The sequence below is a fragment of the Coregonus lavaretus genome (genome assembly GCF_964263955.1).
Source record: "Coregonus lavaretus genome assembly, chromosome: 23".
Classification (NCBI taxonomy): Eukaryota; Metazoa; Chordata; class Actinopteri; order Salmoniformes; family Salmonidae; genus Coregonus; species Coregonus lavaretus.
The window spans coordinates 1,421,057-1,493,145 of record NC_140010.1 but is presented as its reverse complement, the minus strand read 5'-3'; the positions used below and the strand labels follow the sequence as shown (position 1 = coordinate 1,493,145).

The 72,089-nt window shown below is 44.6% G+C and overlaps 1 protein-coding gene across 1 annotated transcript; it reads right to left on the bottom strand.

Moving 5' to 3' along the window:
- Positions 1 to 19,626: 19,626 nt before the first annotated feature.
- On the bottom strand, positions 19,627 to 53,801 carry LOC311150557 (paired mesoderm homeobox protein 1-like; the record flags this gene model as incomplete). Its single annotated transcript, XM_084188035.1, has 4 exons — positions 19,627 to 19,759; positions 30,911 to 31,092; positions 35,677 to 35,852; positions 53,555 to 53,801. 4 exons carry the CDS (start codon positions 53,799 to 53,801, stop codon positions 19,627 to 19,629), a joined length of 738 nt encoding a protein of 245 aa, XP_084044161.1.
- Between the last annotated feature and the right edge of the window lie 18,288 nt (positions 53,802 to 72,089).

Below are 72,089 nucleotides of genomic sequence, written 5' to 3'. Positions count from 1 at the left end.
GCCTGCTGTTCTCATCTGCCCTCCTCCTTGGTCCATCTGAAAGGTAGCAAGGTAGAGGTGCAACATGTCATTAGTTCGTTTTAAACTTACTGTATACTGACATGACCAGAGCAACTCTTCTGTAAAGACAAATTCAAGTCTACGCATAACAGCACAACACAACTCCAAACACGACAGACCAGAAGCTACAGTGCATTCGGAAAGTATTCCGAACCCTTGACCTTTTCCACATTTTGTTACGTTACAGCAATCTACCCCATACTGACGAAGCGAAAACAGGTTATTAGACATTTTTTTTTATGTATAAAAAAACCAAAAAATAAAATACCTTATTTACATTAGTATTCAGACCCTTTGCTATGAGACTCGAAGTTGAGCTCAGGTGCATCCTGTTTCCATTGATCATCCTTGAGATGTTTCTACAACTTGATTAAAGTCCACCTGTGGTAAATTCAATTGATTGGACATGATTTGGAAAGGCACACGCCTGTCTATATAAGGTCCCACAGTTGACAGTGCATGTCAGAGCAAAAACCAAGCCATGAGGTCGAAGCAATTGTCCTTAGAGCTCCGAGACAGGATTGTGTCGAGGCACAGACCTGGGGAAGGATACCAAAAAATAACCCTGTAAAAGTTCCTCTGTGGAGATGGGAGAACCTTCCAGAAGGACAACCATCTCTGCAGCACTCCACCAATCAGGCCTTTATGGTAGAGTGGCCAGACGGAAGCCACTCCTCAGTAAAAGGCACATGACAGCCCGCTTGGAGTTTGCCAAAAGGCACCTAAAGGACTCTCAGACCATGAGAAACAAGATTCTCTGGTCTGATGAAACCAAGATTGAACTCTTTGGCCTGAATTCCAAGCGTCACGTCTGGGGGAAACCTGGCACCATCCCAACGGTGAAGCATGGTGGTGGCAGCATCATGCTGTGGGGATGTTTTTCAGCGGCAGGGACTGGGAAACTAGTCAGGATCGAGGCAAAGATGAACGGAGCAAAGTACTGAGAGATCCTTGATGAAAGCCTGCTCCAGAGAGCTCAGGACCTCAGACTGGGGTGAAGGTTCACCTTCCAACAGGACAACAACCCTAAGCACACAGCCAAGACAACGCAGGAGTGGCTTCGGGACAAGTCTCTGAATGTCCTTGAGTGGCCCAGCCAGAGCCCGGACTTGATCCAAATTGAACATCTCTGGAGAGACCTGAAAATAGCTGTGCAGCGACGCTCCCCATCTAACCTGACAGAGCTTGAGAGGATCTGCAGAGAAGAATGGGAGAAACTCCCCAAATACAGGTGTGCCAAGCTTGTAGTGTCATACCCAAGAAGTCTCAAGGCTGTAATCGCTGCCAAAGGTGCTTCAACAAAGTACTGAGTAAAGGGTCTGAATACTTATGTAAATGTGATATTTCCGTTTTAGTTTTTTAATAAATTAGCAAAAAATTCTACAAACCTGTTTGGCTTTGTCATAATGGGGTGTTGTGTGTAGATTGATGAGGAACAAAATCAATTTAATCAATTTTAGAATAAGGCTGTAACGTATCAAAATGTGGAAAAAGTCAAGGGGTCTGAATACTTTCTGAAGGCCCCTAGGCTATTTTAATGTTTAGACATGAATAAGTTATAAGACGTCTATGATTCATTCAGTTCTACCAGCTAATGTGATCTTTTTAGAGGACATAAGAGGACACATCACTTAAAGGTCCAATGCAGCAGTTATCTCAATATCAAATCATTTCTGGGTAACAATGAAGTACCTTCCTGTGATGAAGTACCTTCCTGTGATGAAGTACCTTCCTGTGATGGCTTACAATTAAAATGGTCAAAAAGAAACTAAAATGTCTTCTTAGCAAAGAGCAATTTCTCAAGGAAGAATTGTGATAGGACTGTCTGGGAGTGGTCTGAGTAGGGAGGGGAAACTGAAAACTAGCTGTTATTGGCAGAGAGGTTTGGAACTCTCCTACGTATTGGCCTATTAACACCAGGCAACTCCATCCCACCAAAACATGCTGACATTTCAAACAGCTCTTACACTAAAAGGGCATTATCATAATTTTCACAATTTCACAGTATTATTCCAACCTCATAGTGAGGGAATATATTTAAAGCACAGGGAAATCACGTTTTTGACTGCACTGACCCTTTAAGAGCCTATGTATCTTCAATGTTTTGTTCACCTGCAATCTAACCACAAAACTGGGCATATTTTCTCTTTCTGGCTGCCCTCCCCCTATGTTCAAGTTTGTTTATTTGTCATATACAGTTGAAGTCTGAAGTTTACATACACATTAGCCAAATACATTTAAACTTCACAATTCCTGACATTTAATCCTAGTAAAAATGCCCTGTCAGTTAGGATCACCACTTTATTTTAAGAATGTGAAATGTCAGAATAATAGTAGAGAGAATTATTTATTTCAGCTTGTATGTACTTTCATCACATTCCCAGTGGGTCAGAAGTTTATATACACTCAATTAGTATTTGGTAGCATTGCCTTTAAATTGTTTAACTTGGGTCAAACATTTCCGGCAGCCTTCCACAAGCTTCCCACAATAAGTTGGGTGAATTTTGGCCCATTCCTCCTGACAGAACTGGTGTAACTGAGTCAGGTTTGTAGGCTTCCTTGCTCGCACACGCTTTTTCAGTTCTGCCCACACATTTTCTATAGGATTGAGGTCAGGGCTTTGTGATGGCCACTCCAATACCTTGACTTTGTTGTCCTAAAGCCATTTTGCCACAACTTTGGAAGTATGCTTGGGGTCATTGTCCATTTGGAAGACCCATTTGCGACCAAGCTTTAACTTCCTGACTGATGTCTTGAGATGTTGCTTCAATATATCCACATAATTTTCCTTCCTCATGATGCCATCTATTTTGTGAAGTGCACCAGTCCCTCCTGCAGCAAAGCACCCCCACAGCATGATGCTGCCACCCCCATGCTTCACGGTTGGGATGGTGTTCTTCGGCTTGCAAGCCTTCCCCTTTTTCCTCCAAACATAACGATGGTCATTATGGCCAAACTGTTCTATTTTTGTTTCATCAGACCAGAGAACATTTCTCCAAAAATTACGATCTTTGTCCCCATGTGCAATTGCAAACCGTAGTCTGGCTTTTTTATAGCGGTTTTGGAGCAGTGGCTTCTTCTTTGCTGAGCAGCCTTTCAGGTTATGTCGATATAGGACTTGTTTTACTGTCGATATAGATAATTTTTTACCTGTTTCCTCCAGCATCTTCACAAGGTCTTTTGCTGCTGTTCTGGGATTGATTTGCACTTTTCGCACCAAAGTACGTTCATCTCTAGGAGACAGAACGCGTATCTCCTTCCTGAGCGGTATGCCGGCTGCGTGGTCCCATGGTGTTTATACCTGCGTACTATTGTTTGTACAGATGAACGTGGCACCTTCAGGCGTTTGGAAATTACTCCCAAGGATGAACCAGACATGTGGAGGTCTACAATTTTTTTTCTGATGTCTTGGCTGATTTCTTTTGATTTTCCCATGATGTCAAGCAAAGAGGTACTGAGTTTGAAGGTAGGCCTTGAAATACATCCACAGGTATACCTCTAAATGACTCAAATGATGTCAGTTAGCCTATCAGAAGCTATTTTTGGAACCAAGGACTGATCACCCCAATCCACAAAAGTGGAGACAAATTTGACCCCGCTAACTACCGTGGGATATGCGTCAACAGCAACATTGGGAAAGTCCTCTGCATTATCATTAACAGCAGACTCGTACATTTCCTCAGTGAAAACAATGGACTGAGCCAATGTCAAATTGGCTTTTTACCAAATTACCATACGACAGACCACGTATTCACCCTGCACACCCTAATTGACAAAGAAAAAAAACAAGGCAAAGTCTTCTCATGCTTTGTTGATTTCAAAAAAGCTTTTGCCTCAATTTGGAATGAGGGTCTGCTATACAAATTGATGGAAAGTGGTGTTGGGGGAAAAACATACAACATTACAAAATATATGTACACAAACAACAAGTGTGCGGTTAAAATTGGCAAAAAACTAACCGATTTCTTTCCACAGGGCTGGGGGGTGAGACAGGGATGCAGCTTAAGCCCCACCCTCTTCAACATATAGGACTGCCTGTTCCATGATCTCGCCATCACGGTTGACAACTCCGTTGTGTCCTCCTCCCAGAGTGCGAAGAGCCTTGGCGTGACCCTGGACAACACCCTGTCGTTCTCCGCTAACATCAAGGCGGTGACCCGATCCTGTAGGTTCATGCTCTACAACATTCGGGGAGAATACGACCCTGCCTTACACAGGAAGTGGCACAGGTCCTAATCCAGGCACTTGTCATCTCCCGTCTGGATTACTGCAACTCGCTGTTGGCTGGGCTCCCTGCCTGTGCCATTAAACCCCTACAACTCATCCAGAATGCCGCAGCCCGTCTGGTGTTCGACCTTCCCAAGTTCTCTCACGTCACCCCGCTCCTCCGCACACTCCACTGGCTTCCAGTTGAAGCTCGCATCTGCTACAAGACCTTGGTGCTTGCCTACAGAGCTGTGAGGGGAACGGCACCTCCGTACCTTCAGGCTCTGATCAGTCCCTACACCCAAACGAGGGCATTGCGTTCATCCACCTCTGGCCTGCTGGCTCCCCTACCTCTGCGGAAGCATAGTTCCCGCTCAGCCCAGTCAAAACTGTTCGCTGCTCTGGCACCCCAATGGTGGAACAAGCTCCCTCACGACGCCAGGACAGCGGAGTCACTCACCACCTTCCGGAGACATTTGAAACCCCACCTCTTTAAGGAATACCTGGGATAGGATAAAGTAATCCTTCTACCCCCCCTTACCCCAACCCACCACCCCCCCCAAAAAAAAAAAAGATTGTAAAGTGGTTATCCCACTGGCTATAAGGTGAATGCACCTATTTGTAAGTCGCTCTGGTGTGGGCACTAGAACAGTCTGCAGCAACCGGCCTCATCCTCCTCGAATCTGAAGTCAAATGTCTACTGTTTTCTGATGATCTGGTGCTTCTGTCCCCAACCAAGGAGGGCCTACAGCAGCACCTAGATCTTCTGCACAGATTCTGTCAGACCTGGGTCCTGACAGTAAATCTCAGTAAGACAAAAATAATGGTGTTCCAAAAAAGGTGCAGTTGCCAGGACCACAAATACAAATTCCATCTAGACACCATTGCCCTAGAGCACACAAAAAACTATACATACCTCGGCCTAAATATCAACACCACAGGTAACTTCCACAAAGCTGTGAACGATCTGAGAGACAAGGCAAGAAGGGCCTTCTATGCCATCAAAAGGAACATAACATTTGACATACCAATTAGGATCTGGCTAAAAATACTTGAATCAGTTATAGGACCCATTGCCCTTTATGGTTGTGAGGTCTGGGGTCCGCTCACCAACCAAGAATTCACAAAATGGGACAAACACCAAAAATATCCTCTGTGTTCAACGTAAAACACCAAATAATGCATGCAGATCAGAATTAGGCCGATACCCGCTAATTATCAAAATCCAGAAAAGAGCCATTAAATTCTACAACCACCTAAAAGGAAGCGATTCCCAAACCTTCCATAACAAAGCCATCACCTACAGAGAGATGAACCTGGAGAAGAGTCCCCTAAGCAAGCTGGTCCTGGGGCTCTGTTCACAAACACAAACACAAACAGACCCCACAGAGCCCCAGGACAGCAACACAATTAGACCCAACCAAATCATGAGAAAACAAAAAGAGAATTACTTGACACATTGGAAAGAATCAACAAAAAAACAGAGCAAACTAGAATGTCATTTGGCCCTAAACAGAGAGTACACAGTGGCAGAATACCTGACCACTGTGACTGACCCAAATTTAAGGAAAGCTTTGACTATGTACAGACTCAGTGAGCATAGCCTTGCTATTGAGAAAGGCCGCCGTAGGCAGACCTGGCTCTCAAGAGAAGACAGGCTAAGTGCACACTGCCCACAAAATGAGGTGGAAACTGAGCTGCACTTCCTAACCTCCTGCCAAATGTATGACCATATTAGAGACACATATTTCCCTCAGATTACACAGACCCACAATGAAAACAAACCCAATTTTTATAAACTCCCATATCTATTGGGTGAAATACCACAGTCAGTGTGCCATCACAGCAACAAGATTTGTGACCTGTTGCCACAAGAAAAGAGCAACCAGTGACAAACAACCACCATTGTAAATACAACCCATATTTATGTTTATTTATTTTCCCATTTGTGCGTTAACTCTTTGCACATCATTACAACACTGTATATAGACATAATATGACATTTGAAATGTCTTTATTCTTTTGAAACTTCTGAGTGTAATGTTTACTGTTAATATTTATTGTTTATTTCACTTTTGTTTACTATCTACTTCACTTGCTTTGGCAATGTTAACATACGTTTGCCAATAAAGCTGTCACGCCCTGACTCAGAGGACGTTTGTATGTTGAGTCAGGGTGTGTATTTTCCTTGCTGTGTTTTGTTCTATGTTGTGAATCTAGTATTTCTAGATCTATGTTGGCCGGTGTGGTTCCCAATCAGAGGCAGCTGTCGCTCGTTGTCTCTGATTGGGGACCATACTTAGGCAGCCTATTGGCACTAGTGGGTTGTGGGATCTTGTTCCGTGTGAGGTATGTTGTTTGTCTACCTTGGACTTCACGTTTCGTTTAGTTTGTTGTTTTGTCGTGGTGTTTATTCAATATAAATAAACATGAATGCATATCACGCTGCGCCTTGGTCCTTCTCGTTCGTCAACGATCGTGACAAAAGCCCCTTAAATTGAAATAGAATTTAATTGAAACAGACAGCGGACAACACACTGTTGTCTGCATTAAAGTCCAGGTAGCAGATAATGGACCCTATCAGATATGAGAGAGGGGAAAAAAGTATTTGATCCCCTGCTGATTTTGTACGTTTGCCCACTGACAAAGAAATTATCAGTCTATAATTTTAATGGTAGGTTTATTTGAACAGCGAGAGACAGAATAACAACAAAGAAATCCAGAAAAACGCATGTCAAAACTGTTATAAATTTATTGGCATTTTAATGAGGGAAATAAGTATTTGACCCCCTCTCAGAAAGATTTCTGGCTCCCAGGTGTCTTTTATACAGGTAACGAGCTGAGATTAGGAGCACACTCTTAAAGGGAGTGCTCCTAATCTCAGCTTGTTACCTGTATAAAAGACACCTGTCCACAGAAGCAATCAATCAATCAGATTCCAAACTCTCCACCATGGCCAAGACCAAAGAGCTCTCCAAGGATGTCAGGGACAAGATTGTAGACCTACACAAGGCTGGAATGGGCTACAAGACCATCGCCAAGCAGCTTGGTGAGAAGGTGACAACAGTTGGTGCGATTATTCGCAAATGGAAGAAACACAAAATAACTGTCAGTCTCCCTCAGCCTGGGGCTCCATGCAAGATCTTACCTCGTGGAGTTGCAATGATCATGAGGAATCAGCCCAGAACTACACGGGAGGATCTTGTCAATGATCTCAAGGCAGCTGGGACCATAGTCACCAAGAAAACAATTGGTAACAGCAGCGCCCGCAAGGTCCCCCTGCTCAAGAAAACACATATACAGGCCTGTCTGAAGTTTGCCAATGAACATCTGAACGATTCAGAGGAGAACTGGGTGAAAGTGTTGTGGTCAGATGAGACCAAAATCGAGCTCTTTGGCATCAACTCAACTCGCCGTGTTTGGAGGAGGAGGAATGCTGCCTATGACCCCAAGAACACCATCTCCACCGTCAAACATGGAGGTGGAAACATTGGGACAGGACAACTTCACCGTATCAAAGGGACGATGGACGGGGCCATGTACCATCAAATCTTGGGTGAGAACCTCCTTCCCTCAGCCAGGGCATTGAAAATGGGTCGTGGATGGGTATTCCAGCATGACAATGACCCAAAACACACAGCCAAGGCAACAAAGGAGTGGCTCAAGAAGAAGCACATTAAGGTCCTGGAGTGGCCTAGCCAGTCTCCAGACCTTAATCCCATAGAAAATATGTGAAGGGAGCTGAAGGTTCGAGTTGCCAAATGTCAGCCTCGAAACCTTAATGACTTGGAGAAGATCTGCAAAGAGGAGTGGGACAAAATCCCTCCTGAGATGTGTGTAAACATGGTGGCCAACTACAAGAAACGTCTGACCTCTGTGATTGCCAACAAGGGTTTTGCCACCAAGTACTAAGTCATGTTTTGCAGAGGGGTCAAATACTTATTTCCCTAATTAAAATGCAAATCAATTTATAGACTGATCATGTCTTTGTCAGTGGGCAAACGTACAAAATCAGCAGGGGATCAAATACGTTTTTCCCTCACTGTATGTAGTTGGTGCTGTATATTAACTAATATTCATGGGTTGTAACTTGAAACATTCTTCGTTAGTTGACAACTGTACAATTTATGCTCCCCGCAGTTGCAAACCTATAGGCCGTCAGTGTGTGACAGGTTTATGATTCTGAAAGGACAGCAACCGTAATACCAGCGCACTCATGTAGGAGAGTGAACTTTTTGTAAAACACAAAGGGCCAGTGGTGTAGTGGAGGCTATACCCAGGTATAAACCATATGCCCCCTTTATTTTGGCCAGTGGTGTAGTGGAGGCTATACTCAGGTATAAACCATATGCCCACTTTATTTTGGCCAGTGGTGTAGTGGAGGCTATACCCAGGTATAAACCATATGCCCACTTTATTTTCAATGGGCATAGTTTATACTCACTTCTTAATCCCTACTGATGCGTATCAAAATATTGTAGCGGAGGTATACGACTTATCAATGATGTAGTACAATAGAGAAATCGTGCACAAAGTAGCCTACACAATCGCAACGCACATGAAATATATTCACAGGTGCACCGCACACGTAGCCTAGTTTCAGCGGAATATCATCTGCAGGCAGCAAGAGTGTGCAGCTCTCAACTGGTTTTGGCATGGATCAACTCACAGAATAATTATATTCTGAATGTCGAAAGAATCCATATGTTATTCTGAAATATGAACACATAAATACTGGACATATTGAACTATTATTTTGGCAGTGATTTGACAAAATTACAGTCATGGTCTTCAATTGGACTCGCATTTTTCTGGTCTTGGTCTTCAATCGGTCTCGCTTTAGGTGGTCCCGAACCCTGCCTACTATATCAACAGTAGCCAGGAGACCATTATGTTCCAGTGCCAAGTAAGACAACTGAGACGGTAACCTATGATTGAAAAAGTAAGCTATTTCATCTAACATATCCAGGGAATGTATGATTTATAATTTTATGTGCAACCTGTCAAAATAGGATCCAGAATATTTTTATTTTTTATTTTTTATTTTTTATTTAACCAGGTAGCCAGTTGAGAACAAGTTCTGGTCAGATGTATCAGATGTATTTTTGGACACCAGGTGGCGAATCGCATCTCTGCATGTCTGGCAGACATATCAGTATGGATGACGGATCACCACCTCAAGCTGAACCTCAGCAAGACGGAGCTGCTCTTCCTCCCGGGGAAGGACTGCCCGTTCCATGATCTCGCCATCACGGTTGACAACTCCATTGTGTCCTCCTCCCAGAGTGCAAAGAGCCTTGGCGTGACCCTGAACAACACCCTGTCGTTCTCTGCCAACATCAAAGCGGTGACCCGATCCTGCAGGTTCATGCTCTACAACATTCGCAGAGTACGACCCTACCTTACACAGAAAGCGGCACAGGTCCTAATCCAGGCACTTGTCATCTCCCGTCTGGATTACTGCAACTAGATGTTGGCTGGGCTCCCTGCCTGTACCATTAAACCCCTACAACTTATCCAGAACGCTGCAGCCCGTCTGGTGTTCGACCTTCCCAAGTTCTCTCATGTCACCCCGCTCCTCCGCACACTCCACTGGCTTCCAGTTGAACCTCGCATCTATTACAAGACCATGGTGCTTGCCTATGGAGCTGTGAGGGGAACAGCACCTCCATACCTTCAGGCTCTGATCAGTCCCTACACCCAAACGAGGGCACTACGTTCATCCACCTCTGGCCTGCTAGCTCCCCTTCCACTACGGAAGCACAGTTCCCGCTCAGCCCAGTCAAAGCTATTCGCTGCTCTGGCACCCCAATGGTGGAACAAGCTCCCTCACGACGCCAGGACAGCGGAGTCACTCACCACCTTCCGGAGACACTTGAAACCCTACCTCTTTAAGGAATACCTGGAATAGTATAAAGTAATCCTTCTACCCCCCCTCCCCCACCCCCCCCCATAAAAAAAAGAATAAAAAATAGTGGTTGTCCCGCTGGCTATAAGGTGAATGCACCAATTTGTAAGTCGCTCTGGATAAGAGCGTCTGCTAAATGACGTAAATGTAAATGTATATTGGCCTAAACTATATTATTCACCCGCTGAGGAAGTGGGAACTCAAAACACTTAGCTAGATTGCTAACTGTAAATATGATCATGTTCCTACACTGAACAAAAATATAAACGCAACATGCAACAATTTCTAAGATGTTACAGTTCATATAAGGAAATCAGTCAATTGAAATAAATTCATTAGGCCCTAGTCTATGGATTTCACATGACTGGGGGCAGGGGCGCAGCCATGGGTGGGCCTGGGAGGGCTTAGGCCCACCCACTGGGGAGCCAGGCCCAGCCAATCAGAATTAGATTTTCCCCACAAAAGGGCTTTATTACAGACAGAAATACTCCTCAGTTTCATCAGCTGTCTGGGTGGCTGGTCTCAGACTATCCCAACCACTATTTCTTTCAAGATGGCGGACGGAAGACAGGGTGGTGCGGACGGAAGACAGGGTGGTGCGGACGGAAGACAGGGTGGTGCGGACGGAAGACAGGGTGGTGCGGACGGAAGACAGGGTGGTGCGGACGGAAGACAGGGTGGTGCGGACGGAAGACAGGGTGGTGCGGACGGAAGACAGGGTGGTGCGGACGGAAGACAGGGTGGTGCGGCAGGTGCCACTTCTCATTCGAATGCTGTAATTGTATCTAAACCATCAGGTGTACGCCGACCCCAGCTAAGTAACTCATGCAAAGAGTTAAAGCGCAATGATGTGTTTTGTCTCCAGTACTCTGCCATGATTGTCAGTTATGTAGCTGCTCTACTGATAATCTCAGTGCGTCCTTGCTGGGATGACACAATCAGTCTACTACCGGAGAATATTAACACCAAACACAAACACATTGGTTCACCGTTCCACGGGAGCGGACAGTACACAGCATACCATAATGTTCTGAATAATGGCCAAGTCTACCTCGCTCCTTATTCTACTGAACCGCTTAGGCGCAACAAACACAAGTCCAACATTTATCGGAAATTGTTAAACTACCTGTTCGCTACCCTCCTGCTCTCCGGGGATGTGCAACTCAATCCTGGGCCCAACATCACCGAGCCAGCGATACGCACCGGAGTGGAGGGCGGTGGATGGCCTCGTCCACTGATCGTCGCCGCTGTGGAGGTGGGTGAGTGCTATGGTCCTGTGGTTTCTCTCGACTCACCTGGTTCCAGGAATGATTTTGACTCTTCAAACATACCAAAGTCGCTATATGCGATCCCTGACTCTGCTTCTGGTATGCAAGCTGTTTTAATTAGTTTCCCGCATCCAGTGCAGGCGGGAGGGATTGTTAATTGCGCTACCGAACTGCCCCTAATCAAAACGAAACAAAACGGCCTAAACCCAGCCGTCAGAAAACACAGAAAATTTAACTTTTTTCAATGTGTCAATCACTCTCGAGTCATCTGGGACCCACGAGCTAAGCCCAAAGGACTACTAGGGGGGCACTTGAACATTCGTAGTGTCATTCCAAAAAGTGATCAAATTCAACATCTACTCACAGACTCCAACCTTGACTTTCTCTGCCTCTCAGAGACATGGCTCCATAGAAACTCTCCATCTGCTGCTTTGATTGTGCCTGGCTACAATGTTTTCAGGAGAGACAGGACTGAAGGAAGAGGAGGGGGTGTGATGATTTATATTAAAGAACATATCCGATGTAAACAAATTGAGTGGTCATGTGATAATGAACTAGAATGTATTGGCCTGAACATTACACTGTCTCCCCAAATGTCTTTTACCCTCATTGGAATGTATAGGCCACCTTCCACCAAAAGTGTGTTTTTTGATCAGTTTAATAACATGCTTAGGGAATGTGATTTTGGGAAAGAGGTCATCTTAATGGGAGATTTTAACATTAATTATGAAGACAAGTGTTGTAGGAAAACCCTCAAACGGATCACTAATACCTTTGACCTTCCACAGCTAGTTAAAGGGCCAACCAGGGTGACTTGTTGCTCTAAAACACAGATTGATTTGGTGTTCAGTAATAAACCAGAGAGAGTGACTAAATCATTCAATATGGTTACTGGGCTATCTGATCATAATCTGACACTTATAGCCAGAAAGCTGTCTAAGAGCAGGTTTAACCTCTCTGCTGTTAGAAAGCCTGATCAACTAAGAATACCTAAGAGTGAATTAAGCTATTTTGAAAATGCAATTAAGGGAATTAACTGGAATGATCTCTTGTCCTATGCAGACGTGGAAGCTGATAGTCAAGTTTTTCTATCCACAATCCAGACTACATTAAATGGTTTCCTAAAGAAAATCAAATCCAAACCTGGCCAAAAGAGCACTCTTCCTTGGCTAAATGGAGAAATCTGGAAATTGATGAAAGAACGAGATTATTATCTAAAAATAGCCCTAAGATCCAAATTAGAGCATGACAGACGTAGGTTTACCATGTTGAGAAATAAGGTGATGAAAGAAATCAGACAGGCCAAGGCAAACTTTTTTATTAACATAATTGGTGAAGCAAAGGGAAATTCTAAACTGATCTGGGAGAATCTAAAAAAGTTAACAGGGAAAGACCATAGTAACACTGCAAAAAGACTAGAAATCATGGTGAATAACAATCTAACACAGGATGCTCTGGCACCCCAATGGTGGAACAAGCTCCCTCACGACGCCAGGACAGCGGAGTCACTCACCACCTTCCGGAGACATTTGAAACCCCACCTCTTTAAGGAATACCTGGGATAGGATAAAGTATTCCTTCTAACCCCCCCCCCCCCCCCAAATTGTAAAGTGGTTATCCCACTGGATATAGGGTGAACGCACCAATTTGTGAGTTGCTCTGGCTAAGAGCGTCTGCTAAATGACGTTAATGTGCCCTTGAGCAAGGCACTTAACCCTAATTGCTCCTGTAAGTCGCTCTGGATAAGAGCGTCTGCTAAATGACTAAAATGTAAATGTAATGCAGTCGAAATAGCAATAGCCTTCAATTCCTACTTTATTGACTCTGTCAGGGTACTGACACAGAACCCCTCCACTGGTTTCTTGGGCTCAGTGCTAGTAAATGATGCTCAACCTGTCTTCATCATAAGGGAGGTTTCTGAGTCAAAGGTAGACAAGGTGATTAGCTCACTAAAGAACTCTAAAGCCAAAGATGTGTTTGGGATGGACTCTACCTTTCTTAAAAACTACAAAGAGTCACTCATTGGCCCCATTACTAAGGTCACCAACACATCTATTGGTCTCGGGGTGTTTCCAAGGGTATGGAAGTCGGCCATAATAACGGCCATCTTTAAATCAGGCGACCCTGCTGACGTGAGTAACTACAGGCCCATTAGTATACTACCTGTGGTGTCAAAGGTTGTTGAAAAGTGTGTAGCAGAACAACTGATTGCCCACCTCAACAACAGCCCCTTCACATTACATTCCATGCAGTTTGGCTTCAGAGCGAAACACTCCACAGAAATGGCCAACTGCTTTTTTCTGGAAAATGTGAAGTCCAAGATGGACAAAGGGGGCGTTGTTGGGGCTGTGTTTCTGGACCTAAGGAAGGCTTTTGATACTGTTAACCATGAGATTCTCATCACAAAATTGTCCAAGTTCAACTTTTCCCCCGATGCCTTGAGATGGATGAAATCATACCTTGAAGGCAGAACTCAGTGTGTCAGAGTGAGCAATGAGCTATCGCCCACTCTTAGCTATGATGTGGGTGTGCCCCAAGGGTCAATACTGGGGCCCCTCCTGTTCAGCCTGTACATTAATGATCTGCCTTCTGTCTGTACTGGGTCTGAAGTTCAAATGTATGCAGATGATACAGTGATATATGTGCATGCAAAGAGCAAACAACAAGCTGCACAAGAACTCACTACTGTAATGGTCCAGGTTACAAAGTGGCTCAGTGACTCGTGTTTGCATCTCAATGTGAAAAAAACTGTTTGCATGTTCTTCACAAAGAGGGCAACAGATGCTACTGAGCCAGAAGTCTATGTGTCAGGGGAGAAGCTCCAGGGGGTATCTGATTTTAAGTACCTTGGCATCATACTTGATTCCAACCTCTCTTTTAAAAAGCATGTTAAAAAGGTAATTCAAATAACCAAATTCAACCTAGCTAATTTCCGATTTATACGAAATTGTTTGACTACAGAGGTAGCAAAACTGTACTTCAAATCTATGATACTCCCCCACTTAACATACTGCTTGACTAGTTGGGCCCAAGCTTGCTGTACAACAGTAAGACCTATTCAGTCTGTCTACAAACAGGCTCTCAAAGTGCTTGATAGGAAGCCCAATAGCCATCATCACTGTCACATCCTTAGAAAGCATGAGCTCCTGAGTTGGGAAAATCTTGTGCAATACACCGATGCATGTCTTGTATTCAAGATCCTAAATGGCTTGGCTCCCCCTCCACTCAGTATTTTTGTTAAACAGAAAACCCAAACATATGGCAGCAGATCCACAAGGTCTGCCATGAGAGGTGACTGTGTAGTTCCCCTAAGGAAAAGCACCTTTAGTAAATCTGCTTTTTCTGTGAGAGCTTCCCATGTCTGGAATACACTGCCATCAGACACACACAACTGCACCACATATCACACTTTCACAAAATGCTTGAAGACATGGCTAAAGGTCAATCAGATTTGTGAACATGGTCCCTAGCTGTGTGTTGCCGCTTTCCATGTCTGTTGTCTGTAACTTGTGAGGTGTGGAAACATTTTGTTGCTTTTATGAATTTTGTCTTGCTGCTTTTTGTTCTATGTTGCTCGGTCTGTATGCTACGTCTTGCTTGTCCTATGTTGCTATGTCTGTATGCTATGTCTTGTTCTATGTTGTTATTGTCTATATTGTAATTGTTTTTAATAACCTGCCCAGGGACTGCGGTTGAAAATTAGCCGGCTGGCTAAAACCGGCACTTTTACTGAAACGTTGATTAATGTGCACTGTACCTGTAAAAATAAACTCAAACTCAAACTCAAAAAGCCAGATGTGGAGCTCCTGGGCTGGCGTGGTTACATGTGGTCTGCAGTTGTGAGGCTGGTTGGATGTACTGCCAAATTCTCTAAAAATATGTTGGAGGCGGCTTATGGTAGAGAAATGAATATTACATTCTCTGGCAACAGCTCTGGTGGACATTCCTGCAGTCAGCATGCCAATTGCAGGCCCCCTCAAAACTTGAGACATCTGTGGCATTGTGTTGTGTGGCAAAACTGCACATTTTAGAGTGGCCTTTTATTGTCCCCAGCACAAGGTGCACCTGTGTAATGATCATGCTGTTTAATCAGCTTCTTGATATGCCACACCTGTCAGGTGGATGGATTATCTTGACAAAGGAGAAATGCTCACTAACAGGGATGTAAACAAATTTGTGCACAAAATTTGAGAAAAATAAGCTTTTTGTACGTATGGAACATTTCTGTGATCTTTTATGTCAGCTCATGAAAAATGGGACCAACACTTTACATGTTGTGTTAATATTTTTGTTCAGACGAGTCCCGTGACACTTGTGGGGGTTCGTAAAGCAAAACGGAGATGAGGGTCTCCATAGTTGGGTCATATTAGTTTGTAGCGCACAAACTCAATATTAGGTGTTCCTAATGTTTTGTACACTCAGTGTATATGATTATCATAGAACTCTCTACCAAACACCCAATCAGCACAGACCCGTTATAGACAGATTTCCCTCCATTAACATTTAGCTACTGAGACTGCAGGTTGAATTTGTTTACTTCTTTAAACATGGGAAAAGTCAAAAGAACATTATGAAGCGTTCCTAGAACGTTGTGAAGCGTTCCTAGAACGTTGTGAAGCGTTCCTAGAACGTTGTGAAGCGTTCCTAGAACGTTGCAGTGTCAGTAGGGTGAAGTATTCTGTGAATGACAGCATGTCTTTTATTGCAGAGGATCGCTACTAATAAAGATACAGTGGGGAAAAAATGTATTTAGTCAGCCACCAATTGTGCAAGTTCTCCCACTTAAAAAGATGAGAGAGGTCTGTAATTTTCATCATAGGTACAGGTCAACAATGACAGACGAATTGAGAAAAAAAATTCCAGAAAATCACATTGTAGGATTTTTTATGAATTTATTTGCAAATTATGGTGGAAAATAAGTATTTGGTCACCTACAAACAAGCAAGATTTCTGGCTCTCACAGACCTGTAACTTCTTCTTTAAGATGCTCCTCTGTCCTCCACTCGTTACCTGTATTAATGGCACCTGTTTGAACTTGTTATCAGTATAAAAGACACCTGTCCACAACCTCAAACAGTCACACTCCAAACTCCACTATGGCCAAGACCAAAGAGCTGTCAAAGGACACCAGAAACAAAATTGTAGACCTGCACCAGATTGGGAAGACTGAATCTGCAATAGGTAAGCAGCTTGGTTTTAAGAAATCAACTGTGGGAGCAATTATTAGGAAATGGAAGACATACAAGACCACTGATAATCTCCCTCGATCTGGGGCTCCACGCAAGATCTCACCCTGTGGGGTCAAAATGATCACAAGAACGGTGAGCAAAAATCCCAGAACCACACGGGGGGACCTAGTGAATGACCTGCAGAGAGCTGGGACCAAAGTAACAAAGCCTACCATCAGTAACACACTACGCCGCCAGGGACTCAAATCCTGCAGTGCAAGACGTGTCCCCCTGCATAAGCCAGTACATATCCAGGCCCGTCTGAAGTTTGCTAGAGTGCATTTGGATGATCCAGAAGAGGATTGGGAGAATGTCATATGGTCAGATGAAACCAAAATAGAACTTTTTGGTAAAAACTCAACTTGTCGTGTTTGGAGGACAAAGAACACCATACCTACTGTGAAGCATGGGGGTGGAAACATCATGCTTTGGGGCTGTTTTTCTGCAAAGGGACCAGGACGACTGATCTGTGTAAAGGAAAGAATGAATGGGGCCATGTATCGTGAGATTTTGAGTGAAAACCTCCTTCCATCAGCAAGGGCATTGAAGATGAAACGTGGCTGGGTCTTTCAGCATGACAATGATCCCAAACACACCGCACGGGCAACGAAGGAGTGGCTTTGTAAGAAGCATTTCAAGGTCCTGGAGTGGCCTAGCCAGTCTCCAGATCTCAACCCCATAGAAAATCTTTGGAGGGAGTTGAAAGTCTGTGTTGTCCAGCGACAGCCCCAAAACATCACTGCTGTAGAGGAGATCTGCATGGAGGAATGGGCCAAAATACCAGCAACAGTGTGTGAAAACCTTGTGAAGACTTACAGAAAACGTTTGACCTGTGTCATTGCCAACAAAGGGTATATAACAAAGTATTGAGAAACTTTTGTTATTGACCAAATACTTATTTTCCACCATAATTTGCAAATAAATTCATAAAAAATCCTACAATGTGATTTTCTGGATTTTATTTCCTCATTTTGTCTGTAATAGTTGACGTGTACCTATGATGAAAATGACAGGCCTCTCTCATCTTTTTAAGTGGGAGAACTTGCACAATTCGTGGCTGACTAAATACTTTTTTTCCCCACTGTATATCAGGATATAAAACAGATGCTATTAAAGCTATTAGGCCTCATTCAATTCAAAATACTAATGGGGTCGATCAAAGCATGTCAAATCAACTTGAGCTGTGAGGCACATGATGACATTAACAAACGTAAATAATACCAACAGCGCTAACAGGTGAAGTTCAGGCTTTTCCTTCCCCCTTCCAAGTCCCATATAGTACTATCATAACTCCAGGAGAGAAGGCTTGGCTCCTCGGGCCACTGCTGGGAAAAGTTCCTTCCCCCTTCCAAGTCCCATATAGTACTATCATAACTCCAGGAGAGAAGGCTTGGCTCCTCGGGCCACTGCTGGGAAAAGTTCCTTCCCCCTTCCAAGTCCCATATAGTACTATCATAACTCCAGGAGAGAAGGCTTGGCTCCTCGGGCCACTGCTGGGAAAAGTTCCTTCCTCCTTCCAAGTCCCATATAGTACTATCATAACTCCAGGAGAGAAGGCTTGGCTCCTCGGGCCACTGCTGGGAAAAGTTCCTTCCCCCTTCCAAGTCCCATATAGTACTATCATAACTCCAGGAGAGAAGGCTTGGCTCCTCGGGCCACTGCTGGGAAAAGTTCCTTCCTCCTTCCAAGTCCCATATAGTACTATCATAACTCCAGGAGAGAAGGCTTGGCTCCTCGGGCCACTGCTGGGAAAAGTTCCTTCCTCCTTCCAAGTCCCATATAGTACTATCATAACTCCAGGAGAGAAGGCTTGGCTCCTCGGGCCACTGCTGGGAAAAGTTCCTTCCTCCTTCCAAGTCCCATATAGTACTATCATAACTCCAGGAGAGAAGGCTTGGCTCCTCGGGCCACTGCTGGGAAAAGTTCCTTCCTCCTTCCAAGTCCCATATAGTACTATCATAACTCCAGGAGAGAAGGCTTGGCTCCTCGGGCCACTGCTGGGAAAAGTTCCTTCCTCCTTCCAAGTCCCATATAGTACTATCATAACTCCAGGAGAGAAGGCTTGGCTCCTCGGGCCACTGCTGGGAAAAGTTCCTTCCTCCTTCCAAGTCCCATATAGTACTATCATAACTCCAGGAGAGAAGGCTTGGCTCCTCGGGCCACTGCTGGGAAAAGTTCCTTCCTCCTTCCAAGTCCCATATAGTACTATCATAACTCCAGGAGAGAAGGCTTGGCTCCTCGGGCCACTGCTGGGAAAAGTTCCTTCCTCCTTCCAAGTCCCATATAGTACTATCATAACTCCAGGAGAGAAGGCTTGGCTCCTCGGGCCACTGCTGGGAAAAGTTTTTCTGACTGTTTGTTTTGGGTTAGAATTCATCACGAGTCCAGAGTTCTCTAGAATTCTACAAAAACTTTCAAAAAGTTTTCAAACCAGCCCAAAAAATGTAGATATCAATATCAACAAGTCTCCCAAAAGTCTCCAAATGTTTGCAATTCTAAGGCAAAGGTGGCGGATATTCTGTTGGTGCCAGAGTCAGGAGAGGAAGTTGGTAACTAAAACTCTCTGTAACAATGTTGAATACGGTCAGTTACCCTCTGGTTTAATGCATCACATTCAGTCTCAATGGTTGGTCACCGTGGCTACGTAGCTAGACAGGATAGGCTCTCTCGGGTTTAGGACCAGTTTTCTGTCGACGATCACGCACATAAAAACACACTAAATACATTCATTTAAATGATGATGTGCCGTCAAAAACAAAGACTGCAGTTTCAACTGGTTGTTGTGTCATCCTTTGGGTCAACGTGATTGCTCTGTCGACCTCTCTAGACTTTGGAAGAAGATTTGATCTTACTCCTCCTCTTCATCAGTTGACAGTAGGCACCTGGTTGAGGCTGTACTCCTCCTCTTCATCAGTTGACAGTAGGCACCTGGTTGAGGCTGTACTCCTCCTCTTCATCAGTTGACAGTAGGCACCTGGTTGAGGCTGTACTCCTTGGCTTTGAGCCGGAGGTTAGCGATGCTGTTAGCCATGTTCATCCCCTGGGCTGAGGTGGGGGGGGAACAGGTGGGGGGGTATGCTACCATGGAACTGTAGAGTTAGGGAGAACATAGAGTTATTATTAAGCTATCTACTAACCCTAACCATAACCATAACACTAACCCTAACACTAACCATATCCCTAACCCTAACCCTAACCATAACACTAACCATAACCCTAACACTAACCATAACCCTAACCATAACCCTAACCCTAACCATAACCCTAACACTAACACTAACCCTAACCATAACCCTTCAACACTAACCCTCAAAATGGCTGTTTAGCCTACTGTCAGTGATTCAAATTACAGACTGATTCTGGATATGATTTAAATTTTTAAAATAGAAAAATATGTAATTTATAACTTCCATTGCACACAAGGACATACTTGTCAAGAGAAAGGAAAAAACTATTTTAACCAGTTTCATACAGTATTTACAGTAGAGCTTGCGTGGACATTCCCATGGGTAATCATAGTATTAGGTCTACAGCATATGGACTGTGAACTCAGTATATGGACTGTGAACTCAGCATATGGACTCTGAACTCAGCATATGGACTCTGAACTCAGCATATGGACTGTGAACTCAGCATATGGACTGTGAACTCAGCATATGGACTGTGAACTCAGCATATGGACTGTGAACTCAGCATATGGACTGTGAACTCAGCATATGGACTGTGAACTCAGCATATGGACTCTGAACTCAGCATATGGACTGTGAACTCAGCATATGGACTGTGAACTCAGCATATGGACTGTGAACTCAGCATATGGACTGTGAACTCAGCATATGGACTGTGAACTCAGCATATGGACTCTGAACTCAGTATACATACAGTGGTTCCTCAATTAAAAGTTTAAAGATTATGCGGCGGGACATTGAGGTAATTTGTGGTTTATTTTGTTACCCTGCATGCTTCATTGCACCAGACCACCACAGGGGGAGCTAGAGCGCTGATTATGCTTTTGGGTACAGCGTTGGGCACAAGGCGCTAATGTGTCTCTACTGAATGAATGAGCGATATAAACCAAATAGAAACTGATAATTGTGCATGACTTCATAATTGAATCTGAATGAACTTAATGACGAGGATGAAGAAGAAGAGGATGATTGAATTTAGAACAATAGTGTAAGGATTGCTCTTCCTCTGTCCCGCGCGCACAACAGCTCACACCCAGAACAAGACACATCTGTTTTGGTTTCTACTTGGTCAGAAGAAACTGTGACACTGTAGCATATTACTTACTAAAACTGTTGATACACGGTTTTTATTGTAAGTGAAACGAAAATGTTCAGTTATATTATATATATATTCCATGATATTCTTAAAATATATGTGTTGACTGACTATAAAGCAGCAAGTGATTTCTACTAAATAAACAAGTTGATGGCGCCTCGGTTACTAGGCAGATCAAATACAACTCAACAAAAAGATTTCACATATTTTCAAGAGCTGAGCTACTTAATTGATTTGCTTTATTTCTTACATTGACCTGTGTAATGTTACTGAATAGATGACAACAATAGAGCGAAGCACCAGGTGACATCGGGAGAGAGTCAGGTGGAGCGTGGGGAGAAAGAAAGCTGTACGGTCAGGATAATACAACACAGTAGGCCAGGTGGAAAATGGTTTAGCAACCTTTCCAATACGTTGGAATGCAAAAGAAGCCATCCAACCTTGATGTCAATGTCAGAATTGTATTTTCACTGAATCTCCGTTAGGATACTGGTTAGCCTACAATTAGGTTGTGGAAATGTTAGGATTATTTGACTCTTCCCTCGCGGTCGTTTAGGCCTACTCTCGACCAAAAAAGCCTGTGACTTGTCTAAATCAATCAATGTGATTTTGTTTCACTGAATCTCCGTCTGTATATTTGGTTAATTCTCTGGCTGGGCAAATAAGAGGAGGTGGTATAGCTCATCTATTATTTAGCTGAATCGGGGACAGTATAGGCAACTCCAAACGCCCGCGGAGGTTGTGAAATACAGGATGAACACGAGACTCACATGTTGCGGTTCATTTATTGTTGTAATTATTCCAGGCTCCCTTTGTTATTTCGTTTTCGTTTTAGAAATAAAATGGTTGAACGAATTAATGATTAATGTGTATATTGAAGTAGCAATTGAAAGAGAACGCTTTGGAGATAATGGGGAAATTACCAGACCAAATGTGAGGACACAACGGTTCACTTGATACAAGACTAAAGTTACAAACGTCTCAATATCACAGACCTGATTTGCCCTAGCGAAAAATGCATCAACCCCTATTAAAAACCTTATCTCAAAACCTGAATATGAATACCTTTGCTGCAAATGTGCCATACGTCCATGCCTGTTATTTTGCATAAATTACACAAACCTAAAACACAACAAGGCAATTATCCAGGCAGACCAGTGGTTGCATTTATCCAGGCAGACCAGTGGTTGCATTTATCCAGGCAGACCAGTGGTTGCATTTATCCAGGCAGACCAGTGGTTGCATTTATCCAGGCAGACCAGTGGTTGCATTTATCCAGGCAGACCAGTGGTTGCATTTATCCAGACAGACCAGTGGTTGCATTTATCCAGACAGACCAGTGGTTGCATTTATCCAGGCAGACCAGTGGTTGCATTTATCCAGGCAGACCAGTGGTTGCATTTATCCAGGCAGACCAGTGGTTGCATTTATCCAGGCAGACCAGTGGTTGCATTTATCCAGGCAGACCAGTGGTTGCATTTATCCAGGCAGACCAGTGGTTGCATTTATCCAGGCAGACCAGTGGTTGCATTTATCCAGGCAGACCAGTGGTTGCATTTATCCAGACAGACCAGTGGTTGCAGGAATAGGCTCAATGTATACATCTGGCCCTTCATTGGACACTGTGTTAACAAACCTCCAAACGAGCTTCAATGCCATACAACACTCCTTCAGTAGCCTCCAACTGCTCTTAAACACTAGTAAAACTAAATGCATGCTCTTCAATCGAACACTGCTGGCACCCGCCCACCCGACTAGAATCACTACTCTCGACGGGTCTGACCTAGAGTATGTGGACAACTACAAATACCTAGGTGTCTGGTTAGAATGTAAACTTTCCTTCCAGACTCACATTAAGCATCTCCAATCCAAAGTTACATCTAGAATCGGCTTCCTATTTCGCAACAAAGCCTCCTTCACTCATGCTGCCAAACATGCCCTCGTAAAACTGACTATCCTACCGATCCTTGACTTCGGCGATGTCATTTACAAAATAGCTTCCAACACTCTACTCAGCAAATTGGATGTAGTCTATCACAGTGCCATCCGTTTTGTCTCCAAAGCCCCATATACTACCCACCACTGTGACCTGTACGCTCTTGTCGGCTGGTCCTCACTACATATTCGTCGCCAAACCCACTGGCTCCAGGTCATCTATAAATAACTGCTAGGCAAATCCCCGCCTTATCTTAGCTCATTGGTCACCATAGCAGCACCCACCCATAGTCTGCGCTCCAGCAGGTATATCTCACTGGTCATTCCCAAAGCCAACACCTCCTTTGGCCGCCATTCCTTCCAGTTCTCTGCTGCTAATGACTGGAACGAACTGCAAAAATCTCTGAAGCTGGAGACTCTTATCTCCCTCACTAACTTTAAGCATCAGTTGTCAGAGCAGCTTACCGATCACTGCACCTGTACACAGCCCATCTGAAATTAGCCCACCCAACTACCTCATCCCTATATTGTTATTTATTTTGCTCTTTTGCACCCCAGTATCTCTATTTGCACATAATCTCTTGCACATCTAGCATTCCAGTGTTAATACTAATTGTAATTATTTTGCACTATAGCCTATTTATTGCCTTACCTCCATAACTTGCTACATTTGCACACACTGTATATATATTTTCTGTTGTATTTTTTTGACTTGATGTTTTTTTACCCCATATGTAACTCTGTGTTGTTGTTTTTTATCGCACTGCTTTGCTTTATCTTGGCCAGGTCGCAGTTGTAAATGATTACTTGTTCTCAACTGGCTTCCCTGGTTAAATAAAGGTGAAATAAAATAAATAAAATAAAAAATGCCAGAGACATTGTCGAACTTAGTAAACTATTTTATTACATCTCATGTGCAAGAATTGGCATCATATGTGAAAGACTATAGACTTCATAAATAAGATCTCACCAATAACGTTTTCAGGTTTGATGATGAATACTACCTCCAAACGAATGGAACATCGATGAGCTCCACGCTATGCTAACCTTTATGTGCGTCATTTTGAAGAACATTCTGTTAACAATGAAATGAAAATCCATTCTTGAATAAAGTCCTGAAGTGGTATCGCTATATTGACGACATCTTTTGCATATGGGGAGGAACGGGAGAAGAGCTGTCAGACTTTATGGCATTACTCAATGACATTGACCCTAATCTCAAATACACTATTGAATGTGACACATTTACATTTTAGTCATTTAGCAGACGCTCTTATCCAGAGCGATTTACAGTTAGTGAGTGCATACATTTTTCATACTGCCCCCCCCCCCCCCCCCCCCCCCCGTGGGAATTGAACCCACAACCCTGGCGTTGCAAGCGCCATGCTCTACCAACTGAGCTACAGGAGGCCCCTTGACACTAAACGTGTTCATTACCTCGATATGTGGATTGAGAAATCAAATGGAACCTTGTTTACAACTCTGTATAGAAAAGAAACCAACAGAACTACTATATTACAAGCGGACAGCTTCCACCCAGAGCCATTAAAAAGAGGACTTCCAAGAAGCCAGTTTTTCAGACTGGGTGGGTTCTGGTGGGCTCTGGTGGGCTCTGGGTGGGCTCTGGGTGGGCTCTGGTGGGCTCTGGGTGGGCTCTGGTGGGCTCTGGGTGGGCTCTGGTGGGCTCTGGGTGGGCTCTGGTGGGCTCTGGGTGGGCTCTGGGTGGGCTCTGGTGGGCTCTGGGTGGGCTCTGGGTGGGTTCTGGTGGGCTCTGGTGGGCTCTGGGTGGGCTCTGGGTGGGCTCTGGGTGGGCTCTGGTGGGCTCTGGGTGGGCTCTGGTGGGCTCTGGGTGGGCTCTGGTGGGCTCTGGGTGGGCTCTGGTGGGCTCTGGGTGGAAGCTGTCTGCTAAATGACTAAAATGTAAATGTGTCACATTCAATAGTGTATTTGAGATTAGGGTAAATGCCATAAAGTCTGACAGCTCTTCTCCCGTTCCTCCCCATATGCAAAAGATGTCGTCAATATAGCGATACCACTTCAGGACTTTATTCAAGAATGGATTTTCATTTCATTGTTAACAGAATGTTCTTCAAAATGACGCACATAAAGGTTAGCATAGCGTGGAGCTCATCGATGTTCCATTCGTTTGGAGGTAATATTCATCATCAAACCTGAAATAGTTATACGTTGTTGGTGAGATCTTATTTATGAAGTCTATAGTCTTTCACATATGATGTAATAAAATAGTTTACTAAGTTCGACAATGTCTCTGGCATTGAGCCTATTCCTGCAACCACTGGTCTGCCTGGATAAATACAACCACTGGTCTGTCTGGATAAATGCAACCACTGGTCTGCCTGGATAAATGCAACCACTGGTCTGCCTGGATAAATGCAACCACTGGTCTGTCTGGATAAATGCAACCACTGGTCTGCCTGGATAAATGCAACCACTGGTCTGCCTGGATAAATGCAACCACTGGTCTGCCTGGATAAATGCAACCACTGGTCTGTCTGGATAAATGCAACCACTGGTCTGCCTGGATAAATGCAACCACTGGTCTGCCTGGATAAATGCAACCACTGGTCTGCCTGGATAAATGCAACCACTGGTCTGCCTGGATAAATGCAACCACTGGTCTGCCTGGATAAATGCAACCACTGGTCTGTCTGGATAAATGCAACCACTGGTCTGCCTGGATAAATGCAACCACTGGTCTGCCTGGATAAATGCAACCACTGGTCTGCCTGGATAAATGCAACCACTGGTCTGCCTGGATAAATGCAACCACTGGTCTGCCTGGATAAATGCAACCACTGGTCTGCCTGGATAAATGCAACCACTGGTCTGCCTGGATAAATGCAACCACTGGTCTGCCTGGATAAATGCAACCACTGGTCTGCCTGGATAAATGCAACCACTGGTCTGTCTGGATAAATGCAACCACTGGTCTGTCTGGATAAATGCAACCACTGGTCTGCCTGGATAAATGCAACCACTGGTCTGCCTGGATAAATGCAACCACTGGTCTGCCTGGATAAATGCAACCACTGGTCTGCCTGGATAAATGCAACCACTGGTCTGCCTGGATAAATGCAACCACTGGTCTGCCTGGATAATTGCCTTGTTGTGTTTTAGGTTTGTGTAATTTATATAAAATAACAGGCATGGACGTATGGCACATTTGCAGCAAATGTATTCATATTCAGGTTTTGAGATAAGGTTTTTAATAGGGGTTGATGCATTTTTCGCTAGGGCAAATCAGGTCTGTGATATTGAGACGTTTGTAACTTTAGTCTTGTATCAAGTGAACCGTTGTGTCCTCACATTTGGTCTGGTAATTTCCCCATTATCTCCAAAGCGTTCTCTTTCAATTGCTACTTCAATATACACATTAATCATTAATTCGTTCAACCATTTTATTTCTAAAACGAAAACGAAATAACAAAGGGAGCCTGGAATAATTAAAACAATAAATGAACCGCAACATGTGAGTCTCGTGTTCATCCTGTATTTCACAACCTCCGCGGGCGTTTGGAGTTGCCTATACTGTCCCCGATTCAGCTAAATAATAGATGAGCTATACCACCTCCTCTTATTTGCCCAGCCAGAGAATTAACCAAATATACAGAAGAGGCTACTCTCTACAATGTGTGGATGAAGCTCTTCATTTGGAATTACGGAAAACACAAGATGAGGCTCTGTCGTAGCCGGCCGTGACCGGGAGACCGGGAGACCCATGGGGCGGCGCACAATTGGCCCAGCATCGTTCCAGGGTAGGGGAGGGAATGGCCGGCAGGGATGTAGCTCAGTTGGTAGAGCATGGCATTTGCAAAGCCAGGGTTGTGGGTTCGATTCCCACGGGGGGGGGGGCCAGTATGAAAAATAAAAAATAATAATGTATGCACTCACTAACTGTAAGTCGCTCTGGATAAGAGTGTCTGCTAAATGACGTGAATGTAATGATGCTCAACCAACACCAGTAGATATACATGGGATTTCCACCCTCCAGACATTATTCCCTAAAGGTCTTAGTGATGAAATGTCCACGCATGTTACGTTGTAAATGTGAACATGAATTATTGCCACCACTTCAGGTTACTCTGATGTTTTTTCTTGCACTGTACCCAATGATTTATGAAAACGTACTTGATAGGTCGATGTCCTCATTGTGGTTTTATATTTACATTTTAGTCATTTAGCAGACGCTCTTACAGGAGCAAGTAGGGTTAAGTGCCTTGCTCAAGGGCACATCGACAGACTTTTCACCTAGTCGGCTCAGGGATTAGAACCAGCGACCTTTCGATTACTGGCACAACGCTCTTAACCACTAAGCTACCTGCCGACCAGATGTTTTACACTATGTACACGCTTCATTAGAATACTTATGACATTCACATTGTTATATTCAGTGGTGTAAAGTACTTAAGTAAAATACTTTAAAGTACTACTTAAGTAGTTTTTTTGGGTATCTGCACTTTACTATTTATATTTTTGCCAACTTTTACTTTTACTTCACTACATTCCTAAAGAAAATAATGTACTTTTTACTCCATACATTTTCCCTGACACCCAAAAGTAGTCGTTACATTTCGACATGAAAATGGTCCAATTCACACACTTATCAAGAGGACGTCCCTGGTCTACTGCCTCTGATCTGGAGGACTCACTAAACACAAACGCTTCGTTTGCAATTATGTCTGAGTGTTTTTTTTATTTTTTTTGGGGGGGGGAATTGTGCCGTCTGGTTCACTTAATATAAGGAATGTACTTTTATACTTAAGTACATTTAAGCAATTCCATTTACTTTTGATACTTAAGTATATTTAAAACCAAATACTTTTAGACTTTTACTCAAGTAGTATTTTACTGGGTGACTTTCACTTTTACTTGAGTCATTTTCTATTAAGGTATCTTTACTTTTACTCAAGTATGACAATTTAGTACTTTTTCACTGGTTATATTTGGTAACAACTTTATTTATTTTCCCTCGACTCCTCCCCCATTCGATGCATTGAAGGGATGTGGGTGAAGCAATGTCTACATGAGGGTGCAAATTAAAAACACTCACAAAAGCTCTGACTAAGGCCTTGAGGCTGATACGTAAAGCTTATTAAAGAGCAGTGATACTATCAAGAGCAGTGATACTATCAAGAGCAGTGATACTATCAAGAGCAGTGATACCATCAAGAGCAGTGATACCATCAAGAGCAGTGATACTATCAAGAGCAGTGATACTATCAAGAGCAGTGTGAGGGTTTCTTCTTTCTTCTCATGTTATTCTATGGTTGCCATGCACCTGCAACAAAGATAGCTCAGATATTTGAGTGCCTTTTGAATTTCGAAGGCACTGTAATAAAACATGAACATCTGAAATGTCTCGAGTCATTAAGTGTTCAACCCCTTTGTTATGGCAAGCCTAAATAAGTTCAGGAGTAAAAATGGGTTTAACCTCTACGGGATCGGTGTCCCGTATACGGGACGGTTGAGCTAACGTGCGCTAATGTGATTAGCATGACTGTTGTAAGTAACAGCAAACTTTCCAGGACATAGACATGTCTTATATTGGCAGAAAGCTTACATTATTGTTAATCTAACTGCACTGTCCAATTTACAGTAGCTATTACAGTGAAAAAATACCATGCTATTGTTTGAGGAGTGCACAACAACAGAAAACTTAGCACGGCAACTGGTTTGATACATTCACCTCTGAAGGTAAATAATGTACTTACATTCAGTAATCTTGCTCTGATTTGTCTTCCTATGGGTCCCAGAGATAAAATGTAGCATAGTTTTGTTTGATAAAATCAATTTTTATATTCAAATGTAGGAACTGGGTTCTACAGTTTGAACCCCTGCTGTCTCTGGCTCCACACCCGCCCCGCCCGGCCGTCTAGATGTGTGAAAGTTAGTGTATAAGCTAATGATCCATCATGAATGACATTCCTGGGAGTGTGTAAACTTACATTTTGTATTACCATATCATTTTTGTATGTTCTCTGTAGTTTTGTACTTGAAAATGTATCAATTGACCAATTCAGCACATTTGGGCAGACTTGATACAAAATAGTCCAGTATTGCAACGCTTCACTGGATCAATCTGAAACATTGCACACACACTGCTGCCATCTAATGGCCAAAATCTCAATTATGCCTTTCTCTTGCATTTCAAAGATGATGGAACAAAAACAAAATTCATGTTTTTTTGTTTGTATTATCTTTTACCAGATCTAATGTGTTATATTCTCCTACATTCATTTTACATTTCCACAAACTTCAAAGTGTTTCCTTTCCATGGTATCAAGAATATGCATACAGTGAGGGAAAAAAGTATTTGATCCCCTGCTGATTTTGTACGTTTGCCCACTGACAAAGACATGATCAGTCTATAATTTTAATGGTAGGTTTATTTGAACAGTGAGAGACAGAATAACAACAAAAAAATCCAGAAAAACGCATGTCAAAGATGTTATAAATTGATTTGCATTTTAATGAGGGAAATAAGTATTTGACCCCTCTGCAAAACATGACAGTACTTGGTGGCAAAACCCTTGTTGGCAATCACAGAGGTCAGACGTTTCTTGTAGTTGGCCACCAGGTTTGCACACATCTCAGGAGGGATTTTGTTCCACTCCTCTTTGCAGATCTTCTCCAAGTCATTAAGGTTTCGAGGCTGACGTTTGGCAACTCGAACCTTCAGCTCCCTCCACAGATTTTCTATGGGATTAAGGTCTGGAGACTGGCTAGGCCACTCCAGGACCTTAATGTGCTTCTTCTTGAGCCACTCCTTTGTTGCCTTGGCCGTGTGTTTTGGGTCATTGTCATGCTGGAATACCCATCCACGACCCATTTTCAATGCCCTGGCTAAGGGAAGGAGGTTCTCACCCAAGATTTTACGGTACATGGCCCCGTCCATCGTCCCTTTGATGCGGTGAAGTTGTCCTGTCCCCTTAGCAGAAAAACACCCCCAAAGCATAATGTTTCCACCTCCATGTTTGACGGTGGGGATGGTGTTCTGGGGTCATAGGCAGCATTCCTCCTCCTCCAAACACGGCGAGTTGAGTTGATGCCAAAGAGCTCGATTTTTGCTCATCTGACCACAACACTTTCACCCAGTTCTCCTCTGAATCATTCAGATGTTCATTGGCAAACTTCAGACGGCCCTGTATATGTGCTTTCTTGAGCAGGGGGACCTTGCGGGCGCTGCAGGATTTCAGTCCATCACGTCGTAGTGTGTTACCAATTGTTTTCTTGGTGACTATGGTCCCAGCTGCCTTGAGATCATTGACAAGATCCTCCCGTGTAGTTCTGGGCTGATTCCTCACCGTTCTCATGATCATTGCAACTCCACGAGGTGAGATCTTGCATGGAGCCCCAGGCCGAGGGAGATTGACAGTTCTTTTGTGTTTCTTCCATTTGCGAATAATCGCAACAACTGTTGTCACCTTCTCACCAAGCTGCTTGGCGATGGTCTTGTAGCCCATTCCAGCCTTGTGTAGGTCTACAATCTTGTCCCTGACATCCTTGGAGAGCTCTTTGGTCTTGGCCATGGTGGAGAGTTTGGAATCTGATTGATTGATTGCTTCTGTGGACAGGTGTCTTTTATACAGGTAACAAACTGAGATTAGGAGCACTCCCTTTAAGAGTGTGCTCCTAATCTCAGCTCGTTACCTGTATAAAAGACACCTGGGATCCAGAAATCTTTCTGATTGAGAGGGGGTCAAATACTTATTTCCCTCATTAAAATGCAAATCAATTTATAACTTTTTTGACATGCGTTTTTCTGGATTTTGTTGTTGTTATTCTGCCTCTCACTGTTCAAATAAACCTACCATTAAAATTATAGAATGGTCATCTCTTTGTCAGGGGGCAAATGTACAAAATCAGCAGGGGATCAAATAATTTTTTCCCTCACTGTATATGACATGTGTTTTTAATTAAATCCCAGCCTGTATATGACATACAGTATGGTTTAAAACCCAAATCCAAAGAGCTGAGACGGTTACCTGTCCTGTCCTTACCTGTAGGGTGAGGAGGAGCCCCAGGACAGGTAGTCATTGGGTCGAGGGGCGGGGCGAGGTACGATTGGCTGCTCCACCGCCGCTAGGTCACGAGAGTAGGCCTTTATCATGGAGGCATTTTTACTGGCCAGCATGGCACGCTCGTTACGACGGAACTTAGCCCTCCTGTTCTGAAACCACACCTGGAGAGAGAGAGGACAGGTGCCACATTGTTAGAGAGAGAGAGTATAGGTAAACATTGTTAGAGAGAGCGAGAGAGAGGACAGGTGGACATTTTTAGAGAGAGAGAGAGGACAGATAGAACATCGTTAGAGAGAGGACAGGTAAAACATTGTTAGTGAGAGAGGACAGGAGAAACATTGTAAGAGAGAGAGAGGACAGGTAAACAACCTTAGAGAGAGAGAAGACAGGTAGTAAAATCATTAGAGAGAGAGACAGGACAGGTGAGAGAGAGAGGACAGGTAGAACATTGTTAGAGAGAGAGAGAGGACAGGTAAAACATCGTTAGAGAGAGAGAGAGGACAGGTGGAACATCGTTAGAGAGAGAGAGAGGACAGGTGGAACATCGTTAGAGAGAGAGAGAGGACAGGTGGAACATCGTTAGAGAGAGAGAGAGGACAGTTGGAACATCGTTAGAGAGAGAGAGGACAGGTGGAACATCGTTAGAGAGAGAGAGAGGACAGGTGGAACATCGTTAGAGAGAGAGAGAGGACAGGTGGAACATCGTTAGAGAGAGAGAGAGGACAGGTGGAACATCGTTAGAGAGAGAGAGAGGACAGGTGGAACATTGTTAGAGAGAGAGAGAGGACAGGTGGAACATCGTTAGAGAGAGAGAGGACAGGTGGAACATCGTTAGAGAGAGAGAGAGGACAGGTAGAACATCGTTAGAGAGAGAGAGAGGACAGGTGGAACATCGTTAGAGAGAGAGAGAGGACAGTTGGAACATCGTTAGAGAGAGAGAGAGGACAGGTATAACATCGTTAGAGAGAGAGAGAGGACAGGTAGAACATCGTTAGAGAGAGAGAGGACAGGTGGAACATCGTTAGAGAGAGAGAGGACAGGTGGAACATCGTTAGAGAGAGAGAGGACAGGTGGAACATCGTTAGAGAGAGAGAGGACAGGTGGAACATCGTTAGAGAGAGAGAGAGGACAGGTATAACATCGTTAGAGAGAGAGAGGACAGGTGGAACATCGTTAGAGAGAGAGAGAGGACAGGTGGAACATCGTTAGAGAGAGAGAGAGGACAGGTAGAACATCGTTAGAGAGAGAGAGAGGACAGGTGGAACATCGTTAGAGAGAGAGAGAGGACAGGTGGAACATCGTTAGAGAGAGAGAGAGGACAGTTGGAACATCGTTAGAGAGAGAGAGAGGACAGGTATAACATCGTTAGAGAGAGAGAGGACAGGTGGAACATCGTTAGAGAGAGAGAGAGGACAGTTGGAACATCGTTAGAGAGAGAGAGAGGACAGGTGGAACATCGTTAGAGAGAGAGAGAGGACAGGTGGAACATCGTTAGAGAGAGAGAGAGGACAGGTGGAACATCGTTAGAGAGAGAGAGAGGACAGGTATAACATCGTTAGAGAGAGAGAGGACAGGTGGAACATCGTTAGAGAGAGAGAGAGGACAGGTGGAACATCGTTAGAGAGAGAGAGAGGACAGGTGGAACATCGTTAGAGAGAGAGAGGACAGTTGGAACATCGTTAGAGAGAGAGAGAGGACAGGTGGAACATCGTTAGAGAGAGAGAGAGGACAGGTGGAACATCGTTAGAGAGAGAGAGGACAGGTGGAACATCGTTAGAGAGAGAGAGAGGACAGGTAGAACATCGTTAGAGAGAGAGAGAGGACAGGTGGAACATCGTTAGAGAGAGAGAGGACAGGTGGAACATCGTTAGAGAGAGAGAGAGGACAGTTGGAACATCGTTAGAGAGAGAGAGAGGACAGGTATAACATCGTTAGAGAGAGAGAGGACAGGTGGAACATCGTTAGAGAGAGAGAGAGGACAGTTGGAACATCGTTAGAGAGAGAGAGAGGACAGGTATAACATCGTTAGAGAGAGAGAGGACAGGTGGAACATCGTTAGAGAGAGAGAGAGGACAGGTGGAACATCGTTAGAGAGAGAGAGAGGACAGGTGGAACATCGTTAGAGAGAGAGAGAGGACAGTTGGAACATCGTTAGAGAGAGAGAGGACAGGTGGAACATCGTTAGAGAGAGAGAGAGGACAGGTGGAACATCGTTAGAGAGAGAGAGAGGACAGGTGGAACATCGTTAGAGAGAGAGAGAGGACAGGTGGAACATCGTTAGAGAGAGAGAGAGGACAGGTGGAACATTGTTAGAGAGAGAGAGAGGACAGTTGGAACATCGTTAGAGAGAGAGAGGACAGGTGGAACATCGTTAGAGAGAGAGAGAGGACAGGTGGAACATTGTTAGAGAGAGAGAGGACAGGTGGAACATCGTTAGAGAGAGAGAGAGGACAGGTATAACATCGTTAGAGAGAGAGAGGACAGGTGGAACATCGTTAGAGAGAGAGAGAGGACAGTTGGAACATCGTTAGAGAGAGAGAGGACAGGTGGAACATTGTTAGAGAGAGAGAGAGGACAGGTGGAACATTGTTAGAGAGAGAGAGAGGACAGTTGGAACATCGTTAGAGAGAGAGAGGACAGGTGGAACATCGTTAGAGAGAGAGAGGACAGGTGGAACATCGTTAGAGAGAGAGAGAGGACAGGTAGAACATCGTTAGAGAGAGAGAGAGGACAGGTGGAACATCGTTAGAGAGAGAGAGAGGACAGGTGGCACATCGTTAGAGAGAGAGAGAGGACAGGTGGAACATTGTTAGAGAGAGAGAGAGGACAGTTGGAACATCGTTAGAGAGAGAGAGGACAGGTGGAACATCGTTAGAGAGAGAGAGGACAGGTGGAACATCGTTAGAGAGAGAGAGAGGACAGGTAGAACATCGTTAGAGAGAGAGAGAGGACAGGTGGAACATCGTTAGAGAGAGAGAGAGGACAGTTGGAACATCGTTAGAGAGAGAGAGAGGACAGGTATAACATCGTTAGAGAGAGAGAGGACAGGTGGAACATCGTTAGAGAGAGAGAGAGGACAGTTGGAACATCGTTAGAGAGAGAGAGGACAGGTATAACATCGTTAGAGAGAGAGAGGACAGGTGGAACATCGTTAGAGAGAGAGAGAGGACAGGTGGAACATCGTTAGAGAGAGAGAGAGGACAGGTATAACATCGTTAGAGAGAGAGAGAGGACAGGTATAACATCGTTAGAGAGAGAGAGAGGACAGGTGGAACATCGTTAGAGAGAGAGAGAGGACAGTTGGAACATCGTTAGAGAGAGAGAGAGGACAGGTGGAACATCGTTAGAGAGAGAGAGAGGACAGGTGGAACATCGTTAGAGAGAGAGAGAGGACAGGTGGAACATCGTTAGAGAGAGAGAGAGGACAGGTGGAACATCGTTAGAGAGAGAGAGAGGACAGGTATAACATCGTTAGAGAGAGAGAGAGGACAGGTGGAACATCGTTAGAGAGAGAGAGAGGACAGGTGGAACATCGTTAGAGAGAGAGAGGACAGGTGGAACATCGTTAGAGAGAGAGAGAGGACAGGTAGAACATCGTTAGAGAGAGAGAGGACAGGTGGAACATCGTTAGAGAGAGAGAGGACAGGTGGAACATCGTTAGAGAGAGAGAGAGGACAGTTGGAACATCGTTAGAGAGAGAGAGAGGACAGGTACTGGTGGTGTAAATCAGATGATGCTATTTGCATATTGTTGCTGTCAAGATAAAGATGGTGAGTGAGGTCAGAGAATAGAAGAACATTCTATTGTGTTCTATTATGTTCTACTATTTTCTATTCTATTCTACATCCGCTTTGAAGGATTTCAGTGGAACCGAGTCACTGCCCATAGCTGATCCAGGCTGACTCTCACCTGTACCCGTACCTCAATGAGGTTAACCCTGACTCTCACCTGTACCTCGTACCTCAGTGAGGTTAACCCTGACTCTCACCTGTACCCCGTACCTCAGTGAGGTTAACCCTGACTCTCACCTGTACCCCGTACCTCAGTGAGGTTAACCCTGACTCTCACCTGTACCCCGTACCTCAGTGAGGTTAACCCTGACTCTCACCTGTACCCCGTACCTCAGTGAGGTTAACCCTGACTCTCACCTGTACCCCGTACCTCAGTGAGGTTAACCCTGACTCTCACCTGTACCCCGTACCTCAGTGAGGTTAACCCTGACTCTCACCTGTACCCCGTATCTCAGTGAGGTTAACCCTGACTCTCACCTGTACCCGTACCTCAGTGAGGTTAACCCTGACTCTCACCTGTACCCCGTACCTCAGTGAGGTTAACCCTGACTCTCACCTGTACCCCGTACCTCAGTGAGGTTAACCCTGACTTTCACCTGTACCCCGTATCTCAGTGAGGTTAACCCTGACTCTCACCTGTACCCGTACCTCAGTGAGGTTAACCCTGACTCTCACCTGTACCCCGTACCTCAGTGAGGTTAACCCTGACTCTCACCTGTACCCCGTACCTCAGTGAGGTTAACCCTGACTCTCACCTGTACCCCGTACCTCAGTGAGGTTAACCCTGACTCTCACCTGTACCCCGTACCTCAGTGAGGTTAACCCTGACTCTCACCTGTACCCCGTACCTCAGTGAGGTTAACCCTGACTCTCACCTGTACCCCGTACCTCAGTGAGGTTAACCCTGACTCTCACCTGTACCCGTACCTCAGTGAGGTTAACCCTGACTTTCACCTGTACCCGTGTCTCAATGAGGTTAACCCTGCGTGCCAGGTCCTCCCGTACGAAGGCGTCAGGGTAGTGTGTCTTCTCAAACACTCTCTCTAGCGCCTGCAGCTGACTGCTGTTGAAGGTTGTTCGGTTACGACGAGGCTTCCTCTTCTTCTTCTCCTCAGAACTCACATACTCATCTAGAGAGAAACACACATGTCAATATGAACACTGACAAACACACCAACAGGTAAATGGAAATATAGCCCTATACACATTGAGAGTGGTACAGAACATACTCCAATACAAACATGAATACAGCCCTGCTATATAGAACCAAACTTTTACCCATAGTGTGGATTGTGTTTTGTTCTATACTTTTGGATTGATATTTGCTTCAGTTGTGTTTTATTTGGTTTCAATATTATAATTTCTGCTTTTAGATCCTTAACCTTTATGTGATAATATTGGCACAGTCATATCATCATCCAAGAGAAATAGACATTCAAGGTTATAACAAATCTATTGTTATAATGGAACGTCTGATAAATGTTATTTGACCATTCAAAACCCTAAACCTCAAATGGCCAGTTATTGTCTAATAATATAGGACATTTCTAACTTGATAAATGCAGTGGTCGGCACATTGAAACGGCAAGACGTGCATCTTGGAAATTCAAAATGTCACATATCATTTGATTATTAGGGCTAGCCTACAATTTCAGCTTTTAATAATATATATAACTGCAGCGATACAAATTATTTATTTAAAATATAATTTGTGTTTACAAAACGTTTTCCTGTTGTTTTTGCGTAGACCTAATACGTTTTACTCCCATTGGTCCCAGTCTGTGGCCATCTGTCTATTGATGTGCTGTAACCTCTAACTCCTGCCTGAGGAAAGAAGACACTCATTCCTCCAACACACTTCTCCTCCTCATCAATCAGTAATTAAATCACTCCATAAAGCCCCAGGGACACAGACCAGACCCCGCTACAGACCAGGCTACAGATACACTACAGAGACACTACAGAGACACTACAGAGACACTACAGAGACACTACAGAGACACTACAGAGACACTACAGAGAGACACTACAGAGAGACACTACAGAGAGACACTACAGAGAGACTACAGAGAGACACTATAGAGACACTACAGAGACACTACAGAGACACTACAGAGACATTACAGAGAGACACTACAGAGACACTACAGAGAGACACTACAGAGACACTACAGAGACACTACAGAGAGACACTACAGAGAGACTACAGAGAGACACTATAGAGACACTACAGAGACACTACAGAGACACTACAGAGAGACACTACAGAGACACTACAGAGACACTACAGAGACACTACAGAGACACTACAGAGACACTACAGAGAGACACTACAGAGAGACACTACAGAGAGACTACAGAGAGACACTATAGAGACACTACAGAGACACTACAGAGACACTACAGAGACACTACAGAGACACTACAGAGAGACACTACAGAGACACTACAGAGACACTACAGAGAGACACTACAGAGAGACTACAGAGAGACACTATAGAGACACTACAGAGACACTACAGAGACACTACAGAGACACTACAGAGACACTACAGAGACACTACAGAGACACTACAGAGAGACACTACAGAGAGACACTACAGAGAGACACTACAGAGAGACTACAGAGAGACACTATAGAGACACTACAGAGACACTACAGAGACACTACAGAGACACTACAGAGAGACACTACAGAGACACTACAGAGAGACACTACAGAGACACTACAGAGACACTACAGAGAGACACTACAGAGAGACTACAGAGAGACACTATAGAGACACTACAGAGACACTACAGAGACACTACAGAGAGACACTACAGAGAGACACTACAGAGACACTACAGAGACACTACAGAGACACTACAGAGAGACACTACAGAGAGACACTACAGAGACACTACAGAGACACTACAGAGAGACACTACAGAGACACTACAGAGAAACTACAGAGACACTACAGAGAGACTACAGAGACACTACAGAGAGACACTACAGAGACACTACAGAGACACTACAGAGACACTACAGAGACACTACAGAGACACTACAGAGACACTACAGAGAGACACTACAGAGAGACTACAGAGACACTACAGAGACACTACAGAGACACACTACAGAGACACTACAGAGACACTACAGAGACACTACAGAGACACTACAGAGAGACACTACAGAGACACACTACAGAGACACTACAGAGAGACACTACAGAGACACTACAGAGACACTACAGAGAGACACTACAGAGACACTACAGAGACACTACAGAGACACTACAGAGACACTACAGAGACACTACAGAGAGACACTACAGAGAGACACTACAGAGACACTACAGAGAGACACTACAGAGACACTACAGAGAGACACTACAGAGAGACACTACAGAGAGACACTACAGAGACACTACAGAGACACTACAGAGACACTACAGAGACACTACAGAGACACTACAGAGAGACACTACAGAGACACTACAGAGAGACACTACAGAGACACTACAGAGAGACACTACAGAGAGACACTACAGAGACACTACAGAGACACTACAGAGACACTACAGAGAGACACTACAGAGACACTACAGAGAGACACTACAGAGACACTACAGAGAGACACTACAGAGAGACACTACAGAGAGACACTACAGAGAGACACTACAGAGACACTACAGAGACACTACAGAGAGACTACAGAGAGACTACAGAGAGACACTACAGAGAGACACTACAGAGAGACACTACAGAGACACTACAGAGACACTACAGAGACACTACAGAGAGACTACAGAGAGACACTACAGAGACACTACAGAGAGACACTACAGAGACACTACAGAGACACTACAGAGACACTACAGAGAGACTACAGAGAGACTACAGAGAGACACTACAGAGAGACACTACAGAGAGACACTACAGACACTACAGAGACACTACAGAGACACTACAGAGAGACACTACAGAGACACTACAGAGACACTACAGAGAGACTACAGAGAGACTACAGAGAGACACTACAGAGAGACACTACAGAGAGACACTACAGAGACACTACAGAGACACTACAGAGACACTACAGAGAGACTACAGAGAGACACTACAGAGAGACACTACAGAGAGACACTACAGACACTACAGAGACACTACAGAGACACTACAGAGAGACACTACAGAGACACTACAGAGACACTACAGAGGCACTACAGAGGCACTACAGAGAGACACTACAGAGACACTACAGAGACACACTACAGAGAGACACTACAGAGACACTACAGAGAGACACTACAGAGACACTACAGAGACACACTACAGAGAGACACTACAGAGACACTACAGAGACACACTACAGAGACACTACAGAGACACACTACAGAGAGACACTACAGAGACACTACAGAGGCACTACAGAGAGACACTACAGAGACACTACAGAGACACACTACAGAGACACTACAGAGAGACACTACAGAGACACAACAGAGAGACACTACAGAGACACTACAGAGAGACACTACAGAGAGACACTACAGAGACACTACAGAGACACTACAGAGACACTACAGAGACACTACAGAGAGACACTACAGAGACACTACAGAGAGACACTACAGAGACACTACAGAGACACTACAGAGAGACACTACAGAGAGACACTACAGAGACACTACAGAGACACTACAGAGACACTACAGAGACACTACAGAGAGACACTACAGAGAGACACTACAGAGACACTACAGAGACACTACAGAGACAATACAGAGAGACACTACAGAGAGACACTACAGAGACACTACAGAGACACACTACAGAGACACTACAGAGACACTACAGAGACACTACAGAGACACTACAGAGAGACACTACAGAGACACTACAGAGACACTACAGAGAGACACTACAGAGACACTACAGAGACACTACAGAGAGACACTACAGAGACACTACAGAGACACTACAGAGAGACACTACAGAGAGACACTACAGAGACACTACAGAGAGACACTACAGAGACACAACAGAGAGACACTACAGAGACACTACAGAGACACTACAGAGACACTACAGAGACACTACAGAGAGACTACAGAGAGACACTACAGAGACACTACAGAGACACTACAGAGAGACACTACAGAGACACTACAGAGAGACACTACAGAGACACTACAGAGACACACTACAGAGAGACACTACAGAGAGACTACAGAGAGACACTACAGAGAGACTACAGAGACACTACAGAGAGACCCTACAGAGACACTACAGAGAGACTACAGAGACACTACAGAGACACTACAGAGACACTACAGAGACACTACAGAGACACTACAGAGAGACACTACAGAGACACTACAGAGAGACACTACAGAGAGACACTACAGAGACACTACAGAGAGACACTACAGAGACACTACAGAGACACTACAGAGACACTACAGAGACACTACAGAGAGACTACAGAGAGACACTACAGAGAGACTACAGAGAGACACTACAGAGACACTACAGAGAGACACTACAGAGACACTACAGAGACACTACAGAGAGACACTACAGAGAGACACTACAGAGACACTACAGAGACACTACAGAGACACTACAGAGACACTACAGAGAGACTACAGAGAGACACTACAGAGACACTACAGAGACACTACAGAGACACTACAGAGAGACACTACAGAGACACTACAGAGACACTACAGAGAGACTACAGAGAGACACTACAGAGAGACACTACAGAGAGACACTACAGAGACACTACAGAGAGACACTACAGAGAGACACTACAGAGACACTACAGAGAGACACTACAGAGACACTACAGAGAGACTACAGAGACACTACAGAGACACTACAGAGAGACACTACAGAGACACTACAGAGACACTACAGAATCACTACAGAGAGACACTACAGAGACACTACAGAGAGACACTACAGAGAGACTACAGAGAGACTACAGAGAGACACTACAGAGACACTACAGAGACACTACAGAGAGACACTACAGAGACACTACAGAGACACTACAGAGACACTACAGAGACACTACAGAGACACTATAAAGACACTACAGAGAGACACTACAGAGACACTACAGAGAGACACTACAGAGACACTACAGAGACAATACAGAGAGACACTACAGAGACACTACAGAGAGACACTACAGAGACACTACAGAGAGACACTACAGAGAGACACTACAGAGACACTACAGAGAGACACTACAGAGACACTACAGAGAGAAACTACAGAGACACTACAGAGAGACACTACAGAGAGACACTACAGAGACACTACAGAGAGACACTACAGAGACACTACAGAGACACTACAGAGACACTACAGAGAGACACTACAGAGAGACACTACAGAGACACTACAGAGAGACACTACAGAGACACTACAGAGACACTACAGAGACACTACAGAGAGACACTACAGAGACACTACAGAGACACTACAGAGACACTACAGAGACACTACAGAGACACACTACAGAGAGACACTACAGAGAGACACTACAGAGAGACACTACAGACACTACAGAGACACTACAGAGAGACACTACAGAGACACTACAGAGACACTATAGAGACACTACAGAGACACTACAGAGACACTACAGAGAGACACTACAGAGAGACACTACAGAGACACTACAGAGAGACACTACAGAGACACTACAGAGACACTACAGAGAGACTACAGAGACACTACAGAGACACTACAGAGAGACTACAGAGAGACACTACAGAGACACTACAGAGAGACACTACAGAGACACTACAGATACACTACAGAGAGACACTACAGAGAGACACTACAGAGACACTACAGAGAGACTACAGAGACACTACAGAGACACTACAGAGAGACACTACAGAGACACTACAGAGACACTACAGAGACACTACAGAGAGACACTACAGAGAGACACTACAGAGACACTACAGAGACACTACAGAGACACTACAGAGAGACACTACAGAGACACTACAGAGAGACACTACAGAGAGACACTACAGAGACACTACAGAGAGACACTACAGAGAGACTACAGAGACACTACAGAGGCACTACAGAGAGACACTACAGAGACACTACAGAGAGACACTACAGAGACACTACAGAGACACTACAGAGAGACTACAGAGACACTACAGAGACACTACAGAGACACTACAGAGAGACACTACAGAGAGACCCTACAGAGACACTACAGAGAGACTACAGAGACACTACAGAGACACTACAGAGAGACACTACAGAGACACTACAGAGAGACACTACAGAGAGACACTACAGAGACACTACAGAGAGACACTACAGAGAGACACTACAGAGACACTACAGAGAGACACTACAGAGAGACACTACAGAGACACTACAGAGATACACTACAGAGACACTACAGAGACACTACAGAGAGACACTACAGTGAGACTACAGAGAGACACTACAGAGACACTACAGAGAGACACTACAGAGACACTACAGAGACACTACAGAGACACTACAGAGACACTACAGAGACACTACAGAGAGACACTACAGAGAGACTACAGAGAGACACTACAGAGACACTACAGAGAGACACTACAGAGAGACACTACAGAGACACTACAGAGACACTACAGAGAGACTACAGAGAGACTACAGAGAGACACTACAGAGAGACACTACAGAGACACTACAGAGACACTACAGAGAGACACTACAGAGAGACACTACAGAGAGACACTACAGAGACACTACAGAGAGACTACAGAGACACTACAGAGAGACACTACAGAGACACTACAGAGACACTACAGAGAGACTACAGAGACACTACAGAGACACTACAGAGAGACACTACAGAGACACTACAGAGACACTATAGAGACACTACAGAGAGACACTACAGAGAGACACTACAGAGACACTACAGAGAGACACTACAGAGACACTACAGAGACAATACAGAGAGACACTACAGAGACACTACAGAGAGACACTACAGAGACACTACAGAGAGACTACAGAGAGACACTACAGAGACACTACAGAGAGACTACAGAGAGACACTACAGAGACACTACAGAGACACTACAGAGAGACACTACAGAGAGACACTACAGAGAGACACTACAGACACTACAGAGACACTACAGAGAGACACTACAGAGACACTACAGAGACACTATAGAGACACTACAGAGACACTACAGAGACACTACAGAGAGACACTACAGAGAGACACTACAGAGACACTACAGAGAGACACTACAGAGACACTACAGAGACACTACAGAGAGACACTACAGAGAGACACTACAGAGAGACACTACAGAGAGACACTACAGAGACACTACAGAGACACTACAGAGACACTACAGAGAGACACTACAGAGACACTACAGAGACACTACAGAGACACTACAGAGACACTACAGAGAGACACTACAGAGAGACACTACAGAGAGACACTACAGAGAGACACTACAGAGACACTACAGAGACACTATAGAGACACTACAGAGAGACACTACAGACACTACAGAGACACTACAGAGAGACACTACAGAGAGACACTACAGAGACACTACAGAGAGACACTACAGAGACACTACAGAGACACTACAGAGACACTACAGAGAGACTACAGAGACACTACAGAGACACTACAGAGAGACTACAGAGAGACACTACAGAGACACTACAGAGAGACACTACAGAGACACTACAGATACACTACAGAGAGACACTACAGAGAGACACTACAGAGACACTACAGAGAGACTACAGAGACACTACAGAGACACTACAGAGAGACACTACAGAGACACTACAGAGAGACTACAGAGACACTACAGAGACACTACAGAGAGACACTACAGAGACACTACAGAGAGACACTACAGAGACACTACAGAGACACTACAGAGAGACTACAGAGACACTACAGAGACACTACAGAGACACTACAGAGACACTACAGAGAGACACTACAGAGAGACCCTACAGAGACACTACAGAGAGACTACAGAGACACTACAGAGACACTACAGAGAGACACTACAGAGACACTACAGAGAGACACTACAGAGAGACACTACAGAGACACTACAGAGAGACACTACAGAGAGACACTACAGAGACACTACAGAGAGACACTACAGAGAGACACTACAGAGACACTACAGAGATACACTACAGAGACACTACAGAGACACTACAGAGACACTACAGAGAGACACTACAGTGAGACTACAGAGAGACACTACAGAGACACTACAGAGAGACACTACAGAGACACTACAGAGACACTACAGAGACACTACAGAGACACTACAGAGACACTACAGAGAGACACTACAGAGACACTACAGAGAGACTACAGAGACACTACAGAGACACTACAGAGAGACACTACAGAGACACTACAGAGACACTACAGAGAGACACTACAGAGAGACACTACAGAGACACTACAGAGACACTACAGAGAGACTACAGAGAGACTACAGAGAGACACTACAGAGAGACACTACAGAGACACTACAGAGACACTACAGAGAGACACTACAGAGAGACACTACAGAGAGACACTACAGAGACACTACAGAGAGACACTACAGAGAGACACTATAGAGACACTACAGAGAGACTACAGAGACACTACAGAGACACTACAGAGACACTACAGAGACACTACAGAGACACTACAGAGAGACACTACAGAGAGACTACAGAGACACTACAGAGAGACACTATAGAGACACTACAGAGACACTACAGAGACACTACAGAGAGACACTACAGAGAGACACTACAGAGACACTACAGAGACACTACAGAGAGACACTATAGAGACACTACAGAGACACTACAGAGACACTACAGAGAGACACTACAGAGACACTACAGAGAGACACTACAGAGACACTACAGAGACACTACAGAGACACTACAGAGAGACTACAGAGACACTACAGAGAGACTACAGAGAGACACTACAGAGACACTACAGAGAGACTATAGAGACACTACAGAGAGACACTACAGAGACACTACAGAGACACTACAGAGAGACACTACAGAGACACTACAGAGACACTACAGAGACACTACAGAGAGACACTACAGAGACACTACAGAGACACTACAGAGACACTACAGAGAGACACTACAGAGAGACACTACAGAGACACTACAGAGACACTACAGACCCGGTGACAGATGGATTCCCCTGACCTTTAAGAGGGCAGTTATCACAGCCAGATGGAAGGTGAGGGTTAGGGTGAGGGTTAAGGTGAGGGTTAGGGTGAGGGTGAGGGTTAAGGTGAGGGTTAGGGTGAGGGTTAGGGTGAGGGTTAGGGTGAGGGTGAGGGTTAAGGTGAGGGTTAGGGTGAGGGTTAAGGTGAGGGTTAGGGTGAGGGTTAGGGAGTGATTCCTAACTGAAGCCTACTGGCTAAGCAATTTCCAATGGCCTGTATTTAACCCTAAATGACTACAATTAATTAAGCTTAATAATACATAGAATTAATTATTACTTAGAAATAACCATTAGGTCTATTGATAAATGTTTACAAATAATTTATTAACAGTTTTAGTGCAAGGTAAATATTTGTAGAAATGCTAAATAATTTACTGCTAATTACAAATGACAAATTTGAGGAGTAAATGGACATGTATTTTCCTATTGAAATAAGTACGTGTCCTTGAAAAACATCAAGTCATGCCCCAATGTATAAATGTGGTAACCTAGTTAGACACATGCAGTGTGGTTTAAAACGAGAACAAACCGCATACTGTAGCCATTTGGCCTTTTGATTAGTTTTGACTTTGTGAGTATTTGTAAGCCTACTCTGCAATTATCGTCGCTGTTACAGGCTACAATTAAACATTTATTTGTCACGTTTTAAAATCAAGAAGACAAAAAAACATCCTATTATTCTCATCTGATCTACTTCTTACACAGCGTCTCTGTTGCGTCTCTGTAGCCTGTAGGCTATCGAACAGAGACTTGGGATTCTCTCTCTGAGAATTGATGAAAGCGCTCTCACTAGTTAGTTAGGCCTACATCCAACCAGCCAGGGTATTGGAATAACATCATTGGTCAAAAAATAAAACTCCTAATTTTGACCCCCGAATCCATTACATAAATGGATGTGTAACCTAACGGCTATATGTCCTGCTGGTGGAAATACATTCCCATAAATAGAGACGTTAAATACTGAGCCTCGTTCATCCATCCGCCTCTGAAGAAACACTCACATGATTAATTTAAGAGGCTTGTCAACATTAATTTCTGAAAGATGTAAACAAACACAGAGCTGTATGTTTACACTAGATTGCGTCCAAAATGTAATCCTGTAAGAACTCAGTTATAGCCTACTTTAGAGGGACCAGGTCGAGATTTTTAGGTTTGCACTGATTATTGGTGTTTATTAAAGAATATGCTACTTTTTGAAGCATTTATTTAGGAATTTACTTAAGCCTACAGTTTTACAAAATAAAAAATATACATTTTTAACCTCACACTTTTAAAATGGATTCCACTTGATTTTGTAGGTCTAAAATATAGGCCTAGAATATTCTCCTCTGCATGCTGTCTCTTTATGAGACGATGGGATTCTAGAATATTCTCCTCTGCATGCTGTCTCTTTATGAGACGATGGGATTCTAGAATATTCTCCTCTGCATGCTGTCTCTTTATGAGACGATGGGATTCTAGAATATTCTCCTCTGCATGCTGTCTCTTTATGAGACGATGGGATTCTAGAATATTCTCCTCTGCATGCTGTCTCTTTATGAGACGACGGGATTCTAGAATATTCTCCTCTGCATGCTGTCTCTTTATGAGACGATGGGATTCTAGAATATTCTCCTCTGCATGCTGTCTCTTTATGAGACGACGGGATTCTAGAATATTCTCCTCTGCATGCTGTCTCTTTATGAGACGACGGGATTCTAGAATATTCTCCTCTGCATTACATTTACATTTTAGTCATTTAGCAGACGCTCTTAACCAGAGCGACTTACAGGAGCAATTAGGGTTAAGTGCCTTGCTCAAGGGCACATTAACGTCATTTAGCAGACGCTCTTAGCCAGAGCGACTCACAAATTGGTGCGTTCACCCTATAGCCAGTGGGATAACCACTTTACAATTTGGGGGGGGGGGGAGGGGGGATTATGTAATAACTGAAATTTGTAACGTTTAGAATCAACAAAAGATATGAAATCAATAATACTACAGTGACCATTGTATGCAATACATGTCAATACCAGTGTCCTGCTGATTATACCCATGTTCTAGTAGTAGAGCAGCTGCAGTTATGTAAATGATTACTGAAGATGTTAAAAATCATCCTGTACTGCATTGTACATAGAGCGACCACAGTTTGCTGTCCCGATCGGCTTTTAAAAAAACTAAAAAATAAGGCAGCGGTTTCCAGGACCGATTTAAGAATCTCTATTAAAAATGCTTTAAGTCCAGGATTAGGCTTAATCTGTCTGGGAAACTGGCCAAAAAACAAGTAAGTCACCAAAAACAGTGTTGTTTGTTTGTGTTTACTGTATTTTTGGGGGGCTTTATGTTATTTAGTTTTATTTTCCCCCGTTACTATAGGTCTTTTTTGCACTACATACAGTGCCTTCAGAAATAACTCACACCCCCTGAATTTTTCCACACCCTGTTGTTACAACCTACACCCACACTGGATTAAATTGAGATGTTTTTGTCACTGGCCTACACACAATACCCCATAATGCCAAAGTGGAATTGTTTGTAGAAATAGTTTATTAATAAAAAATGAAAAGATGAAATGTCTTGAGTCTAAGTATTCAACCCCTTTTGTTATGGCAAGCCTAAATAAGTTCAGGAGTAAACATTTGCTTAATAATTCACATAATAAGTTGCATGGATTCACTCTGTGTGCAATAATAGTGTTTAACATGATTTTTGAATGACTACCTCATCTCTGTACCCCACACATACAATTATCTGTAAGGTCTCTGTCGAGCAGTGAATTTCAAACAAAGACCAGGGAGGTTTTCCAATGCCTCGCAAAGAAGGGCACCTATTGGTAGATGTTTATTTTTTTAAAAGCAGACATTGAATAACCCTTTGAGCATGGCAAAGTTATTAATTACACTTTGGATGGCGTATTAATACACCCAGTCACTACAAAGATACAGGCGTCCTTCCTAACTCCGTTGCCGGAGAGGACTTTAAAAGAGTTACAGAGTTTAATAGCTGTGGTAGGAGAAAACTGAGGATGGATCAACAACATTGTAGTTACTCCACAATACTAACCTAATTGACAGTGTAAAGAAGGTAGCCTGTCCAGAAAAAAACATATTCCAAAATATGTATCCTGTTTGCAACAAGGCGCTAAAGTAATACTGCTAAAAATGTGGCTAAGCAATTAACTTTTTGTCCTGAAAACAAAGTGTTATGTTTGGGGCAAATCCAATATAACACATTACTGAGTACCACCATCAATATTTTCAAGCATGGTGGTGGCTGCATCATATTATGTGTATGCTTGTAATCGTTAAGGACTGGGGAGTTTTTCTAGGATAGTCATCAACACTAAGAAACAGAATAGAACGAAGCAGAGGCAAAATCCTAGAGGAAAACCTGGTTCCGTCTGCTTTCCACCAGACACTGGGAGACTAGAGGAAAACCTGGTTCCGTCTGCTTTCCACCAGACACTGGGAGACTAGAGGAAACCCTGGTTCAGTCTGCTGTCTGGGAGACTAGAGGAAAACCTGGTTCAGTCTGCTGTCCACCAGACACTGGGAGACTAGAGGAAACCCTGGTTCAGTCTGCTTTCCACCAGACACTGGGAGACTAGAGGAAACCCTGGTTCAGTCTGCTGTCCACCAGACACTGGGAGACTAGAGGAAACCCTGGTTCAGTCTGCTGTCCACCAGACACTGGGAGACTAGAGGAAACCCTGGTTCAGTCTGCTGTCCACCAGACACTGGGAGACTAGAGGAAACCCTGGTTCAGTCTGCTGTCCACCAGACACTGGGAGACTAGAGGAAACCCTGGTTCAGTCTGCTTTCCACCAGACACTGGGAGACTAGAGGAAACCCTGGTTCAGTCTGCTTTCCACCAGACACTGGGAGACTAGAGGAAACCCTGGTTCAGTCTGCTGTCCACCAGACACTGGGAGACTAGAGGAAACCCTGGTTCAGTCTGCTGTCCACCAGACACTGGGAGACTAGAGGAAACCCTGGTTCAGTCTGCTGTCCACCAGACACTGGGAGACTAGAGGAAACCCTGGTTCAGTCTGCTGTCCACCAGACACTGGGAGACTAGAGGAAACCCTGGTTCAGTCTGCTGTCCACCAGACACTGGGAGACTAGAGGAAACCCTGGTTCAGTCTGCTGTCCACCAGACACTGGGAGACTAGAGGAAACCCTGGTTCAGTCTGCTTTCCACCAGACACTGGGAGACTAGAGGAAACCCTGGTCCAGTCTGCTGTCCACCAGACACTGGGAGACTAGAGGAAAACCTGGTTCAGTCTCCACCAGACACTGGGAGACTAGAGGAAACCCTGGTTCAGTCTGCTGTCCACCAGACACTGGGAGACTAGAGGAAACCCTGGTCCAGTCTGCTGTCCACCAGACACTGGGAGACTAGAGGTAAACCCTGGTTCAGTCTGCTTTCCACCAGACACTGGGAGACTAGAGGAAAACCTGGTTCAGTCTGCTTTCCACCAGACACTGGGAGACTAGAGGAAACCCTGGTCCAGTCTGCTGTCCACCAGACACTGGGAGACTAGAGGTAAACCCTGGTTCAGTCTGCTTTCCACCAGACACTGGGAGATGAATTCCCCTTTCAGCAGGACAATAACCTAAAACACAAGGCCAAATCTACACTGGCGTTGCTTACCAAGAAGACAGTAAAAGTTCCTGAGTGGCTGAGTTACAGTTTTGACTTAAATCTATGGCAAGACCTGAAAATGGTTGTCTAGCAATGATCAACAACCAATTTGACAGAGCTTGAGGAATTTTTTTTAAGAATAATGGGCAAATGTTGCACAATCCTGGTGTAGAAAGCGCTTAGAGACTTACCCAGAAAGACCCTCAGCTGTAATCACTGCCAAAGGTGCTTCCACAAAGTATTGAGTCAGGGGTGTGAATACTTATGTACATTAGATGTATGTATTTAATTTTCAATAAATCTGCAAATATTTCTACAAACATCTTTTCACTTTGTCATTATGGGGTAGTGTATAGATGGGTGAGAAAAAATATAAATTGAATCCATTCTGAATTCAGGCAGTAACAACAAAATGTGGAGTAAGTCAGGGGGTATGAATACCCTCTGAAGGCACTAACTATCTGATAGGGGTGTGCATTTTTTAAAATGTGTTATTTTATCTTTTTACAAATGTCTATTCAAAGCTTTTATCCTTAAGCAAGCAAAGTATGAATACAGCTAATAAAAATAAAGGATAATTTTTACCTCCTTACTTTACATGATAAAATAAACACTTTTTGGACCCCTTCAAAAATGGGGGTATTAAAATATTTGACATTTGTATCACAAATCAATGTAAGGAGACCAAAAAAAATGTAAAAACTGTACAAAAATGATAAAATTCATTTTTAAAAGTATTGTGACCAAATGATGCAAATTTAGATTATCGTTTTTGTTTTCTCATGGTGAAGGACCATAAAACCTAACTGAATGGAGTTCAGAGTTCAGAATTCGAAGTTCATTTCTTCTGCTGGATGTAATTGAGGTTGACATGCTGTCTCTTTATGAGATGACGGGATTCTAGAATATTCTCCTCTGCATGCTGTTTCTTTATGAGACGATGGGATTCTAGAATATTCTCCTCTGCATGCTGTCTCTTTATGAGACGACGGGATTCTAGAATATTCTCCTCTGCATGCTGTCTCTTTATGAGATGACGGGATTCTAGAATATTCTCCTCTGCATGCTGTCTCTTTATGAGATGACGGGATTCTAGAATATTCTCCTCTGCATGCTTTCTCTTTATGAAACGATGGGATTCTAGAATATTCTCCTCTGCATGCTGTCTCTTTATGAGACGATGGGATTCTAGAATATTCTCCTCTGCATGCTGTCTCTTTATGAGACGATGGGATTCTAGAATATTCTCCTCTGCATGCTGTCTCTTTATGAGACGATGGGATTCTAGAATATTCTCCTCTGCATGCTGTCTCTTTATGAAACGATGGGATTCTAGAATATTCTCCTCTGCATGCTGTCTCTTTATGAGACGATGGGATTCTAGAATATTCTCCTCTGCATGCTTTCTCTTTATGAAACGATGGGATTCTAGAATATTCTCCTCTGCATGCTGTCTCTTTATGAAACGATGGGATTCTATAATATTCTCCTCTGCATGCTGTCTCTTTATGAAACGATGGGATTCTAGAATATTCTCCTCTGCATGCTGTCTCTTTATGAGACGACGGGATTCTAGAATATTCTCCTCTGCATGCTGTCTCTTTATGATGACGGGATTCTTACATTTATTACAGTACTCAGTAAAACCTAATTGTAGGCCTACACGTGTAGTGATAAGTCTGCTGTTGATTATGTGACACAGAATTAGGCCAAACCTGGTCCTGAAATGTAAGCCTAAAAGCATTATTTTCTATATATATTTCCTTTATTTAAAGTAAACCACTTATTTCTGCTAATGATGTTTTTACAAGACCAACAATTGAGGGCAATATGGCAACAGGGCTACTGCATCACATGACATCCCATAGTAACAGTTATCAGCTACTATGTTCATTCCACTGGAAGGTGTGTGTGCAGGGCCGTAGCTGCATATGAGGACGCCGAGGTCCGAACCTCCCAAAAATAAAAATGGAACTCAGTCCGGGGTTGCAATTTACTGTTGAGGGGTAGAATATTAAAATACACAAGGTGGCAATTTCGAAACTTGGTTGTGCATCAGCAGTGTTCCTGTTGCTATATGTCATTCACTGACAGTCACTCAATTCGGCAATGTCAGTAAAAAAAAAAAAAAAGATTGGTAAATTAGTCTAGTTAGTCTAGTCAGCTATCTAAACCTTGTAGTGATCATGGCCGAATTACTGCCCAGGCATGCTGGGAACGTGCCCAGGTGCCCTCACCTCCAGAGGGCTCACATTGACCAGGCATGCTGGGCACGTGCCCAGGGGCCCTCACCTCCAGAGGGCCCACATTGACCAGGCATGCTGGGCACGTGCCCAGGTGCCCTCACCCCCAGAGGGCTCACATTGACCAGGCATGCTGGGCACGTGCCCAGGTGCCCTCACCTCCAGAGGGCTCACATTGACCAGGCATGCTGGGCACGTGCCCAGGTGCCCTCACCTCCAGAGGGCTCACATTGACCAGGCATGCTGGGCACGTGCCCAGGTGACCTCACCTCCAGAGGGCTCACATTGACCAGGCATGCTGGGCACGTGCCCAGGTGCCCTCACCTCCAGAGGGCTCACATTGACCAGGCATGCTGGGCACGTGCCCAGGTGCCCTCACCTCCAGAGGGCTCACATTGACCAGGCATGCTGGGCACGTGCCCAGGTGCCCTCACCTCCAGAGGGCTCACATTGACCAGGCATGCTGGGCACGTGCCCAGGAGCCCTCACCTCCAGAGGGCTCACATTGACCAGGCATGCTGGGCACGTGCCCAGGTGCCCTCACCTCCAGAGGGCTCACATTGACCAGGCATGCTGGGCACGTGCCCAGGTGCCCTCACCCTCCAGAGGGCCCACATTGATTCTGTTAGTCACTCTCACTCAGATATCATACTAACATGACAACTGTCATGGTAAAATGTGTAGAATTGCAGGAAATTAGCTGTAAAACTGCAACAACAAAAAGTTCTGTAAAGCAAACATATTTGTTGACCTTTTGTTAATAAAATACTTTCTCTGCTAACAGCCCTCTGTACGTGTTAAATTATATTTTTTAATCACGATGCTGAGTTAATGTGAGTTAATGTGTAGCGGCCAATTGTATAGCTAATAGGCTATGTGTTTGTAGATCCACTGAGGTGAATGAAGCTACAACAACCAAGGTGATAATGGCTGGGGTCATTTTGGCTTGTTTTTGCTGTTCTCCAAATAGCATTTTAGAGTTTTTTTAAATTGTATAGAAATGCAGATTTGCTCTGAAGCCTACTTTGCAGGTCTGTGAAAAAAAGGGTTGTGATTGATCCATCTAATGGAGTATAGAGCCTCCATAAAAAAGGGTTGTGATTGGGCAACCTACTTCCTGCAGCTATGGTATAGAGCCTCCATAAAAAAGGGTTGTGATTGGGCAACCTACTTCCTGCAGCTATGGTATAGAGCCTCCATAAAAAAGGGTTGTGATTGGGCAACCTACTTCCTGCAGCTATGGTATAGAGCCTCCATAAAAAAGGGTTGTGATTGGGCAACCTACTTCCTGCAGCTATGGTATAGAGCCTCCATAAAAAAGGGTTGTGATTGGGCAACCTACTTCCTGCAGCTATGGTATAGAGCCTCCATAAAAAAGGGTTGTGATTGGGCAACCTACTTCCTGCAGCTATGGTATAGAGCCTCCATAAAAAAGGGTTGTGATTGGGCAACCTACTTCCCGCAGCTATGGTATAGATGCTCTTTAAAAAAGCAAGAATAAAAGCATATGTTCATTGTGCGCTTTGCACAAGAAAGGTTATGAACGCATGAAGAAAACATTGGTGCTGTTTCACAGACGTCTGTTCAGTAACGTGACAATTGTCTCTGTCTGTCATTACAGCCTATTGCAGCTATTCTACCCCGGAGGAAGGCGACACACGTCACCTTTCAACTAACTTACTCTCCTGCTGCGTCGTATCACTGCCGCTGGTCAGCCCCGGGGACTCCATCATACTCCTTCCCGCCTCCTCAGCGCCCTCGCCGGCCTGAGCCCCCACCATCTCCCGCGCCTCCTCCAGATCCAACAGGTGACTGACGGAGAAGTTCTTCTTGGCCTGCAGTGTTTCCAGGTTGGCTGATATCGGGCTCTCCAGGCGGCTAGTCAGTGAGTCTTGTCTGTCCATTACATGCGCATAGCCAGAAGTCATGACGCTGACTTAATACAAGGGCAAAACACCTATTAGCGTATAACAAACCTACTTACCTAACTTATACTCGACGCACAGAAAAATATCAAGAATAACTCCAAACCCATAACAGCGCTGGTTTCGACTCGAAACAGATCTCGTTTTGTATGAATTTGGTTGGAAAGCAATTGGTTTCACAGATCCAAATCACTCCACTTTAAGCACGAAGTTCGGTCCTCCGTTCGATTCCACTCGATAAGAGGTCCCTTACCTCGTCAAGTAAAACCCCCAAACATACAACACGACACCGTTTGGCTTCTTCCTGGACTTTCCCCGGAGTTTTAAACACAAAGAGTAGTAGGCTACAGCAAGTTTCTCCTCTCCTCGCCGGTGAGTCCAGACCTCGGTATGCCTGAGCTGAGGTAAAACCCTGCGAGGCGAGCTGTTTTCAGTGGAGCCAGTCTCTGGTAGCGGGAAGCGAACAGGCCGAAGTGAGTGTCACGCACAGGGCGGCTGAAAAGGGAAATAAAGCACCATTTGAAGACCCTGGGGTAAACTGATCGCCCTAAAAGGAGTCTGCAATTACGTGGCAATGCTTTCTGCGCTGACTCTGACAGTCCATATCCTCGTGTGTGAAGCACCCCACCCCCTTCAACAATGCACACCATCACAAAAAAACGCTCATTAATCCGACTGAAGTTTTGGCAGTTGGAAATGGGGATTTGGATAATTGAAGTTTATGCCTCTCAGTGTTTTCATTGCAGCCATAATAATAAATGGTATTCTGCCACGTGGTAATAATGATAATGGATTTATGGCGGATCATAACTTTGAATATATATATATATTTTTTAGTCATTTAGCAGATGCTCTTATCCAGAGCGACTTACAGGAGCAATTAGGGTTAAGTGCCTTGCTCAAGGGCATATCGACAGATTTTTCACCTAGTCGGCTCGGGGATTAGAACCAGCGACCTTTCGGTTACTGGCACAACGCTCTTAACCACTAAGCTACCTGCCGCCCATAGAGCATTGTTTTGAATATGCCCACACACAATATTTACAAGCTGATTTCCATGCATGCGCAATGATATGGGCCTGCAACATGTCTGCAGTATATCAGTTGGAGGTTGTCATTTGACATTTTAAAATCATAACTTTGCCGTAACTCAAATCTGTTTTGGATATATAGGCCAGCCGTTTCTAAGTGCAGCACAAGCTGTGCGTAAAAGAGCAACCCTCTATGTCTCTGCACAGCGGGGACCCTACATCCATCACCAACAAACATTAAATAACAGCCAGTGTGGTACATTCATATTTCTGTCTGCACAGGCTGCGTCTGCAGTCACACGCAAACTCTACATAGAGGAAACTGGGTTTTGAAACTTTAACCGCTTTTCGCCTGGTCAGAGAGAGAGAGAGAGAGAGAGAGAGGGGGGGGGGGGGGTCCCGAATGGTGGAATGGCATCCGTGGGTCTGTTCTGAGCTCCAAGCTGCCTGCCTGGCCCAGCCAACCCATCTCAGCCCCGGGCCCCGGGCCCCCTACCCCCTACCCCCTACCCCTCTCATCTGGCAAAAGAACACTTGATGCCATCAAAGGGCTGCAGATTGAATCCAGATGTGCGCGCGGTGCCTCTCTGCCTCTCTCGAGCTCATTCTTTCCATGGATGTAATTAAAGCACAGCGCGCGGGGATTGGGCATCTCTCCTTTATTTTCTTCTCTTTATCCCTCGCGTGAATCCAGAGTGCTCTGCTCTGTTCATGAATCCAGAGTGCTCTGCTCTGTTCATAAAGCCAGAGTGCTCTGCTCCGTTCATAAAGCCAGAGTGCTCTGCTCTGTTCATGAATCCAGAGTGCTCTGCTCTGTTCATAAAGCCAGAGTGCTCTGCTCCGTTCATAAAGCCAGAGTGCTCTGCTCTGTTCATGAATCCAGAGTGCTCTGCTCTGTTCATAAAGCCAGAGTGCTCTGCTCTGTTCATAAAGCCAGTCTTTTCTCGTCTATAAATCAGAGTGGACACGTGTCAACACGTGTTGGGAAGGAGAAAGGGTTTTCTTGTGTTTTTCTCTATTTAGGTTAATCAAAAGTCGTGTTGTTTTAAACAATACCAACCACCCACACAGCATATTGCATCTTAAATGTTATCTTTTGGTTGAACAAATTCAGTTATTTTTGAATATTTCAAGAATATTGAAATCTGCAACACATAAAGGCCTATCATATTTGTTGCAATAATTATATATAGTTGATAAATAATGTTGTTTGCTTATGGTCATGCCACCAATTATAGTAAAAGTAGGCCTACAACATATTTTGTGGGAAACTTTTTAATGCAGTTTACAGCCCAGACAGAAAAAGTTACGGGTTGGGTCTAGCTTGATGCGTCTGCGGAAAGAAGTAAAGGCAAGCAAATATAAAATTGTTTTGTGTTCTTGATTATATCCCATGTGCAGTCTAAAATACAGTTATAAACAATACATTGATCAAAATAACAAAATGGAGATGTGTAGCCTGTGCATTTGCACGTTTCATGCAATCATGCACACAAAAATACAGACGTCTGAGATTCAAATATATATTTTACAAAAAAAAAAATATATATATATATATATTAGGAGTTCATAAAAACGCTTTAATAATTTTTTTTAATAACGCAAAACTGCAGACATGGAATTTCGAATGGTGTTTCTAGCTTACTATAACAAACATTAATATAGGCTTCTACATCGACCTCAACCTTCCAAATAAAATGTCTAATTTATAGAGCTGAAATAACCACAACCGACATCTTTTGACAACAGCATAATGAAGCTTTTATCAGCTTAATGAAAACGAAAATAATGTAAACTATTTTATTAGTATTAATAATAATAATAATAATTATTATTATTATGATCATTATTATTATTATTATTATCAAATAAACATAGGCTAATGCGTGTGATTGCAGTTCAGAATTCGATGCTTATTTTCCCACGTTGATAAAAGCTTAATAGTCATGGCAACAGCAGAGGAAAGGGGGGGAGGGGTCTGGAAACGGTGTGTCCTGATTGGTTTGATGAGTATGAAAAAAAAAAAAATTATGCACTCACTAAGTTGCTGTGGATAAGAGCGTCTGCTAAATGACAACAAAAAAAATGAGTACACAATAGTGTAATTACCCACTGGGTAAAAACTAGTTGAATCAACATTGTGTCCACCTCATTTCAACAACAAAAAAAATCAATGTGATGACATTGAATCAACGTGGAAAACTGATTAGATTTGCAAAAAGTCATCGACTTAAGGAAATTTCGTATTTTTTTTCACCCAAAATGTAACCTAAATCCAATGACAGGGTGCCATATTTTATTGATTACATGTTAACTGACAACTCAAACCAAATCAAAACTAGACGTTGAAATTACATCCATGCCCATTGGGTAGAGTTTACATTACATCCATGCCCATTGGGTAGAGTTTACATTACATCCATGCCCATTGGGTAGAGTTTACATTACATCCATGCCCATTGGGTAGAGTTTACATTACATCCATGCCCATTGGGTAGAGTTTACATTACATCCATGCCCATTGGGTAGAGTTTACATTACATCCATGCCCATTGGGTAGAGTTTACATTACATCCATGCCCATTGGGTAGAGTTTACATTACATCCATGCCCATTGGGTAGAGTTTACATTCCATCCATGCCCATTGGGTAGAGTTTACATTACATCCATGCCCATTGGGTAGAGTTTACATTCCATCCATGCCCATTGGGTAGAGTTTACATTCCATCCATGCCCATTGGGTAGAGTTTACATTCCATCCATGCCCATTGGGTAGAGTTTACATTACATCCATGCCCATTGGGTAGAGTTTACATTCCATCCATGCCCATTGGGTAGAGTTTACATTACATCCATGCCCATTGGGTAGAGTTTACATTCCATCCATGCCCATTGGGTAGAGTTTACATTACATCCATGCCCATTGGGTAGAGTTTACATTCCATCCATGCCCATTGGGTAGAGTTTACATTACATCCATGCCCATTGGGTAGAGTTTACATTCCATCCATGCCCATTGGGTAGAGTTTACATTCCATCCATGCCCATTGGGTAGAGTTTACATTACATCCATGCCCATTGGGTAGAGTTTACATTCCATCCATGCCCATTGGGTAGAGTTTACATTACATCCATGCCCATTGGGTAGAGTTTACATTCCATCCATGCCCATTGGGTAGAGTTTACATTACATCCATGCCCATTGGGTAGAGTTTACATTCCATCCATGCCCATTGGGTAGAGTTTACATTACATCCATGCCCATTGGGTAGAGTTTACATTACATCCATGCCCATTGGGTAGAGTTTACATTACATCCATGCCCATTGGGTAGAGTTTACATTCCATCCATGCCCATTGGGTAGAGTTTACATTACATCCATGCCCATTGGGTAGAGTTTACATTACATCCATGCCCATTGGGTAGAGTTTACATTCCATCCATGCCCATTGGGTAGAGTTTACATTACATCCATGCCCATTGGGTAGAGTTTACATTCCATCCATGCCCATTGGGTAGAGTTTACATTACATCCATGCCCATTGGGTAGAGTTTACATTCCATCCATGCCCATTGGGTAGAGTTTACATTACATCCATGCCCATTGGGTAGAGTTTACATTCCATCCATGCCCATTGGGTAGAGTTTACATTACATCCATGCCCATTGGGTAGAGTTTACATTACATCCATGCCCATTGGGTAGAGTTTACATTACATCCATGCCCATTGGGTAGAGTTTACATTACATCCATGCCCATTGGGTAGAGTTTACATTCCATCCATGCCCATTGGGTAGAGTTTACATTCCATCCATGCCCATTGGGTAGAGTTTACATTACATCCATGCCCATTGGGTAGAGTTTACATTCCATCCATGCCCATTGGGTAGAGTTTACATTACATCCATGCCCATTGGGTAGAGTTTACATTCCATCCATGCCCATTGGGTAGAGTTTACATTACATCCATGCCCATTGGGTAGAGTTTACATTCCATCCATGCCCATTGGGTAGAGTTTACATTACATCCATGCCCATTGGGTAGAGTTTACATTCCATCCATGCCCATTGGGTAGAGTTTACATTACATCCATGCCCATTGGGTAGAGTTTACATTCCATCCATGCCCATTGGGTAGAGTTTACATTCCATCCATGCCCATTGGGTAGAGTTTACATTACATCCATGCCCATTGGGTAGAGTTTACATTCCATCCATGCCCATTGGGTAGAGTTTACATTACATCCATGCCCATTGGGTAGAGTTTACATTCCATCCATGCCCATTGGGTAGAGTTTACATTCCATCCATGCCCATTGGGTAGAGTTTACATTACATCCATGCCCATTGGGTAGAGTTTACATTACATCCATGCCCATTGGGTAGAGTTTACATTCCATCCATGCCCATTGGGTAGAGTTTACATTACATCCATGCCCATTGGGTAGAGTTTACATTACATCCATGCCCATTGGGTAGAGTTTACATTACATCCATGCCCATTGGGTAGAGTTTACATTACATCCATGCCCATTGGGTAGAGTTTACATTACATCCATGCCCATTGGGTAGAGTTTACATTACATCCATGCCCATTGGGTAGAGTTTACATTACATCCATGCCCATTGGGTAGAGTTTACATTACATCCATGCCCATTGGGTAGAGTTTACATTACATCCATGCCCATTGGGTAGAGTTTAAATTACATCCATGCCCATTGGGTAGAGTTTACATTACATCCATGCCCATTGGGTAGAGTTTACATTACATCCATGCCCATTGGGTAGAGTTTACATTCCATCCATGCCCATTGGGTAGAGTTTACATTACATCCATGCCCATTGGGTAGAGTTTACATTCCATCCATGCCCATTGGGTAGAGTTTACATTACATCCATGCCCATTGGGTAGAGTTTACATTCCATCCATGCCCATTGGGTAGAGTTTACATTCCATCCATGCCCATTGGGTAGAGTTTACATTCCATCCATGCCCATTGGGTAGAGTTTACATTCCATCCATGCCCATTGGGTAGAGTTTACATTCCATCCATGCCCATTGGGTAGAGTTTACATTACATCCATGCCCATTGGGTAGAGTTTACATTACATCCATGCCCATTGGGTAGAGTTTACATTCCATCCATGCCCATTGGGTAGAGTTTACATTACATCCATGCCCATTGGGTAGAGTTTACATTACATCCATGCCCATTGGGTAGAGTTTACATTACATCCATGCCCATTGGGTAGAGTTTACATTACATCCATGCCCATTGGGTAGAGTTTACATTCCATCCATGCCCATTGGGTAGAGTTTACATTACATCCATGCCCATTGGGTAGAGTTTACATTCCATCCATGCCCATTGGGTAGAGTTTACATTCCATCCATGCCCATTGGGTAGAGTTTACATTCCATCCATGCCCATTGGGTAGAGTTTACATTCCATCCATGCCCATTGGGTAGAGTTTACATTACATCCATGCCCATTGGGTAGAGTTTACATTCCATCCATGCCCATTGGGTAGAGTTTACATTACATCCATGCCCATTGGGTAGAGTTTACATTACATCCATGCCCATTGGGTAGAGTTTACATTACATCCATGCCCATTGGGTAGAGTTTACATTCCATCCATGCCCATTGGGTAGAGTTTACATTACATCCATGCCCATTGGGTAGAGTTTACATTACATCCATGCCCATTGGGTAGAGTTTACATTCCATCCATGCCCATTGGGTAGAGTTTACATTACATCCATGCCCATTGGGTAGAGTTTACATTCCATCCATGCCCATTGGGTAGAGTTTACATTACATCCATGCCCATTGGGTAGAGTTTACATTCCATCCATGCCCATTGGGTAGAGTTTACATTACATCCATGCCCATTGGGTAGAGTTTACATTCCATCCATGCCCATTGGGTAGAGTTTACATTACATCCATGCCCATTGGGTAGAGTTTACATTACATCCATGCCCATTGGGTAGAGTTTACATTACATCCATGCCCATTGGGTAGAGTTTACATTACATCCATGCCCATTGGGTAGAGTTTACATTCCATCCATGCCCATTGGGTAGAGTTTACATTACATCCATGCCCATTGGGTAGAGTTTACATTCCATCCATGCCCATTGGGTAGAGTTTACATTACATCCATGCCCATTGGGTAGAGTTTACATTCCATCCATGCCCATTGGGTAGAGTTTACATTACATCCATGCCCATTGGGTAGAGTTTACATTCCATCCATGCCCATTGGGTAGAGTTTACATTACATCCATGCCCATTGGGTAGAGTTTACATTCCATCCATGCCCATTGGGTAGAGTTTACATTACATCCATGCCCATTGGGTAGAGTTTACATTACATCCATGCCCATTGGGTAGAGTTTACATTACATCCATGCCCATTGGGTAGAGTTTACATTACATCCATGCCCATTGGGTAGAGTTTACATTATATCCATGCCCATTGGGTAGAGTTTACATTCCATCCATGCCCATTGGGTAGAGTTTACATTACATCCATGCCCATTGGGTAGAGTTTACATTCCATCCATGCCCATTGGGTAGAGTTTACATTCCATCCATGCCCATTGGGTAGAGTTTACATTACATCCATGCCCATTGGGTAGAGTTTACATTCCATCCATGCCCATTGGGTAGAGTTTACATTACATCCATGCCCATTGGGTAGAGTTTACATTCCATCCATGCCCATTGGGTAGAGTTTACATTACATCCATGCCCATTGGGTAGAGTTTACATTCCATCCATGCCCATTGGGTAGAGTTTACATTACATCCATGCCCATTGGGTAGAGTTTACATTCCATCCATGCCCATTGGGTAGAGTTTACATTACATCCATGCCCATTGGGTAGAGTTTACATTACATCCATGCCCATTGGGTAGAGTTTACATTCCATCCATGCCCATTGGGTAGAGTTTACATTACATCCATGCCCATTGGGTAGAGTTTACATTCCATCCATGCCCATTGGGTAGAGTTTACATTACATCCATGCCCATTGGGTAGAGTTTACATTCCATCCATGCCCATTGGGTAGAGTTTACATTACATCCATGCCCATTGGGTAGAGTTTACATTACATCCATGCCCATTGGGTAGAGTTTACATTACATCCATGCCCATTGGGTAGAGTTTACATTACATCCATGCCCATTGGGTAGAGTTTACATTACATCCATGCCCATTGGGTAGAGTTTACATTACATCCATGCCCATTGGGTAGAGTTTACATTACATCCATGCCCATTGGGTAGAGTTTACATTACATCCATGCCCATTGGGTAGAGTTTAAATTACATCCATGCCCATTGGGTAGAGTTTACATTACATCCATGCCCATTGGGTAGAGTTTACATTACATCCATGCCCATTGGGTAGAGTTTACATTACATCCATGCCCATTGGGTAGAGTTTACATTACATCCATGCCCATTGGGTAGAGTTTACATTCCATCCATGCCCATTGGGTAGAGTTTACATTACATCCATGCCCATTGGGTAGAGTTTACATTACATCCATGCCCATTGGGTAGAGTTTACATTACATCCATGCCCATTGGGTAGAGTTTACATTCCATCCATGCCCATTGGGTAGAGTTTACATTCCATCCATGCCCATTGGGTAGAGTTTACAGCTGATTTTGACACCATTCACTCCAGTCAGACACATCTGCCATTAATCAATTAAACCATGGTCAAAATGGATAAATGTATCAAATCAAAATCAAATCAAAGTTTATTGGTTGTGTACACAGTTTAGCAGATGCTATAGGGGGTGCAGCGAAATGCTTATGCTACTAGCTCCTAACAATGCAGTAAAATGTCAATCAAGTACACACAAATAAAAACTAAAAACTATCAATCAAGAAATGTCAGAACAAATCCAATTAACAACCCAAATAGCACTGTAACAGTCATCCAATGAACAACCCAAATAGCACTGTAACAGTCATCCAATTAACAACCCAAATAGCACTGTAACAGTCATCCAAATGCAATCTATATGTATATAACCTGCATACATTTACACAAGATATATTAAGAATGATATGTACAGCAGTAGATACACTATATATACAGCAGTATGTGGACACCCCTTCATATTAGTGGATTCTGTTTCAGCCACACCTGTTGCTGACAGGAGTATAAAGTCGAGCACACGGCCATGAAATGGGTTTCCATGGCTGAGCAGCCGCACACAAACCTAAGATCACCGTACGCAATTCCAAGCGTCGGCTGTAGCATTTCGCTACACCAGCAATAACATCTGCTAAACATGTGTATGTGACCAATACAATTTGATTTGATTTGGAATGGTGTAAATCTCGCTGCCATTGGACTCTGGAGCGGTGGAAACGCATTCTCTGGAGTGATGAATCACGCTTCACCATCTGGCAGTCTGACGGACGAATATGGGTTTGGCGGATGCCAGGACAACGCCGCCTGCCCCAATGCATAGTGCCAACTGTAAAGTTTGGTGGAGGAGGAATAATGGACTGGGGCTGTTTTTCATGGTTCGGGCTAGGCTCCTTAGTTCCAGTGAAGGGAAATCTTAATGCTACAGCATACAATGGCATTCCAGATGATTCTGTGCTTCCATCTTTGTGACAACAGTTTGGGGAAGGTCCTTTCCTGTTTCAGCATGACAATGCCCCCGTGCACAAAGCGAGGTCCATACAGAAATGGGTTGTGGAGATCGGTGTGGAAGAACTTGACTGGCCTGCACAGAGCCCTGACCTCAACCCCATCGAACACCTTTGGGATGAATTGGAATGCCGACTGCGAGCCAGGTCTAATCGCCCAACATCAGTGCCCAACCTCACTAATGCTCTTGTGGCTGAATTGAAGCAAGTCCCTGCAGCAATGTTCCAACATCTAGTGGAAAGCCTTCCCAGAAGAGTGGAGGCTGTTATAGCAGCAAAGGGGGGACCAATTCCATATTAATGCCCATGATTTTGGAATTAGATGTTGGACGAGCAGGTGTCCACATACTTTTGGTCATGTAGTGTGTATTAGAGTGACCAATGTATCAATAAATATGCAGTGTGTATAAACAGTGTAACTAAAATGCCTTGTCCAGTAGTAGAACTATTAGAATGAGCTATATCGAAAATACAGTACTTAAATACAAAGGCAAAACCCCATGGTAAAATGGATAGAATTGCAGGAAATTAGCTTCCGGACCCGAGTCCAGCGTCGTCCAAGGCAGGGGAGGGTTTGTCCGGCAGAGATGTGGGTTCGTTTCCCACGGGGGGCCGGTATGAAAAAACCCAAAACAAACAAAAAAACAAGTATGCATTCACTAACTGAGTCGCTCTGGATAAGAGCTTCTGCTAAATGACGTAAATGTAAATTATACAGCCCGAAACGACTAAGGCATTACGGATTATAGATTTGCATTCGGTGACGGGAAAAGTTTATCGGAAATAGGTAGGCTACGAGATACTGGTAAATGAGTTTTCTGGGTACACTATGTCGCCTTCAGCGAAGGGAGATCTGTGTACAGGTCTCTCAGAGAATAGAGGCTAGGGCCTACATTTGAAGTTGGTTTTGTCAGGTGTGTATTGGTTGTATGTTGATAAAGGCATCTGGATACTGTGACACTCTGGCTCCGGGACTTTTGTATTTGAGCCAGAGTGTATTTTGTTATGTTGGGTTTGGGTGTATTTCTAGGTTTGCCTTTCTGTTGGCTTCATTTCTAGGTTTGGTCTATGACTCCCAATCGGAGGTAACGAGTGTCAGCTGTCGGCTCGTTATCTCTGATTGGGAGCCATATTTATCTGAATGTTTTCCTGTGGGAATTGTGGGTTTTTGTTCCGTTTCGGTCAGTGTACCGTGGACTTCATTGAGTCGTCTTTTGTTTTGTAGTTCTATAACGTTTAATTAATAAAGTAATGTTTCTTGGACACGCTGCGCCTTGGTCATACTTAGACGTCATAGACGACCGTGACAGAAAAACCCACCATAATAGGACCAAGCAGCGTGTCAAGCGGCAACAGGACCCTGCTCCTAAGGATTCATGGACATGGGGGGAGATACTGGCTGGAAAGGGTCCTTGGGCACAACCGGGAGAATATCGCCGCCCTCGTGAAGAGCTGGAGGCAGCTAAAGCCGAGAGGAGGCGGTATGAGGAGGCAGCACGGAGTCAAGGCTGGAAGCCCGTGGGTACCACCCAAAAATTTCTTGGGGGGGGGCTTAAAGGGAGTGTGGCGAAGTCAGGTAGGAGACCTGCGCCTACTCCCTGGACTTACCGTGGAGAGCGAGAGTACGGGCAGACACCGTGTTACGCAGTAGAGCGCATGGTGTCTCCTGTACGCAGGCATAGCCCGGTTCGGTACATTCCAGCTCCACGTATCGGCCGGGTTAGAGTGAGCGTTGAGCCAGATGTCATGAAGCCGGCCCAACGCATCCGGCTACCAGTGCGTCTTCTCGGGCCGGCGTACATGGCACCAGCCTTACGCATGGTGTTCCCGGTTCGCCCACATAGGCCGGTGCGGGTTATTCCACCTCCCCGTACTGGTCGGGCGACGGGGAGCATCAACCCGGGTAAGGTTGGGCAGGCTCAGTGCTCAAGGGGGCCAGTAAGCCTGCACGGTCCGGTATTTCCGGCGCCACCTCCCCGCTCCAGCCCAGTACCACCAGTGCCTACACCACGCACCAAGCCTCCTGTGTGTTCCCCGAGTCCTGTGCGTCCTGTTGCTGCTCTCCGCACTAGGCCTTATGTGCGTCCCCAGGGTCCAGCATGCCCTGTTCCTTCTCCCCGCACTAGGCTTTATGTGCGTTCCCAGGGTCCAGCATGCCCTGTTGCTTCTCCCCGCACTAGCTCTGAGATGCGTGTCCTCAGCCCGGTACCTCCAGTTCCGGCACCACGCACCAGGCCTACGGTGCGCCTCAGACGGCCAGAGTCTGCCGTCTGCCCAACGGGGCCTGAACTGCCCGTCTGCCCAAAGGCGCTTGAACTGGCCGTCTGGACTGAGCCTGCAAAGCCGCCCGTCTGCCATGAGCCTTCAGAGCCGTCCGCCAGACCGGAGCCGCTAGAGCCTTCCGCCAGACAGGATCAGCCAGAGCCTTCCGCCAGACAGGATCAGCCAGAGTCTTCCGCCAGCCATGAGCAGCCAGATCCGTCAGCCGGCCATGAGCAGCCAGATCCGTCAGCCAGCCATGAGCAGCCAGATCCTTCAGCCAGCCATGAGCAGCCAGATCCGTCGGCCAGCCATGAGCAGCCAGATCCGTCGGCCAGCCATGAGCAGTCAGATCCGTCAGCCAGCCATGAGCAGCCAGATCCGTCAGCCAGCCATGAGCAGCCAGATCCTTCAGCCAGCCATGAGCCGTCCAGCCAGGATCCGCCAGAGCCAGCCAGCCAGGATCCGCCATTGAGTCCGGTGCTGTCCCTTAGCCCGGTGCTGCCCCTTATCCTGGTGCTGCCCCTTAGTCCGGTGCTGCCCTTTAGTCCGGTGCCGCCCCTTAATCCAGTGGGGTTTAGTTGGGGGGTGGTCATGTGGAGGAGGCTACGGAAGCAGATAGTGACTAAGGTGGGGTGGGGACCACGACCAGGGCCAGAACCGCCACCGTGGACAGACGCCCACCCAGACCCTCCCCTAGACTGTATGCTGGTGCGCCCGGAGTTCGCACCTTTAGGGGGGGGTACTGTGACACTCTGGCTCCGGGACTTTTGTATTTGAGCCAGGGTGTATTTTGTTATGTTGGGTTTGGGTGTATTTCTAGGTTTGCCTTTCTGTTGGCTTCATTTCTAGGTTTGGTCTATGACTCCCAATCAGAGGTAACGAGTGTCAGCTGTCGGCTCGTTATCTCTGATTGGGAGCCATATTTATCTGAATGTTTTCCTGTGGGAATTGTGGGTTTTTGTTCCGTTTCGGTCAGTGTACCGTGGACTTCATTGAGTCGTCTTTTGTTTTGTAGTTCTATAACGTTTAATTAATAAAGTCATGTTTCTTGGACACGCTGCGCCTTGGTCATACTTAGACGACATAGACGACCGTGACAGATACATAGGTTCGGTTTGCTCCGTCTGTGCTCTCATACTCCCTAAAGAGTTTTGCTTAAAAAAATTGAAAATAAAACTGCAATATATTACTGTTGTTTGTCCCTCTTGATCCACCATAGCAACAACATAGCCAGAAACACTTCCTCAAAATAGAATTAATCTAAGATAAATCAAGAAATCTGTCATTAATGTTGATGTTTTTGAAGAGAAGGTCTCTTAGTAGCGCAATTCTACATCTAGCTAAGATGTTTTATTTGTCAAGTATACAATTAAAACTAGTTGTTCTCTCATTGAATGACCACTTCCTGTTCCTACAAGGAGTAATACTGTTGACCAATCAACGAAGACGGGGCGTAGACTCCGGCTACCGAATTTCGACTTGCCACAATAACATGTTTTGTGTGCATAAACAGACCAAAGCCATCACAAAATAACGTCATAATACAGTTGAAGTCGGAAGTTTACATACACCTTTAGCCAAATACATTTCAACTCAGTTTTTCACAATTACTGACACTTCATCCCAGTAAAAACTCCCTGTCTTAGGTCAGTTAGGATCACCACTTTATTTTAAGAATGTGAAATGTCAGAATAATAGTAGAGAGAATGATTTATTTCAGCTTTTATTTATTTCATCACATTCCCAGTGGGTCAGAAGTTTACATACACTCAATTAGTATTTGGTGGCATTGCCTTTAAATTGTTTAACTTGGGTCAAACGTTTCGGGTAGCCTTCCACAAGCTTCCCACAATAAGTTGGGTGAATTTTGGCCCATTCCTCCTGACAGAGCTGGTGTAACTGAGTCAGGTTTGTAGGCCTCCTTGCTCGCACACGCTTTTTCAGTTCTGCCCACAAATATTCTATAGGATTGAGGTCAGGGCTTTGTGATGGCCACTCCAATACCTTGACTTTGTTGTCCTTAAGCCATTTTGCCACAACTTTGGAAGTATGCTTGGGGTCATTGTCCATTTGGAAGACCCATTTGCGACCAAGCTTTAACTTCCTGACTGATGTCTTGAGATGTTGCTTCAATATATCCACATACATTTCCTTCTCCATGATGCCATCTATTTTGTCAAGTGCACCAGTCCCTCCTGCAGCAAAGCACCCCCACAGCATGATGCTGCCACCCCCGTGCTTCACGGTTGGGATGGTGTTCTTCGGCTTGCAAGCAACCCCCTTTTTCCTCCAAATATAACGATGGTCATTATGGCCAAACAGTTCTATTTTTGTTTCATCAGACCAGAAAGTACGATCTTTGTCCCCATGTGCAGTTGCAAACCGTAGTCAGGCTTTTTTATGGCGGTTTTGGAGCAGTGGCTTCTTCCTTGCTGAGCGGCCTTTCAGGTTATGTCGATATAGGACTCGTTTTACTGTGGATATAGATACTTTTGTACCTGTTTCCTCCAGCATCTTTACAGGGTCCTTTGCTGTTGTTCTGGGATTGATTTGCACTTTTCGCACCAAAGTACGTTCATCTCTAGGAGACAGAACGCGTCTCCTTCCTGAGTGGTATGACGGCTGGGTGGTCCCATGGTTTATACTTGCGTACTATTGTTTGTACAGATGAACGTGGTACCTTCAGGCGTTTGGAAATTGCTCCCAAGGATGAACCAGACTTGTGGAGATCTACACATGTTTTTTTTCTGAGGCTGATTTCTTTTGATTTTCCCATGATGTCAAGCAAAGAGGCACTGAGTTTGAAGGTAGGCCTTGACAAACATCCACAGGTACACCTCCAATTGACTCATATTATGTCAATTAGCCTATCAGAAGCTTCTAAAGCCATGACATCATTTTCTGGAATTTTCCAAGCTGTTTAAAGAAACAGTCAACTTAGTGTATGCAAACTTCTGACCCACTGGAATTGTGATACAGTGAATTATAAGTGAAATAATCTGTCTGTAAACAATTGTTGGAAAAATGACTTGTGTCATGGACAAAGTAGATGTCCTAACCGATTTGCCAAAACTATAGTTTGTTAACATGAAATTTGTGGAGTGGTTGAAAAAAACGAGTTTTAATGACTCCAACCTAAGTGTAACGTCCGACTTCAACTGTATATGCGCGAACTGTTTCGACTCGGATGCATACGGTTAAATAAGCTTAACTGTTCGCAGTCATTCGGCAACCATCAACTTCATTCATTCATTATTGCCTCGACCATAAAGATGCAATAAGGCTGAAGCACAACACATTATCTATCGAATGTTAGGAGATAAATGACTGGAATATAATACATAAGTATTTTCCACCCACTTTTTGAGCAAACGTCAACACACAGCCAGTGTAAAACTGAAGCCCAATAAAATGGCACAGCCAATACTAGCCTAACAGAGGGCACAGCCAATACTAGCCTAACAGAGGGCACAGCCAATACTAGCCTAACAGAGGGCACAGCCAATACTAGCCTAACAGAGGGCACAGCCAATACTAGCCTAACAGAGGGCACAGCCAATACTAGCCTAACAGAGGGCACAGCCAATACTAGCCTAACAGAGGGCACAGCCAATAGTAGCCTAACAGAGGGCACAGCCAATACTAGCCTAACAGAGGGAACAGCCAATACTAGCCTAACAGAGGGAGGGCACAGCCAATACTAGCCTAACAGAGGGAGGGCACAGCCAATACTAGCCTAACAGAGGGAGGGCACAGCCAATACTAGCCTAACAGAGGGCACAGCCAATACTAGCCTAACAGAGGGCACAGCCAATAGTAGCCTAACAGAGGGCACAGCCAATACTAGCCTAACAGAGGGCACAGCCAATACTAGCCTAACAGAGGGAACAGCCAATACTAGCCTAACAGAGGGAACAGCCAATACTAGCCTAACAGAGGGCACAGCCAATACTAGCCTAACAGAGGGCACAGCCAATACTAGCCTAACAGAGGGCACAGCCAATACTAGCCTAACAGAGGGCACAGCCAATACTAGCCTAACAGAGGGCACAGCCAATACTAGCCTAACAGAGTAGGAATTTGTTTTTGCCCTTTGATTCGATGGGAATAAGGTCTGTGCTCTATTATATGCTCTCTGAATATACATGTATTTTCTACACACAAATGAGAAAAATATAAGCATCTCTCTGCTGCTGAACGGAATAAATGAAGAAAGCATTTACATACTAAAGGCTACCCCCTTTAACCCAGACAATACAGCCCTATTATTAATGACTTATATTCATCCAATGAATATAATTGATGATGTCAGAGGGCTCAGATCCATCACATGTATAACTTCAGGCGCCGTTCTTTCCTCCTCTCAGGCATTAATCATACCCAAAGGAACCCGGGCTCAGCCGGGCTCAGCCGGGCTCAGCTGAAATCAAAAGACCCGCGGCTTACAGAGGCTACTCACTTTTATATATACCCAGTTTATGTTATAGTTCTGCTACAATTTCTGGCCCCGTTATGGTTTTTATTACGCCGAGCTGAGGCGAGGTGAAGTCATTCTAATAAAGTCATTACTCTGCGGTCTGTTATTATATGGGTGGGGTGTTGGCGTAGGAGGGACGGGCACCATTTAGAGAAACTATCTGGGCTCTGTGAGAGCGACTGGGGACGGGCACCATTTAGAGAAACTATTTGGGCTCTGTGAGAGCGACTGGTAGTGCAATTTAGAATTATAAACCGGGTAGTTTGGCTCCTGAATGCTGATTGGCTAAAAGCTGCATTGCGTCATGCCTTAGAACGCTACTTAGCCGTGGTATATTGGCTTATTGCTGAATATTACTTTAATGTAAATAATTACCATGAACCATTAGCAGAGGGCAAAGTATCTCTCTCTCTCGCTCTCTCTCTGCTCGTAAAAGACAATCATGTTCTCTCTCAGCCCTGTTTCATTCCTCCTCCTCCTCCTCCTCCTGCCATTGGACCTAAGTCTGTTTAGAATCAGACTCATTCTTATATTAACCCCTGACCTCTACGACCTCCAGGGGGACTAGGCAGGGAGATGCGGGGTAGAGTGTAACCCATGACTGTGGCTAAGAGGACAGAGACCACAGCTAGGAGGGTCTCAGTGAGGCAGAGTTAAACACTTCAAACTTCTCTGAAACTGACAGTATTTTAGTTCCCACCTCGGCTGCTGCTGCCTCCAGTCTTTTCCCTCTGAATGTGAGCAGCAGCCTTTGGGATGATTGTCCAGCCCAGTCTTTTCCCTCTGAATGTGAGCAGCAGCCAATCACCTTTGGGGTGATTGTCCAGCCAATCACACACTTGATTGACTAATGAACCTCAGCTTGGCTCTATTGGCCTCCTAACTGGGAAGGTTCTGGAAGGGCGTGGTAAGGCTGGAAGGGCATGGTAAGGGCTGGCATGGTAAGGGCTGGAAGGGCGTGGGAAGGTTCTGGAAGGGCGTGGTAAGGGCTGGAAGGGCGTGGGAAGGTTCTGGAAGGGCGTGGTAAGGGCTGGAAGGGCGTGGGAAGGTTCTGGAAGGGCGTGGTAAGGCTGGAAGGGCGTGGGAAGGTTCTGGAAGGGCGTGGTAAGGTTCTGGAAGGGCGTGGTAAGGGCTGGAAGAGAATGGTAAGGGCTGGAAGGGCGTGGTAAGGGCTGGAAGGGCGTGGGAAGGTTCTGGAAGGGCGTGGTAAGGCTGGAAGGGCGTGGTAAGGGCTGGAAGGGCATGGTAAGGGCTGGAAGGGCGTGGGAAGATTCTGGAAGGGCGTGGTAAGGGCTGGAAGGGCGTGGGAAGGTTCTGGAAGGGCATGGCAAGGCTGGAAGGGCGTGGTAAGGGCTGGAAGGGCATGGTAAGGGCTGGAAGGGCGTGGGAAGGTTCTGGAAGGGCGTGGTAAGGGCTGGAAGGGCGTGGGAAGGTTCTGGAAGGGCGTGGTAAGGCTGGAAGGGCGTGGGAAGGTTCTGGAAGGGCGTGGTAAGGTTCTGGAAGGGTGTGGGAAGGTTCTGGAAGGGCGTGGTAAGGTTCTGGAAGGGCGTGGTAAGGTTCTGGAAGGGCGTGGTAATGTTCTGGAAGGGCGTGTTAAGGTTCTGGAAGGGCGTGGGAAGGTTCTGGAAGGGCGTGGTAAGGCTGGAAGGGCGTGGTAAGGGCTGGAAGGGCGTGGGAAGGTTCTGGAAGGGCGTGGTAAGGCTGGAAGGGCGTGGGAAGGTTCTGGAAGGGCGTGGTAAGGTTCTGGAAGGGCGTGGGAAGGTTCTGGAAGGGCGTGGTAAGAGGGTTTGCCCTTTACAGCTCCACACTTCTTTCCCCCATGAAGGACG